At 45.0% G+C, this 62,518-nt stretch overlaps 2 protein-coding genes across 2 annotated transcripts in view; one reads left to right on the forward strand and one right to left on the reverse strand.

Annotated features, from left to right (window-relative positions):
• The window catches only part of HSP90B1 (heat shock protein 90kDa beta (Grp94), member 1), a 14,494-nt gene extending 2,007 nt beyond the window's left edge, over nt 1-12,487 (reverse strand). Inside the window, exons 1-14 of the mRNA XM_012720504.1 lie at nt 12,319-12,487; nt 11,270-11,369; nt 10,478-10,619; nt 9,837-9,953; nt 8,547-8,878; nt 5,562-5,673; nt 5,230-5,351; nt 4,668-4,782; nt 3,235-3,372; nt 3,080-3,157; nt 2,897-2,962; nt 2,160-2,429; nt 1,650-1,895; nt 1,006-1,142 (exon numbers count right to left, since the gene is read on the reverse strand). Coding sequence (XP_012575958.1) covers nt 1,006-1,142; nt 1,650-1,895; nt 2,160-2,429; nt 2,897-2,962; nt 3,080-3,157; nt 3,235-3,372; nt 4,668-4,782; nt 5,230-5,351; nt 5,562-5,673; nt 8,547-8,878; nt 9,837-9,953; nt 10,478-10,619; nt 11,270-11,369; nt 12,319-12,367 — 2,024 coding nt within the window. The 5' untranslated portion in view covers nt 12,368-12,487. The remainder of the gene's footprint in view (nt 1-1,005; nt 1,143-1,649; nt 1,896-2,159; nt 2,430-2,896; nt 2,963-3,079; nt 3,158-3,234; nt 3,373-4,667; nt 4,783-5,229; nt 5,352-5,561; nt 5,674-8,546; nt 8,879-9,836; nt 9,954-10,477; nt 10,620-11,269; nt 11,370-12,318) is intronic.
• A 5,923-nt stretch (nt 12,488-18,410) lies between these two features.
• LOC101622934 (tetratricopeptide repeat protein GNN-like) lies at nt 18,411-60,627 on the forward strand. Its single transcript, XM_004675742.2, has 15 exons — nt 18,411-19,398; nt 21,505-21,679; nt 25,492-25,721; nt 30,677-30,837; nt 32,635-33,079; nt 34,383-34,622; nt 36,202-36,400; nt 37,140-37,318; nt 42,575-42,714; nt 46,337-46,508; nt 47,749-47,893; nt 48,337-48,489; nt 51,167-51,300; nt 59,717-59,846; nt 59,937-60,627. Exons 1-15 carry the CDS (start codon nt 18,618-18,620, stop codon nt 60,625-60,627), a joined length of 3,975 nt encoding a protein of 1,324 aa, XP_004675799.1. The 5' UTR covers nt 18,411-18,617.
• Nucleotides 60,628-62,518: the final 1,891 nt, after the last annotated feature.

Raw genomic sequence — 62,518 nt, forward strand, 5'->3', positions numbered from 1 at the left:
TTTATTTACTAATGAATCCCAAGTGCCCAATCACCTTATTGAGTGGCTAAGCCATTTTAACATCTTGTTCATTCCCTCTTAATTTATTCTCACTACCATAAATGACTCAGCTATCAAAAATATCTGGGCTGGGTCCTGCTTGTAACACCTCTCATTATTTCTTTTACCTGAGCTCAGTTCCCAATGCATTCTGAACACAGCTTCCCAACCCTGACTATTCTGTTGTTTGTAACTCCTCTCCTCCTTAGAGCTGTAAACAGGACAAGGAGCCACACCTACCCGTATGTAGGTGTACCCATTATCTGTGTAGGGTGTTAGAAGATGGTGCTTTGATTTCTCATCTTGACAGTCTGACTGTCACAAAACAGCACCAATATCTACTTCAGTTCTCCAATGTCTGCTGAATGGATGGTAACTTGATAAATAGTAACTTGAAATGGAGAACATTTGAAGCACTTTCTTCTTCAATCAAGGGATGAAGCATATAAAGCCAGCATCACTGTACAATATTTTTCTTTAATGGATCTTTGAAAGTATGACAATGGAGACTACAACTTGTGAGAAGAGTTCTAAGGGAGGTGTTGGTGGGAATAAGGCAGCAAATAAAGACATTTCAGATAGAAGAATTAAAAGTATAGGGTAAACAATTTCAAGGTCATTGCTGTGACATTAAAACATGATCTTGAAATACAGTTTTCTCAAAAGGAGAATGTCCCAAAGATCCACTCTTTCGTACACGCCTCTTGAATTTTGTATTCTGTGATTAATATATCTTGAGTAACTTAATATGTGTGGTGACTAAAAGGGACTGAACTCATATTTATTTCCATTTGTAAGAAAAATACATCATGGATCTAAGACCTTCATCCGTCCACTGTAAGCCTGTCTCTCTCGTCTGCAGTAGACAGCCATGGACACATCAGTAATTGGAAGAGACTGGCAGTATTCTGTAGAGGAAGGCGGACAAGAGCCAACACCTTGGCAGGACTCTCAGGAGGCCCTTACTTGGTAGAGATGTCCTTGCCCGTCTGGTACGCCTGAGCTTTCATGATCCTCTCCATGTTGCCAGACCACCCATACTGGCTGGCCACGAGCGCGCAGGGAGACTCAGTCAGGCGCTGAGAGACCACCGCCTTTTCAATCTTTAGGACGAGAAACCAAAGTTAGGCACAAACACACACCATTGTCAGTAGCTAAGGTCACTCAATAATTTCATTTCTTCTTCCTAACGATTCACTACTTAGGGTCATAAACATGTACCATAAAGGTACCTTTTGTTTGGATTCTTAGGAGATTTTGTCATTTATTATAATTTTTTTTTTTCAGTCAGAAACACGTAACAACTTGTAAAAACATATAAATTATATATTTAATCTATGCAAATCTGTAGTGAGAAAAGCAATATTCAACTATATAAAGCTTTCATTTACAAAGAAAAAATACTGATAACCTCATATAGAATAAACAGTGATACTATTTTAATTTTTTGAAATTCATAATTTTAAGCTTTTTCTTCCAGTCATTTAATCACATCAAATGACCTGTACAACCTTTACCAGTTAAAAAGTAACTAGTTTGCCAATTTTCATTTGACAAAAACTTAAGAATGCAGATGCTGAAATTTTCACAAGTTGTAATTTGTACAATACCTTATCCTTGAGGGCTTTATCCTTCATCCAGTTGAGCAGAGGCTCAAATTCTTTCTCAATTGCTTCACGACTTTCCTTGGTTTTCTCACTTTCATCAAACTTCACTCCTTCCTTGGCAACATTCTGGAATCTCTTCCCATCAAACTCAGGAAGAGCCTGAATGCAGTATTCATCCACAGGTTCTGTGAGATAAATCACTTCATATCCCTTTTTCAGAAGTCGCTCAACAAATGGAGAGGATTCAGCCTACAAAATTAAGGGAAATAAAGTTTTCCAAGATCAGCCCTACTTTCTTTGCTCACCCTCACAGCTATGTTTAGATAGCAGTGACAACCCCATTTTACAAGTGGAGAACTCAGTGGGGGAGCAAACAGGACTTTCCCGCCAGTGACTCAGACACGTCTTGGGCCCACTCCACTCACAATTACAATCACATTTCCCTTTTCCCTCCCAAGTTGACTATGAATCCTCGAGTAGACCCGGATCCCTGACAGCTGGAATTCTTCTCACCTCTTTTCGGCTGGACCCAGCCATGAAGTAGATCTTGTCTTGTTTCTCCTTCATTCTTTCCACATATTGGTCTAGACTGGTAATGTCAGTTGGATGATGAGAAGACTGGAATCTGAGAAGTTTAGCAAGCCGAGTTCGGTTGGAGTGGTCCTCAATCACACCAAGCTTGATGTTGGTACCAAATTCTTTCCAAAAAGTATCATTGTATTTCTCATCAGCAATCTTCTTGATCATGTCCAGAGTTTTACGGACAAGTTTCTTTCTAATCACCTAAGGAAAACCAAAGGATACTGATCAAACACTGTCTGATCTCGAACTTTTGAGAACCTGCACTGAGTGAGGCGGGAGGGGTGTGGTGGCAGCTGTCTGAAGGAGCAAACACACTGGAACCCTTCAACCGGCAAAACAAACAAGCTTGTGGTGGAAATTGTTACAAGACTGCTTTACTGTTTCTATGATTGTTTAGACCAGGAAGTGAGAACAGTGGAACTGGTCACTGTTTAATTCTCAACTTTTCTCTTACATATAAACATTTTTACTATATAAAATGTTAGGGGAAAGCAATCAGATCTTCAGTATTTGGTTAATTCCAGAATGAAATTAAGTTCTTCATCTGATAAGGCAAGGCACTGTCTCAAAAGCTGGGGAATACACTTGCTAACGGAGCTTGTCCTTCAAGATCAATCAAAGAGCACACAGGCCTGCCTCTTTGACACTCACCTACCAAAGATACTCACCTTAAGCAGCTTGTGTTGCTGCAGAGTCTCACGGGAAACATTCAAGGGAAGATCATCAGAGTCCACCTTAGGATGGCAAAAGAAAAGTTCAGAGAGCAATAAAAACACTGGAAAAAACTCAAAACCAAAAATGCCTTCTAGATCACTACTTTCATCCTCCCACCCCAACCTTCAGATACTCACAACGCCCTTGACAAAATTGAGGTACTTGGGCATCATATCATGGAAGTCATCAGTGATGAATACTCGGCGCACATACAGCTAAGCAGAGAACAGGAAATCACTTTCTGAGGTCTCACTTTCCAAATTCAAATCAGCTTAAAGGACTAAAAACCCACCTTAATGTAATCGCTCTTCTTAGATCCATATTCATCAAACAGACCACGTGGAGCAGAGGTGGGAACAAATAAAATCGATTTGAAGGTAACCTCCCCTTCGGCAGTGAAGTGGATATAAGCCATAGGGTCATCACTTTCCTAGGGGAAGTCAGGATCCGTCATTCAGAAGGCGCATTCAGGAGAAGCAAGGCAGCGCAAAGGCTCAGTAACTTATGTGCTACATTAAGTTTAACATTTCACTAACAAAAGTTCCCTTACCAAAAAGGGGAGGTGGGGTGGGGCATAAAGGAAGGAAAAAGATGACGAAGGCTCTAGTTCCAGTTACCAGACCCAGCTGTGCATGCAACATCATTCCTGCGCGCACACTTGGAAAGGCTGCATGCGCCTAGGTTCCAGGTGTCTGAGAACAGGACAGGAAACCACCACCCTGAGAAAATGACAACATATGACACCTCACGGGCGTGCTATCAACTGCAGAGGTCCACGGGAGCACCATTCTGCAGCACTGGCACAGTAGCAGTGGGTAGAAAGGGACCTGTATATAGCCTCGAACAGAAGCCCTGAGATGGGCATTATCCACTGCTCTGCCGCAGGCGGCTACTTAGCATTGGAAGTGCAGCAATCTAAACCGAGATGTGCTAGCAAGCGCGAAATACACTAACACTGAAGACTTGTACAAAATAATGAAAAATAACACAAGGTGCCCATTTGTCATTTTTTTAAAAATAGAGCTTCTAGTAAATTAATAATCAGTTATGTGGTTCACTTTATATTTCTAATACAGCTGCCTTAGGTGAAAGGATGCTGATAGACCATTTTAGAACTTAAGAAAAGTACAGCAGAACCATGGGAGTTTCTAGAGAAATGACTTAAAGGATGGTTGGATGTAAGCAGAAGGAAAGTAAAGGTCAAATAACAAACCAATAGGTGGAATAATGGAAAAATACAATTAAGTGAATAGTTTTATCTACCCCTGCTAAATCCAATAAACTATTCCATCTTGTATAAAGTATTGTTTTGGAGGGAACATTAACCTGAAACAGCCTTAATACTAGCTTTAGGTTCTTCCGAGTTAAAAAAAGGCAAAAGAAAAAAAACTGGCAAGGCAACACAATTATTCTTAGGCATATGACCTCACAATGTTTGATGTTGTAAACAAGCTCTTTAAACATAACCTTAAAAGACATTTAACAGCACGATTTTAGTTTTTATGGGTTCTGCAGTGGAAACCAAACACCTACTTATGTAGATAGCTCTTACTGTTTAACAGACACTTGGCAATCCAGAGTCCCTGTCAGAGCAAATGGCTTTTAGCACTTAATATAAAATGCAAAGATGTAAAAAACCAATTCTTGAAATAGTTATAGCACCTTTTTAAAGTAGTTTTGATTTAGTAGTGTTTCATTATCCAATTATTCTAAAGTAATACTTACCTTTGAAAATGATTTATAGAAAGCTTTGTATTCATCTTCTTCTACTTCTTTTGATGGTCTCTGCCATATTGGTTTGATATCATTCATAAGTTCCCAATCCCAGACAGTTTTTTCAACCTGAAGTTACAGTATTTGATTAATCTCTAGTACACACCCACAATCTAGTTAGTAACCACAACTTTAGGCCATTTTAAAGGGATATAGAAGGCACCAAAGGATACCACTGATCTAGCATGCTTCTTGCCAATGGGGTCTAATATCTATAGATACAGGAGTTTTAAAAAATGTAAAACACAATTATCAGTCTCCAGTTGTATAGAAGACGGAAAATCACTTATTGTTCACTACTAAAAACTGTCTAGAGGGAGAAACCACAGATGGACACACACAATGTGCCCTTGTTTAAAATTCGAGGTATGGATCTACCAACTGAGGAAAGAAGACTAAGAACTGAAGCTTCACTCCAATCTGGGTTTTCCCATTTTCTCCAATATATACTAAGCAGTAATTCTACTCTGATATATCTCCAACAATTCTTAAAGTTGAGAAATTAACCAGACTTACTTTTTTAGTTTTTGGTTTCTTTTCTTCTTCTTCTTCTTCTACTGCAGCTTCATCATCAGACTCTTCCTTTTCTTCTTTCGCTGCTTCTTCTTCATCCAAGGGTTCCTCAACAGTTTCAGTCTGTAAATACAAAGTAGAATTATGGTTAAACGCCATTTGTTTCTCAATTCTGATTTCATTTATAAACAAGATACAGAATCACAGCACAAAAAGTCCCTTCAGTAAGAAAACCTAAGAGTATCATGTATTGAAAGATTCATGTTTAATCTTCATTCTTTAAGCGTTAAATATGTTCCGAAGCGATACATAAAATTTTGCTAATAGATTTACCTTGCTGCTCCATACGTAAATGGGGAAGTTTATGAACTGAGAATATTTTTTGACAAGGTTTTTAATTGTATCCAGTTCAAGGTAATCAGATGCTTCTTCTTTTAAAACAAGGCTGCAAGGAAAGGCATTTGAGAAATAAACATCCATGGTTTAGAAGGTTTATATTAAGATTTATAAGGTCATAAATTTCATCTTAAAAACCTTTGTGCAATGCTAGTTAAGTCAGCAGTTTTACATAACCCATGATGTCATCACCAATAAGGGTTTGTGAATTTCATATATTCAACACATGTATAATGAAGGGGAAAAAAAGCTTCCTCATATTCCCGTCAGTGGAGAATACTTCATTTTAAGTAGAAAACGAACACCTTCCCAACCTTCTGCATATGCTTTTCAATTCAAGAATTGAAAAAAATTGATCTTAAGTAGCTGAAGATAAGCACCAAAATATTCTAGAGAAAAGTGGAATTACATATACTGGTAGTTACTGTAGAAATCAAATGACTGCTGTAGATTTAGAAGGTTCATATTAAGCTGTGGCAGGAAGCTAGAAAAATCAATCTGAGTTAGTATGCCTCACCTAAAACTGTTGCCATCAGTCATGAGTTCTACTGGACAGCAGTTTTGATAATAGTTCTGCTGCTGCTTTATTGGGCACTTCCGTAACTCCCACCTCCAACATACTCTCAAATACAGAGAGTAGCCTGTGTCTTGATGTTTGTGTTCCCGTTAAATACGAAGAATGTTGTTCTAGGGCCATTCCCTGCCTTAAAAAGTGTGTAGTTTAGCAGCATCTGCCATCACATCAATAACGTATGATGACACAGTCTGGAGAGTTGAGTCTTGGTGCTCAGAGCAAACATCTTAGCCATGTGGGGCTGAAGGCGAGTTCAGTTTTGGGTGCAAATTAAAGCTGATGGTGAGATGGCTCAGAGGTACTTAAAACAGCGACTAGATAAATAAGCACAGAGCACACCAGTGAGTTTAGACCAGGGTTGGCAAACTGGCTGGCACCAAGAAATTGTAGCAAGACATGGCCTCATCTTGCTACATACAGGACAGCAGCATTGACATGGGACAGACCCTACAGTCAAAAACTTAGCATTTAGTAGTTGGTCCTTTATTGCTAGCTGATCTAGACTAAGAATATAGTTTTGCGAACCTTAAGAGGTAAAACTGCATCCATGACAGTGGTTAAGATTATATGATGAACGTAACGGTGAGAATGAGCTGGAACTTAAATAACTTTTAAATAAAGATATTAACATTTAAGATAGAGGCGTATAAAATTAGATGTGTGGTCATGGAAGTTAGGTACTATGTGGATTGTTTCAAGGAGGGAGCAAGACAAAGCAAATTCTGTAGAAAACAAGTTTAACCAGTGCCTGGCCTCAACTCTCCCTTTTCTTTTGTCTATTCACATAGGCCTTTGCAGCTAGAACTTCAAACGTGTTAGTTTCAGAGTATCTAAACCCTCTGATAAAGACATCCCATAGCTTCTTTTCTAGCATTTTGCCCCTCTGCAATGCTTCACGCTTTTTTCCTTACTAGAGTGAGTGATGTCGAAGCCTCTTATTTTCCACTGTAGTCCTAGACCCTCCATGACAGGCACACAAGACTATCTGTTGAGTGAAATGGTGGGCTATCAAGCTTGAAGAAAAAGGTTAATTGCTCAGGTGAAACAGAACCTGTTGGAGTTTCCTTTACTGATCGACCATCCATGCTACCTGCATGAAACTGTCCTGAACACCCTCACTGCTTCCTGGAAATAGCTGCAGTTAAGTGTCAGGTGCTAGGAGGGCAGCAGACGACAATGTTTGCTTTTATGGTCCTTAGGTCTAGCTGTTGTCACCTGCAACACCAGCACCTCTTGGGACATTTTCTTTCTAGTTAAGGGGATATTTACCTACACTCCTCTAACACCTAACAGAGCGGGCACTAAGTGGGGCATAATTACTAGTGATGCTTCCCAATGAGACCAGATGTGCATATTAGTAACAAATGCAGGGGAAGGTAAATTGGGAACAATAAATTAGTGCAAGTAACTGAAATGCAATTATCTCATGAGCCTTCATTAAAAAAACATCTGTGAAAATGAAGACAGGAAATGTTACTTTCTGTGATGAAGAAAATGATTTGTACTTGAATATTTAAAAATCCTCACTGTTGATTAAATTGAAAACAATTAAAAAACTGAGGCTATATACATTTATCACTTGGCAGAAGTTGCTAAGTCAGTGGATCTCTGAGTGTAATTTTCTTATCTCTAAGTAGGTTAAAAAAAGAATTTTCTATCTCTGATGTAGCTGGGGGGAGGGGAAATAAAAATGGGGACTGGGGGAGCAAACAGCTGCCTGTTATCCTGTCTACTTGGGAATAAGACCTGCTTCATCTGGACAGAGGATAGTTACTAGCTTAAAACTAATTTGAAGTAATTTGTAATACTCTCAAGTGAAACATTTTCTTCTCAAGAACTTTTATTAGTGTTGCTCAAGGCCCGTATCTGTGCCCTTTTTTCAAGTCAACCCCTCGGAGTCTCCACTCCACCTTCAGAAAACCCCATTAAAAAAAAGAAAAAAAAAAAAAAAATCAAAAATTGCACCTGTAATTGCCACACTGAGGAGCCCTGTACCCCGGATAGGGTGTGTGCCCACACCTTGCCTGTGATGCTCCCAGACTGAATCCCCTTTCCTAAAGTCTCGCCGACCTGGGAAACTGGGACCAAGCCTCCAGGCGCAGCTTCTCACTTGCTTCTTCCCCAGGGGAGAGAGCCCTTCCTACTTGGTGCGCTCCAGGGATAGCAGCCCCTGTAACTGTAATATCCCCCAAACTAGGTTTCAAAAATTTTCAAGTAATGAGAATAATTCATTCTCATTTTATAGGCAAGGGAATTAAAGCAGAATAAAAACATTGGCTCCAGCCAGAACTGGACCATCAAGATCCTTGCTAGACTCTTCATTCTTATTAGGACTCAGTCATACTCACGTAATTGTTGTTCCCCGTCCTAGCGTGTTTCCTCTTGGGTCAGCAATTACAGAAAATTCATTGGAGTCAGACTCCCAGATGTGCTGGGTATCATTGTTGTGTTTTGATGTGACAATAACTTTATCTGCAACCAGGAAGGCAGAATAGAAACCAACACCAAACTGGCCAATGAGCTCAGAAGTAGACTGGCTATCTTCCTGGGCTTCAGTCATTTTATTTAAAAACTCGCTTGTCCCGGACTTGGCGATAGTGCCAAGGTTCTTAACCAACTCTTCCCGGGTCATTCCTACACCGGTGTCTGTGACATGCAGCAGGTTCTTCTCCTTGTCACACTAAAAGCAAGATGAGAACAAGACAGTCATACCTGCTTCATATCCATGCTAGGCGAGAACAAACCCACTGACTTCAATACCCAGTGGAGACCCAGGTAAATACTAACAACACATTGAGAAACCGTCAGCCCTGGGCCATATTGATTCTAATATGGAAAACAACAGTTATTTTCCTCCACAGTTTTTCATGGTTTTTGTGGAAAGTATACATCTTTATAGAGTATCTTAAATTCAGTGCATCTGAGAAAATTCTCAATATAAAGAGGACAAAGAATGGTCTAAATGTCCAAGGGCAGAGATAAACCTAGACAAATTAAAAATATTTTTGAAGAAAAAAATTCAAGATAAGAACAGTTTGCCTATTCCCTTGATAGAAAATATGAGGACTCAAAACTGGAATGGCTTCTGTGCTTGGAATCTGTGGAATCTGTGACGTTTTTCACTACATATATCCCTGACCCTCTGCCTCTGGGAAACAAAGTAGGAATAAACTTCCTCCATTTGCAATCCATGTAAAGCCACATGACTATCTCTGGCCAATGGGCTGCAAGTGGGAGCCAGGAGGGTGGCTTTCAGGCTGAAGTCTTCAATTGATAGGAGACCCTCCAAGCACTTTCTGCACCATGGCAACCAGCTACACTCCAGATGGAGGCAGCTCAATCAGTCCCCGTCCTGCAGGGAGGACAATGCAAAGCAAAGGCCACAGGCGCCTGTGACTGATGATTAAAACCAGGGCCAGAGAATTGGTATTTCAGGTTTTGTGGCCCATAGGGTCTCTGTCACAACCACTCAACTCTACTGTGTGGCATAAAAGCAGTCACAGGTTAAGACACAAGCCAGCACTGCCTGAGACTTCAGGTTTATTTGTTACTCCAGCTTTATCCTGTTTTAACTTATTGGATTCCCTATCTTTAAGAATTTTTTTTAAACATTAAAAAGAAAATTGTTTTAAGCTTACCTTAATTTTGACTGTTAGCTCCTCATTTCCAGAAAGAGCATTTTCATCAGTCAATGATATTAGCCGTATCTTATCTAAAGCATCAGAAGCATTTGAAATCAGTTCTCTCAGGAAAATCTATATGGAAGTGAGATTAAATAACCAGATTAGCCTCAAGATAGATGGGACATTCAAGTCAAACTCATGTTATATCTTCTCTGTACACTGAAAGCATACTCTCCAAGAAATAAGACTTCTTATGGTATAGAGGTAACTTTACTCTCTTGGTAAAAGAATGGACAATTGTTTATACAAAGGGTTCTATCAACTATAAAGGAAACCTGAACTGCTAAAACTGGTAACACTTTCATTCTCCTACTATTGATTTTTATGGATGTAATCTATAAAGTCTGTGGAATAATTAGCTAGTTATTCACAACTAATTAGTAGCCAAGCACATTTTGGGGGGAAGGGGAAGAGAAAATAAGGGGGGAAAAGTCTAACAACATCCCTTTTCCCAACACACACAGTAGGTATCTAGCAACACTTACTTGGCTACCTAATTACTTGGTGGGACATGAATTAAGTACACTCACAAGTTAAAATAAACAAGCATGCTGACGCACAGAGACAAAATATTATCCTAACCACATGTTGCTTACCTCTTTATTTTTATACAATGAATTGATGATAAGTTTCATCATTCTGTTAACCTCAGCCTGGAAGGCAAACTTCTCTGATTTTTCTCTAAGTTCTCTTAATTGGGATGCATTTAATCCATCCAACTGAATAGCTTCTTCCTCTCTAAGGAAATAAGTTAAATAAACAAACACTGCATAGCTTAGTTCCCTTACAAATATAGGATCTGTGATGAGCACACAAGTGGGCTCTCAAGGTTATCTTAAAGGGTTAAAATGGTAAAATGGAAACTTTTATAAAAGATTACTGGTCTATCATCACATTACTTTATCACAAGTTACCTTTGACATGGGTTGGAAATACATGATTCTTAAAATTGCCAGAAAAACAAATCCAACTTTCCTTTACTAAAAAGCAAAGACGAGAAGCTTTGGCCTCTAAAGGTCTATGAAACTGACAGTTAAGTCCTAAGAGGCCAAATTTTAAAACACTGTTCAAGAAACTGAAATCCTCTTTTTAAAACTTAGTAAATACAAACATTTATTGTGTGCAAAGCCAATTGGAAATATTTGCTTTAGTCTTAGCAAGGTTATAGTGCTATAGTGCTGCAATACAGTTTTCAAAAGGAATTCAACTTTGACCAGACACTCCTAGAGGCAAGCTCTAAGCGCACTCCTGAGACTAGTCCCCCCACCTTTGGTATTTAAATTCAAGGTGTTACACATCCTCTAGACTTCTGGAGAAAGATACAAAAGGTTACTGTATTCTACAGAGTGCACAGGGGCTTAAGTGTACAGTTTCAAATGAACACAAACCTCTGGACTACTTCATCATCTGTCCTTGAGCCTTCTCTACTTTTACCCAGATCCTCTTCTACTGTACCATCCACATCGACTTCGTTAGCTCTGACCGACCCTGGAGATTTAACACCAGAACACTCTTAAACACTGTTTCTTCCTTCCCCTATCAGAATAGTTTCAAAAAGGGCAAGGGGTAGGGGTTGCAAAATTCAGTTGGTAAATATGGAGGTGGGGATGGAAGGTCCAATCCACTGACTTCCATGCCCAACGTGAGCCCCAGTCAGCGGGTTTCGTAAGTTGGGATACTGAGGTCCTGCAGCAGATTCTGAAATGCGGAGGCTGCCATCACTTCCCTGGAGCGGTGCTCAGATGCTCGGTAAATAACGTTTAGTGGATTTGATCCCAGGCCGCTCCAGCGCTCACACGTGTTGCGCGCAGGCCAAGGCCTCTTAACTGACCAAGCCAAACTTAGACCTTCATTACACAGGTCAGAATACAAGTGGGGCTTGTGCAAACTCTGGCGACGGGAAGTGAAATCGGGCTCAGGGGCCTGAGAAGGGGAAGAATTGGAACTAGATTTTAAGATGTTACGGAGCTGGTGCAAAAGTGAATCAAACACGCCGATACCGTCTTTCCTCCGACCCAGGGCCCCGGGCTCCAGGCTAAGAAAGGAAACGCGGCTCGGCGAGGAGTCATTAGGCGGAGGGCTGGGGTCCCCAAGCTCGGATGGCCAAAGGTTGCGGCGAGTGACAAGTCCTCCGGGAGGGGCACCCGCAGTCCTCCCCGGGGAGCAAGAGGCCCCACCCCGAAGTAGCCGAGACCGCCAGGAAATGTAGGGGGGCATTTAAATGACTGTTCGCTTTTGGTCTCTCCAGAAGAGGTGACGAGTGACGAAATCCCTCGAGCCTCTTTCGAGGAAAGGCGCTGGACATCCCACCTCAGCCCAGCGCAGAGCCTGTTACCCCCCCCTCCCTGGCTCAACGCCCCCCCAGAACCTTCGAGAAGAGGCCGCGCTTGAGGAGGGGGGGCGCCCAGGGGGTGCCGGCTCCTCCAGGATCACTCACCGAAGGTCAGCAGGACGCAGCAGAGGCCCAGCACCCAGAGGGCCCTCATGGCGGGCGGCCGGGGAGTCTCAAGTGCCTTTGAACGCAGGAGCCGCCTCCGCCCCCCCACCCCTGAGCTCAGATCCTCACACCTCAAGCCGCGCGGTCCGCCCACTACCCCCCTGGCAGGTCGGGCCGCTTTTCACCCCCACTTCTCGCGGGCGGGGGACGGGAAACACGAACCCACCAATCGGGCCGCACCACGCACACTCTGTATCCAATGGGGACTCGTGGGGGGGACCGCGGTCCACCAATCGGAGCAGTCCAGGTGCGGCACCCGGTGCCCGAAGCGTGGCTCCTGCCGATTGGTCATGCTTAGCCTCTTTTCTCGAATCAAATGGCTCCGCGGGCCCCTCTCACGCGGGGCCGCCTCTTTGCCAGGGAAGCTTTGGCCTCTTCGGGAAACCGTCCAATGAACGTCAGCACAGAACACATCCCCTTCTTTTGGCGAGGTCGCTGCCGAACTACTTCCGGGTCCTGGAGCACGTTTATTCCGTGACCAGGGGAAACGGTAGCCATGGCAACGCATTCACCACTTTTCTGTGCGCGTGGGATCACGCTGAGAATGCTCTAGCGCGATATTTTATTCGCAGCCAGCTTTCAATTTGATACTGCTTGGAGAAGAGAAACACGTGGAGGCTGACGATGCCCCCGCGGCGCTTCCGTAGCGGTGGTGAGGAACTACAGTTCCCGGCATGCAACGGACTAGCTGGTAGGCGACATTGAATGCTGGGAATCGTGGTCTTTGGCCTCTGCAGCCGCTACGTACTTAGCCCTTTCTTTCGCATTTTCCGGTATATCTTAGTTGGAACTCGGCGTGAGTTTTAAAGTTTATGTCTCACGAGGGTAGCAGAAAAGCTAGGTAGCTATTCCAGGACTCGCCGGTGTGCACGGGCTCCAACGGCCGCCACGCCTGTGCCGAGGGCGTCTGGTGTTCCAGGGGCCGGCCTCTCGGAACCCGTGCGCCGGCTCCAGTCAGCGTTTCGGAATCGTCAGTGCCTCGGCGTGTTCTAGGGCGAGAATTCCAGGCCTCCCTGATTCGGTTCCCTGGAGAGGGGAGTGGGGCCGTGTACCTCCCACCTCTCCCATCCCCCACCCTCCAGGGACGTTTCTAACGAAGCGGGTGCCATCGACTCTCATAAAGTTGCGTCCCTGGTGTAAGTCTGGTGGCGAGCACTGGTAGTTAAGCCTGGCTTAGTTTAGAAAAGGGAGAAAAACCCCCAACCGATTGTAGGTTAGAGTGCAGGAGGACACACCTGCAGGTATTTGAAAGCAAAACCCGTGGGGCTGCAAATGGGGAGTGCAGCTTGGTGACTTCGTAGAAACACCAGTCAGCCTTTAGAAAGCCCTAGAGCGCCAGGTGTCTTTCCTGTGAGGGACGTCTCGCACTACATTTGCGCTTTGGGAAAGACTTTTTAAGTCTCTTTAACCTAGTGTTCACGTACCCGCCTTGCCCCCCACCCGCCCGCCGCTTCCAGGAAACACTTCCCGTAGTGCTTCCTCCCGGAAACCTGAATTCCGAATTTGTTTTCAGGTGGCCGTACGAATTCCTGAAGACAAGCTTTTCAGTGACAGTCTGTCATAATTTTTTACAACTTCCCCAATTTCGGTTTGCCTATCTCGATTCTGTGGTTGGTGTTCACAGTGTGTGGTAGTGCCTTATTTACATCTGCTCAAATTACCTACATCTGTTATTAGTAAGCAAATCGTAGTTTACAAAAGCCTTTTTAACACTTCTGTGCTTACACTTATTTTTTTTAAAGAGTAGGGTGTGAGTTACAGAAGTCTCACATAATTGCGTTTTTATGTTTTAATTCTTGTCTTTTTGTTGTAGTTTTTAGAGAAAGGTAACTTGGCTTTTCTGCATTGCATAACTCAACTGCTTCACCTTTTTCTCTAGCTCTGAATAAGTAAGCCACCGGCTCTGAAACTGCAAATTCCATCTTAATTGGTGGTGGTGGGTAGTTGGTGCTGCACCTGGAGGAAACTGAGAATGAGACATGCCCTCTAAAATAGAACCGCTGATTGTGAGTAGGTGTTTCTACAGATCATAGTGGCAGTGTGTGGAGCAGGCAGATCACCGGAAGAGGGGAGAAGATGGCTGGGAGCTGTCTGGTTCAGCGCTGCCCCTTTAAGACAGGATCTTTGAGTGTCACCCTGTAAAAGGATAAGCAACTCATTCAATTCCTTGCCTTGAGGTTTCTCTTTTGTGGTGTCCCTCTCTTCTGCTTTTTGATCCATTCTTGATCCACAGTTCCTACCTTGGTCTAACAACTCTTCAGAATGTACTGTCCAGATTATTAACAGATTGTTGACTCATTGGATCTGATTCCCTGCTTCCTTGTTTCATTTTTACCCCCTTTTCTCACTTTATGTCCATGGTCATAACTAGAAACATCTGCCTTTGTTGTTTTTAAGCTTCTAAAGCATACCTAACCCTGCCAGACAGCAGCACCCTAACTTGTAAATTGAACTCAGAAGAAAAAGTCTACTAGGCTAAGAAATGCCAGTAGGGGCAATAGATAGCTCTTTGCATCTTAGCCCAGAAGCCAGGCTACCAGGAAAATGTAGATTGGGAAGAACAAAGCAGAAAAGCAGTTGGCATTTGGGAACATTAGAAATGGGGCTTACACTAAGGTGAATTGTGGGTAGGTGGGTTGGTTAGTTCACTCATCTGTTCATTCACTCATGCAGTAAGCGTTGAGGAACTGGTAAATGCTAGGTAGTATGTGAGGCTCTTGGAGTACAGAGTGAGCAATATAGTACCATTTGTTCATAGAGCCTTAACAAATACTGATAGTGGAGTTGGGGCCACCCTGGTGGCCCAGAGGGCCCCTCAGCCATGTGGTTTCCATAGATCCACCTGTTCTGCTCCCCATTCTGTGGTGAGTCCACTCACCCCCAACCTGCACACCTCTGGCCTATATCCTAGCTCTTGTATGCATAAATGAATATCACAGATCTTTAAAGAAAAAAAGCAGCAGAATTGTAAGAGCTGATATGTAAAAAGCAAAGAATGACTGCAGTGTGGAGAGCTTTTTGGGGTGATGGAAATGAACTTGATCTTGATGGTGGTTAAAAATCAACCTATACTATAAAAATAATTTGTTATATGTCAACTACACTTTCATATAAAAGTAACTAAAAACAGGGCCTGCCCTGGTGGCAACAGGTTAGAGCGCAGCACTGTGAAGCTGGCCTGGCTGCTTCCCTGAGAGTTCATTCCCCACCCCGGAGGTGATCCACATGGCATTTCAGACCTTTCCTTGCTCACCTGTTTCTCCCCTCAGCAGTGGAGTTTGTCAGTCTACTTGTTCTACTTCCCACTTTGATTCTGGTGAGTCCTCTCACCATCCCGCAACTCAGTTCTGTATTCATAAATAAATAAATCTTAAAAAAAAAGTAAAAACAACTTATCTAAACACAAAAACCTATTCCAGTAGGAATTGGGAACCAGATAGAAATGCCTACCTGCTAATGTCAATATTTTTGGTTAAGATTTATTTTTTCTTAGTTATGCATATAAGAACTGGGGTGTAAGCCCAAAGGTAGGGGGATGAGAGGATTCACAGTGACGGAGTAGGGAGCAGAACATGTGAATCTACCGAAATACACTGTTGAGGGGAGCAGTGGACAAAACGAGAGGTCTTCTGTGCCATGTGGGTCAGCCTCTGGTTGGGGATTGAATTCGTGTTGCAGTGGCTTTGGACAGCTTCATAGGGCTGAGACTTAATCACTTGCGCCACAAGGGAGGCCCCACTTGGTATATTTTGTCCAGTTTTCAAATTTTTTGAACAGGTTAGGCAAGTCTCATTCTTTATGGCTGTAAGCAGAAGTCCATAATTATCTTTTTAATAGAGGTACAACCTACCATCAGTGGTTGGATTTTTTCTTAATTATTCCCGTACTGAAGTCTATTTACTTTGCTTTCTTTATTTTTTTCTATCATAAACAATGCAGTGAACATTTCATCTCTCACCATTTTGATTCCTTGGACTGATTTCCAGAAAGGAGAAACATTGACTCAAAAATTATAAACAATTTAATGTATTTTAAAGTGTCTTGTTATCTACTTTCTAAATGCACCTTCCAATAGCTTTCCCAAATCACTGATTTATAACTCCACAGCTATGTGTGACAAACTTTCATCAGTATTTAGACAGTTATAGTTTAAAAAAAAACTGTGTTTTTGCTTATTTTCAAATATCTTTGAATTCTAGAAAGGTTGAATATGTTTTTATGTTTTGTTACATTATTTTTCTTCTTGCCTATTTGTATCTTTTGCTTATATGTCAACTAAGATGTCCCTATTTTTCATGAAAGAAAGATAAATTGATTTGTGGGAATTTTTTTTTTTAAGATTTATTTATTTGTGCATACTGGGGTATAGGCAGAGGCTCAGGGGCGGTAAGAGGCTTCACCAGAGACAGAGTGGGAAGCAGAACAGGCAGATCGATGAAGTACACTGCTGAGGGGAGCAGCGCGCGGGTCAGGAGAGGTCTGCCACACCATGTGGTCACCTCCGGGGCAGGCGGGAATCGAACTCATGCTGAAGTGGCTTTAGCTTCTTAGTGCTGTGCTTTAACCCTCTGCGCCACCTGGGAGGGTCTGTAGGAAATATTTTTTACAGTTTATTGCTTGCCCAGGTCTTCTAAAAATATAATTATATCTGTCCATTTTTTCTTTTGTGATTCCTTGTACAGCTTACAAATTTTGGAGGTTCTGTAGGTTTGATAAATATTTGCTTTTTCTTTTCATTTAAAAAATTATGTTGAATTCTTTCATTCAACAAATATTTACCTACCACCTGCTCTGAGCCAGGCTAGGCGTTGAGGACATGATAGAGACCAAGGTAGAAATGCCCTCTGATAACATGGGAATAGAAGGTGGATATTTCCAAGAGCTGATAATCTAACTCTACCCTTCTACTTGACAAGTAAGGCCTCTATTAATAAAGCATTCATGATGGCTTCTAGCCTTCAGAATTTAAATTTTTGGTACAATAGTGTGGGGTTACAGTTTAAAATATGTTTTGTCTTTTTAGATTGCCACCTATTTATGACAATATCATTTATTGGATAGGTGTTTCCCACATGTAAATAAAGGGTGTCTTTATGACCCAAAGCTTCATCTCTATACCATGGAGGTGTTCTGGTCAGGATGATATGCTTGATAGCTCCTGGGGCTCCATTTACTAGCCAGATGACTTTGTATACACTATCTTATCTCAACTTTCATCTCTTCATTGATAAAGTAGGATGGTCATATTATCTACAGATTATAATGACGATTACAGGCAAAAAGATTTACACTTTTTAAAAAGGTCCTGCATTGTTCTTGTCAGATGATCTTGATGAAAAACTGTCACATACATTATAATACAATGTACTTTCTCCATAGATGAAAGTGACAAACATACCAGACACATTTGGAATGGGAATGATTTGCATCAAGAGAAAGCTCATAGAAGTAGCTAGTTTCCATTTCCTTCTTTGCCTCTGAGCAAGAGGAAGCAAGTCGACAATCATGATGGAGAGTGTGTATTTTTTTATCAACATGGTGGAGTTGAATTCCCACCACTTCTAGGTGTATGGAATGTTGTATGAATCTGCTCAATGCAAGAGTAAAAAACAAGATTACAAAGCTTCTTAGCTGCAGACTTCCTTGTCTTTCATGTGCCGGGAACGTCCCTCGTCTTGGGCCTTACCATGTTTTAACATGTCCCCTTGTCCTGACCTCAGCTTCCCACCTATTTTCATTCTTGCTCTGGTCACAGTTGGAGGCCGTGGCTGTTCTGCTCCTAGAATCTTTTTCTGGGTCTCTCTCCTTTTTGCACTGTTAGCAAGTGCCCTTGTCTACTTTTCTGCTTCACAGGGGGCAGAAGTAGCTGTTGGCCCAAGGACGCTGGGAAAGGTGGAGGGGAGGCTGGCGGACAGGAGGGCCTGACGTCCAGTACCCCCACACCCTGTGGTTCTCAGCTTTTCAGCAAGATCAGGGGAGGTGCGGACTTTTTGTAATCCTGAACGAGCATGTTTTTTCTTTTCCAGTCCTAACGTAACCTCATCATTTTTCAACTCTGACCTGTTGGTTGGCATCTTTCAATTTCAAACACTGATAAGAAAGAAGCCATTTTGGAGAAGATTTCATTCTGTTTATAACAAACATTTCTAAGAGAAAGTCTAGAAGCTGCAGAGGTGAGTGGCTGCTCCAGGACAAAACTGTTATATTTTAACCAGGAAGCCACCACTGAGCAAAGCGAAATGATTCGGGAGGCAGATGGGAATGTTAAGTGTGCCCAATTTGTTCTGAAGCCCCAGAAGCCCATTCAGCCTTACATCTGCTGGACTCTGAATGATTGTCAGAAGGAGAGAGACTTTTTGGACAGCAACATCTTCCCTCAGCTGAACACAGTCTGCAGTTCCCGGGGCACCTACTTCAGAGCTGTGGACCTGCGGTGGCCGGGCTTGAAGACCCACGTGCCCTTCCTCTCCAGCCGCTTTCGACAACATGCTTGTCTCCACTCCCAGCACCTGAAACTCTGTCTTGACTATGTGAACAGCTGCTTTCCTTTTTTCATCTGTGTGCTGGGCCACACGTACGGGGACTTTTGTGCCGACTACTCGCCCATCACCTTCTCCAAAGCAACTGACTTGTCAAGTTTATCCATCATAGAACAGAATCTCTATGTGGCTGCTACCAATGGCTATCCTTGGGTGCTGGAGAATCCAAGCTGCAGCCTGGTGGAGTTTGAGATTATCCAGGCAGCCTTTCTGAACGAGTCTCAGTTTCAGTACTTTTACTTCAGAGCCGGAGCCACACTGCCGAAGACTTTGGACAACAAGGAGGCGCGTCTTCCCTCAGGCTCCCTGACAAGTGATGAGGAGAAAGTAAAGATTGAAAAGCTGAAGACCAGGATTATGAGCAAAGGGCTCCCAGTCAGGTTTTATAAAGATCTCAGTGAGTTGGGTGAGCTGGTTTTCAAGGACTGGATGGGTGTGATAGAAAAACTTTACCCAACCTCTCTGATGACTGAACATATAGGTCAGTAAATATGGAGACAGCCGAATTATTGTCAACATAGGGATAATGCATCTGGTGTGTGTCTTCCTTTGTGAAAGGAATTTTAAAATGATTGAAAAATACTCTTTAAGCATTTAAAATTGGAGTCCTCTATCTCTGAAATGTGCATTTCTCCATTTGAAAAAAGTTTGAAACTGAAAATAAAAGCACATCAGGGCTCATGGGAGATTATCTACGAATAAAGGATTTTGGAGAAGACCTGCATTTATCTGGCAGTTAACATAGGATACTAGAGCAGAGGTTCTCAGCCAGGCTGAATTTTCCCCCTAAGGGACATTTTGCCATGTCTGAAGACATTTTTAGTGTCACAGTAGGGGGGAGTGCTACTGGCATTGACCAGATTGAGGCCAGGGACTCTGCTAAACTTCCCACAGAGCACAGCACAGCCCCATGACTAAGGAGAATCCCATTGAAAATGTCACTGCCCCAAAGTTAAAAATGCCACATTTCAAGGGATGAGGGCTAACTCTTATTAATTAGCCTTTATGTGTGTGATCACATTTGGATTAAAGATGTAACCCGGCAAGGTAGGTACTACACTTCCAGTTTTACCAACGAGCAAATGAAAGTTGCTTAATAGCTTTTAGATTTTTCAATTCCTACCTGTATGAACTTCACCAGATAAGTTAATATTGCTAAGTCTTAGTTTCTTCTATATAATTGGTTTACAGTGGGATGGAAAGCACCTAAAACACAAGTATGTAAACTACATGTCAAACATGAAGCAAATAGCTAATGAGAATGAATAACAGATGAATGCTGGGAGAATATACATTTGGCTGAAATGTGGTTAATTTGGTTAATAGTGATGTTCTCCAGCTAATCTCAATCTGAAATGCTTCTGTCAACTTTAGCTAAAAAATAAAAAAATCAAGCCTTTCTGTGTATTTGGATTAAGGATAAATTATTTCTCCATAATATTCTCTTTAGTCTTTAATTCTGGTTATTGGAAGATTAGCATGCCTTAGGCTTTTGGGGGGATATATAAGATGTGGATTTAGTGTCTGAATTAGAAGGTATAGTGTGGTTGGACTACAGAAAACCCTTTAGAAAGAAATGTTAACTTAACCTTTCTTTTTGGATCTTTGCTATCTTTTAATTACCCAGAAAGTTCCAAAAGCTCACAGCTGGGGTAGCAATGGAACTTTTGGGCAACAGGAAGTTATTGTGAGGGAATATAGAGCTATTGGCTCATACACTTGATGCACTTCAGCGGATTTTGGAAGTAACTGAGTTTAGTGAATAAGGGCCAGGAGACCTGCTGGACTGTGGGGCTATCCCAGATTCTGTCTACAACCTTGGAATTAGAAGCTCTCTTTGGCCCAGACTGAAGGTGATCCAGGTCTCTTTGGCTCCTTACCCGAACCACAGGGCAGGCCAGTTAACTATTGCGTTAAAAGGTAAATGCCATGGGCACCTACCCCGTAACACACTTGATCCCCTCATAAGAAAAGAAAAAAATCCTGGGGAATTAATTGTCTCCAGAGACATGAAGGCAATTTGACAGTCTAGAACACTCTGACTTAATTAGGCAATGAGTTTAGAACTACAGTAATTGAAACTAGAAGGAATCTCAGAGATGATCCAGTGTCTCACACAGCTCCTTATTTTACCAGAGAGCTTAAGGGATATGCCCAGTGCCCATACTGTTATCACATATAGGAGTCTAAAATGTGTCCTATACCCCAGCCCTTGAAATAGACACACACACACACATGTATCACAAGATTGAATTACATTCCTCATACTTAACTAACAGTCTGAAAAGATGAGGGACTATACAGATAAATCCATTTTTTTTTCCTCTTGTCATTCTGAGGTCATGCAATAACTTGTAACCCTAAGTAGGATATTGTGTACAAATGGCATTAGGAAGAGTAAGCGGTTTGCCTGTAGTTTGCTTTCATTAGAATATAGAATGGCTGGTGAAATATGGCACCTCTATAGAAAGCAGGTGATGAGGATACAGATGGTAGCTCCTCCCTGGGCACTCATAACAACCAGAGGTAATTGAAAGTGTCAAACTGCAAATCTAAAATATTAAAACTTATCTCTTTGACTGTCAAGACTACAAGCACAACTTTGATCGTTTCTACCATGAAGAGTTTATTGAGAATTGCAAGCAAGTGTTTGTTGTTTCTAAGGAGTCGAACAGGATCTTTGACATTTTGGAAAGATTTGCCTTAAAGGATGTGGACTTCGATTTTAACAGAGCAGCTTCAGGTTCCAGTTTAGAGTCTGTTCTCAGGTGAGATGTCAAGAAATGCCCAGCCATTTCACCAGGCTCCAGCAAAACAGCCTGACATTAGTAAATGTGATCCCCCCCAATTGGGGATGTCTTTCTGCCCATCCCTTCTGGCAAGAGAGCCCCCTGGAATGCCACATTTGGGTTCTGAACTTTTTTTTTTTAATCAGATGCCACTCTCTGCACTGGCAGTCTTCCTAGCCACTCCATTTGCTTCCTTCCAGTCTCAAGATGCGGGCAGAGGCTTCCCTTCTCTGTGTTCCCCATAGATCAGAGTTGGTGTAAAGTAATTCCTGTTTATGTAATTACTTCAAGGAGGAAAAAATCAGACTTGGAAATATCAATAATGTATCAGTACAGCATTATATATTTTACAAAGTGCTGCCACACATGCCATGAGCTCATTATTGACTACATTAAGATATTCAGCCAATACATTAACTGTCTGCAAGGGCCATATCGTTATTTGTGCTTGTGCATAAGGAGTCACGTTTCTTTTTTCTTTTTTAAAGATTTATTTATTTGTGCATACAGAACTGGGGTACAGGCCAGAGGCTTAGGGCCAGAGACAGAGTGGGGAGCAGATGGACGAAGTACACTGCTGAGGGGAGCAGCGGGCGGGTCAGGAGAGGTCTGCCATGCCATGTGGTCACCTCTGGGGCAGGCGGGGATCGAACTCATGCTTTAGCTTCTCGGTGCTGTGCTTTAACCTGCTGCGCCACCAGGGAGGGCCAGGAGTCTTGTTTCTTACCCAGTGTCTACACTCCATTGTTTTCCTTTGTCCTCTACAATGAACCTCCCACATCTTTTCCCACCCAGGTTGGTGATATACTGTGTTCACCGTCTTTAGGCAAGAAAAGACAGGGGTGTGAAGAACCAGGTCTCTAAGGAGATCCCTCCTTAGAACAGTTTTAGCTTCTCTATTCTCACCCTCCAGTTCTTACCACAGATTCACTTACTTTGTGAGACTTGTGACTTGAGGTAAACCCATAGTGGCAGGAATGGCTCAGGGCTGCCTTGCACCCCTTGTTCTAGTCTCCCCAAGTTAGCCTTCCTGCCACAGAGCAACCAGCAGTCTTGTGATTCTGGAAAACCATGCTAAGAGGAAGAGAAGTTATTTGGTTAAACGACCTAGTACTCAGTCAGGATTTTTTTTAAAGATGTATTTTTATTTGTGCATACAGAACTGGGATACAGGCCAGCAGTACAGGGGTGGTGAGAGGGTTCACCAGAGACAGAATGGGGAGCACAACAGGCAGATTGACGAAGTGCACTGGCATGCTAGACCTCTCCTGTTTTAGTCAGGATTTTTAAGACTGCTGGAGTTTAAACATATAGGCCATATGCTGAGACCCTTATGTTTGAATAGATGAATCCGAAGAGAAGGTTAATTGGCCGCCAGGGAAGAAGTAAGGGAAAATGGGGGTGATGCCGAAAGGGGTTTGTGGCTTCTTTGGGGGATGCTAATGATGTTCTGGAACTAGGTAGTGGTGATGTTTCTACCACCTAGTGAATATACTGAAAACCAGTGAGTTGTAATTCAAAATGGGGAATTTATTGGTATGTGAATTGTATCTCAGGTTATCATCTTAAGTATTTCAGAGTGACTGGGAAACTTAATAAACTTTACTGTGATTAAACAACTCCAAATGTGCCCAGTAAAATACTTTTAAATGAAGCCTTTGCGATGAGTTATATGGATGCTTAGAGTTGTGTTTGCTTTGCCATTTGGAAACAATGCTTTGTTCTCTAAGTTCCTGAGTAGTATGGACAGGGCAACAGAATAGGGTGTTCTGGAAGTTAAAGCATTATCTTAATGTCCAACCTCTTAGAATAATAGTATTTTCTTTTCTTTCTTTTTTTTTTTTTCATTTTGAAAGCAGCAGATTGCAGAGTTCATTTTCTGTTTGTTTTTGAGAAGAAATCATTAAGACCCTGTTCTAATTCTAGGCACATAATACATTTTTGCTCACTCTATTGATTTTACCAGCTAGGTATCTAGAAGTGTTCTAGACACAGGGCATACAGCGTGAACAAAAAGAGACAAAAGTCCCTGCCTCCATGGAGCTTCCATTGTGGAGACAGAAACAAAATAATCAATATGTAAAGTGTGCAGTAGATGTTGTGGTCCAAAGGAAACCTTGGCAGGGAAGAGGATGACTGGCAGGTGAGGGAAACTGTGAGAAGCTTGCATTTGGGCAATGGCTGGAAGTGAGGGAGCAAACTATGCAATTGTGGGTTGGAAGAGCATTCCAAAGGGAGGGAACAGCAAGTACGGGGATCCTGGGGCTGGAGGAATGCCAGAAAGGCCCAAAGGAGGTCAGAATTGTAGGGCAGGTGGTAGAGGATGAGGTTGGAGAGGAAAAGGGTAAGGTGGGGGGTGGGGACTGTCTGGTCTCTCAGGTGGTTGTAAGGACTTGGGCTTTGCTTTTGAGCAGAGCTGTCATCTGTGACTTTTTTTTTAAAGATTATTTGTGCATACAGTCCTGGGGTACAGGCCAGAGGTGCAAGGGCAGTGAAAGGATTCACCAGAGACAGAGTGGGGAGCAGAACAGGCAGATCGAGGAAGGACACTGCTGAGGGGAGCAGTGGGCGGGTCAGGAGAGGTCTGCCACGCCATGTGGGTCACCCCCAGGGCGGGGATCGAACTCATGCTGAAGTGGCTTTAGCTTCTCAGTGCTGTGCTTTAACCCGCTGTGCCACCAGGGAGGGCCAATCTGTGACATACTTTGATAGGTTCACTCTCGCTACTGAGCAGAGACTGAAAGACAGCACAGGTGAATGTGGGACACAAATGAAACCCTACCATTGAATTTGATGGCGAAATAATCAAGGCAATAAGGCATCAGTTCCTATTATCTGACATGGAATTCTCATGGAATAACTACTATTCCAGAATCCTGCTTTTGGTTTTCTGTTTTAGTGGATTTTCAGATTGATTCTCTTGTTTTGCTGAACTTAAATGCCAGGTTTGTCTATTTTATTTTATTCACTGACTTGACAATTTGTGATCTGGTGCCATACCAATGCCAGGCACCGACTATCCATTGGTGAGTGAATGAGCCTGGTAATTGCCTGCATGGAACTTACATCAAAGAATAATCACTAGACACAGAGTTACTAAATCACAGCTGTGTAAGGAATAGAATTGGAGTCTATAAGCATGATCCTTGGACCTGGGAATTCTCTGCTTATCCAGAAGCTCTTTGCTTAAAAAGAATGCAGAGGAACAAGTTATATTAAGTTCATACCACTTCAAAAAAATAGTATTTCTGCAGCATTGTATAAGCCAGCACAGTCTGGGAGGAAAGAAGGCTAATTTGGTGTGGGTCACTGACATTATGGCCACTTCACTGAATGTCTTGACCATGGTCTTCAGTACTGATGGGAACCTTAGGCACAGGGGTGCCTAAGGACTTCTAAATTATCTCCTAATATGATGTGACATGGAGGACCAGTCTGGGTGGCAGTTGTGACCCTCGGAGGGGTGAGAGAACAGGCACTAAGACAATGGACTCTGCAAGGGTTGAGTCTCCCTCCCTGGACCTCTGGGGAGGTTAAACCCTTGACATAACTGGAGGTTCATACTGGCCAAGCACCCTGAGATTACATAGTTCGACATCCTCCTTAGTTAGAACTTTCCTAACATGACATGGGGCAGAGCTAAACCCCAGAAGGTAAATGACTTACTTGGAGCTAACTGGCTCCAAAATTTGGGTACTTCAGATCTCTTGGAGACAAATATGTACAGGAAAAATTTCCATGCTTTTATAGATCATTACCATCCTTTATTAATCACTACATTTCCCTCCTTTATTTTTCAGAGTAAATTCCCTTCCGGCCTTCAAGTCCATTTTGCTCTTGTCTGGAGACCGTGGTTGTGGGAAGTCCACTCTGCTTGCCAGCTGGGTGAATGACTTCAAGAAGAAACACCCGGGTATGCTGCTGATCCCTCACTTTGTGGGAAGCACCTGCGAGAGCTGTGACATCATGTCCGTGATACATTACTTCATCACAGAATTACAGCATGCGCACTATGGTAATAGCATCAGGCCTTTAAATGCATTCAGAAAGGCTTCTGTTAGAAATCAGTTGTTTTTTGTTCTGTTCATGTGGGCTTTTTTTTTTTACTCCAATCTAAGCTCCATATTTTCTCACATACATATTTGCAAAAAATTTAATTTTCTTTTCTTCCTTTCCTTCTCTCTCCCTTCCTTTCCTCTACCCGCTCCATCCAGTCCGAGGAAAGCTCAGAGCCACCGCCTCCTCAGTTTTTGTTCCTTCTACTCAATCTGATAATATTTATTAAGCATGTTCATTTACTAACTCATGAATTCACTCATTCCAGAGTGAGTACTGGCGGCCTGCCCTATGTCATCTGTGGAAGTCAGCCAGACCGATGAGGTCATGATTTCCACTGATAAGATGTCCCTGAGGGTCTGTCTGCCTGAGAAAGATCGAAAGCGACCAGGAACACATCGGGTTACAATGCGTGCCACCCGGTGGAGTGAGATAAGGGCATGGAAGCCTTTTGGGTTGAGTGATAGGGGCTGTGTCTTAGAGCCGCCGAGACGCCATTCCCCCTACCCTTCGCCCCAGTGGCTTCTCATGTGGAAGCTAACGTTTCACTTGTGGAACAGTGCAGTGTGGGCCTCCTGGCTAGGAAGTGGACAAGAAGTTGACCTCCATATGGTGAACTGGGAATGGACACAGGTTCTTTCTGCCTTGAGACTTTTCATGCTCCAGGGCCTCAGAGACCTGTCCTGTTGACGAGAGGAAGGGGGAAAGAGTAGAAAAGCACCCTTGTTCCTGCTGAGTCCTGACTAGGCAGTACATGTCATGTCAGATGCCATTTTTCTGGCGAGAACTGGGCTGACCTGAGCCCACAGAGCCACACTGGGGTCCGGGGGGGGGGATGGGAAGCTGAGGTCGGGCTGGGGGTGTATGTGTGAGTTTTTTGCAGGATGAGCAGCCACTTTCCTACACTCTTCATTCAGAGATCTCGTGAAGAAGAAATGCTGGCTTTGTGGGGGTCAAAGAAAGACTATTCCAGGCAAAAGGAACAGCTAGGGTGATTATAGGTCCTAAACTGGAAACAGTTGAGTGAGTGAAGGGAAAGGGGGCCAGATTGTAAGGGGGCTGCAAGGCAGTTATACCAGCTAAAGCAGGAGGTGAAGCCTGGGCACCCCACACTGGGGCTTTGTAGGGCACAATAGTAGGTTTGGACTCATGAGTGCAGTGGGGGTCCTTCACCAGGGGAGGGTATGAGATCATTGGTATTTTTTTCAAAGATCACCATCATTTGTGGAAATGAACATTGGGGAGCAAACCTGGAGTCAGGGACACTTGTTAGAGGCTATTGCAATGGTTTGTGCAAGAGACAGTGACCTGGAGAAGGGTGATGGCTCCCGCTGCAGAGGGGGGTGGATGGAGAACTTGCAGAGACATTGAGTGTGGGAGGTGAGGAAAGTGAGGAATTGAGGCGTGCACCTAGCTTGGGGCTCTGGCAAGCTAGATGTTCCTTGACCCTGGGCAGCACTGGGGGACAGGGCAGTGGGAAGCAAGCTCTGCCTGGATGTGTATTATTTAAGATGCAAGGTGTGTCCAAGGAGTGGTAACAACCCTGTGGTTCTAGAAGCAGCCGGGAGCCTGACTGCCTACATTCAGGGCCCAGGCCACTGCTTCTTAGCTGTAGGATCTTGAACCAGTTCTTTTAACAATTTGTAGCTCATTTTTCCATTTGCAAAGTGTGGCTAACAAAAAGAAAGTGTTTTACAGGGAGTGTAGAAGATGAATTAAGCTAGAAAAACAGGTGCTTAGCACATACTTGGCACAGAATGAGCTGTAATCTTTATTAGGCACCTACTGTGTACTGACACTTTTGTTTGAGTTTGACTCTGGGGAACCCAGCTCTTCTTGTATGGAACAGTTACCCATGGGGGTTGTGGGTACTGAGTGTGGGCCCAGGATGAGTTGTGGTGGAGGTATATATTACCTGTGCATGAGAGGGCAGATATTTGAGCTACTTTCTATGTATGTGTGGTGCCTGTGTACAAAGAGGGTGAACATGTGGGCATGAAGTCTTTGCGGCTGTGTTTCTCATTACGGTGAAGCAGGAAAGCTCAAAACCAGTAGCAGCAGGTGTGATTGGCTTTATAAAAAGGTGATTAATCGGACTCAGGTGGGTCCCAAAGGTGTTTAGTCTGGCCCAGCCAATGATACAAACTCAATCATCATACGAACCCGATGCTGATTATGTTCCCAGAGCGAATTGTTATCTTAATGAGTGTATTTTTAGGCACAGAAAGTGCCTAATAAACACAGCTACTATCTTTTAAACAGATATTTTGTCTGACAGCAGTGACTAGACTCAGGAATGGCCTGTGAATACGTCGCCCTGGCTCTGAAAGAACACTCCACCTGTGAGGGGAGCCCAGGGGCAGGGCTGGGGTTCTCCATGCGTGGTTCTGGCTCTGCTTCTTCAAGGCTGTGTGATCTCGGGCAGCTTAACTAAGCCAATCTCTGCCTCAGCTCTCGTGCAAACGTCACGTGGGACTCATCATGATTACCCCAGACAGTTGGGTGAGGGTTAAGGGCAACAGATGTAATGTACATAAAATGGAACCTGACACAGTGGTCATGAGCACTGTTGTTGTTTTTGCTGTTATTCCTCACTGAGCTGGAGAAAGAAACCAGGACTGAAGCCCCCTGAGGAAGTGGAGAGGGGAGAAGGGAGTGCTGGCAGACAGGCCAGCCCAGGGTAGTTTAGCGGGCAGGCTTTTTGGAGAGCTGGTTTGACTTGGGTGAGGTGGATGTGGCAGAGGAAGAGGAGTGTAGGCTGAGGACAAAGCCATGGTCGGTGGTCAGGTCACAGAGGTCAATCTGCTTGGAGCAGATTCGGCTTGTTTGCAGAGAGCGCTTTCCTGTGGCCTCCCCTTCTTTCTGTAGGCGCAGCTCCTGTTTGGGTTGTGAGCTGGGGACCTCCCTATCCAGGAATCTAAAGTCCCCACCAGCACAAAGCCCACTTTTCTGCCCCTCACTCACCCCTGCTTGCTAGACAAAGGGGACCTTGCAGATGAAGACTGCTTATAGCTAATCGTGGAAGCAGACCTGTCTCCCACAGAAGACAGAGGAACAGGCAGTCCGGTGCCGTCGCCACAATGGACACAACCACAAAAGCAGTAGCTCCAACTGTAAACTGAGGTGGAGTGGTGTATTCAAGGTGCAGACATCTTAAACAATATTACGAGGAGGTTGTGATTTTCTGAAATGGCAAACAAGTCTTGGTGTCGTTTCAGACAAAACAATGTGTATGTGAATATGTCCGTTTATGTCCATTTGTACACTTCTAGAAAATTAAATGTGTTTTAAACTTGTGCAAAAATGCTTTGCATTTACATATAAAATCAAATTGATTTTTAAAAAAGGTTTATTTATTTATGCATACAGAACTGGGGTACAGACCAGAGGCACAGGGGTGTTGAGAGGCTTCACCAGAAACAGAGTGGGAGCAGAACAGACCAACTGATGAAGTACACTGCTGAGGGGAGGAGTGGGCGGGTTAGGAAAGGTCTGCTGTGCCATGTGGGTCAGCTCTGGGGTGGGGATCGAACTCATGCTGAAGTGGCTTTAGCTTCTTAGTGCTGTGCTTTAACCCGCTGTGCCACCAGGGAGGGCCCTCAAATTGATTTTTACAGGAAATTATAAAATTTTTGTTCCCTATGTGGCTCTCTGACAAGTGTTTGAAAGTCAGGGACAGTGACTCCCCTGTTTTGTAGGGCGTCTGGAATCCTTGGAAGGTTCCTGTTGAGTCTCCCCATTCTAACACTCCCCCCATAACTTCCCGCTTTTCAAATGTTCAGGCATTTTCCTACCCCCAGACCCTTGGTCAGGCCCAAGCCTTTCTCCCTGGACAAGGTTGCCTTTGCTCTTGCTTCTGCCCATGCATTCTCCAAAGCTCCTTCCAAATGTCTTCTGCACAGTCTTTCTTGAGTGTGACAGTTCTCCATCAAATTCCATTAGTTTTCTGACTCATTTCTGCCCAGAGAGGTGGGTTTTTTTTTTAATGTACAGAACCTATTTCCACTTCCTTTGGCCCTGTGACTTTATATTCTGGATGGTTGATCATCTGCCTTCAGCCATCTAGCATGGAACACGGCAACCAAGAAATATTTGTTAAGCATAGCTACTCTCAGTAACCCTAACAGATCTTAATCCATAAAGTTTCTTTGCAAACTTATTTTCTAAATCCTAGAATATGAATCCTAGAGTAGAATATGGCTAATTGCTAAGGAAAATATTGCTTTAGGAAAAATAAAAGCAGGACAGAAATTATGGATAGGAAAATGCTCTCAGAATATTAGGTAGTTAGCTACAATTTTGGGGTGCTGCAACTGTCCCTTAATCAGTCTGAAAGGTGACCCTCTCACGTGACTTCCTTTGCCCTTTGCAGGTTCACACTTAGCTTTCCCCAGGTAGTTCCAGAGAGTAGGGGGTTCAGTGCTGTGGGTGGAGGAATTTAGGTTTAGCTATGTTAGGGTTAAGATGGGCTGAGATCAAATTGAGTAGGCAGCAGATGGGAGGTGCAGAGTGTGAGCACTGTCAGGCCACCCTGGGGTGTGGCTGTGATCCCTAAACAGACACTTAAGTTTAGGGTCTGTGAAACTTCACAGACCCAGGGCCTGGCTTCTCTTTCTTCCCAGTCAACTCTTTGTAACATGATCTATTTTTGTATTTTGGAAAATGAGAATTATGCTCTGGACTGTACAAAATGTTTTTTAATCTAAAATTCTGAAATGTATAGCAGACATCTCACTAGCCCGCTTGGGCGGGCTAATTTGAGACTGGGGATCAGACACATACATACAGGTGTCAGCTGATCAGGCATGAGCCGCGCTCATTGGCCCCAAGCCCCAATGCCTCCCCATGCCACTAACATATTTTAGCAATCATGGAGACATTTTCATCTAATTTGAGCAAATTTCTATGCGGTAGGTACTCAGCTTGAACCAGATATTCTTAATGAAGACCCAAACGTCTTGGTCTTTTCACTGCTTGTAGAAGTGTTCATTGCTTCCATCAGCTTAAAGCCATGTATTCTCGTGCTAGATGGAATCGAAGAATTGGTTGGCATTTACGGGGTTTCAGGACAGAAGGTAATGTATTTTAAACATAAGACCTATTGTAATCCTTGTCAAAAGAAAAGATGTGCATTGTACTTTTCCTTTGCCTATCTGGTATTACTTATATACAGTTGCAACTTTCTATTTGATTGAACAAATCCTTATATAATATGAAAGTTTTGATTCACTCCAGCACTCTCCCAGGGAGAGGCTGTGAATGGGCGGCGAAGGTGTTGGGTGGGGGCGGGTCGGGGTGGGGGTGCATAGAATTTACACAAGGGGCACTTTGGTTCCAGAAACTGTGGTCTTTATGCCCATGCAGCTCTGCGCCCTTATTTTATACTTGGATCAGGCACTTATTGGGCCCTTGCTGCATTCTTCATGTTTCATGTTTTGGTCCGCCTCCTCTGCATGGAATTTACCAAGTCCTGTGGATTAGTGACTGTTTTTGTTTTTCTTCTTGTTGAAGTGCTGTTGAACCAGTGGAACCTCTAATACATTGTCAGTGTTTCTGTTGAAAGCATTTTCTCTAAAGCTTCAAAATATTCATGCTTACAAATTATATAGATAATATGTTTCTTAGAGAAAGTATGATAAAGAGGAAGAAAACAGGAAATTAAATATATCCACTGCTGCTGAACATTTGGGGTATAACCTTTTTTTATGGATGTCTATATTTGCATCTGTGTTTATTGTAATGAAGTTGCACACCGGCAACACTCGACAAACGCTAGGATGAATTAGATAGGACACTGAGCCTCACTGTGCTTCAGCGCCCTCCTCTGCCTTTGTTGAGCCTTGTCGGGAGGACTGAGTGAGGTAGTGAGTAGCACTATACCCAGGACCACATTCCTAGGCCATGGCTGGGTGAGGGCATGATGACAGTGCCCTTGAAAGTAGACTGCGCTACTTCTATTTCCTGAGGGGTGAATGCCACAACACCTGGCCCCCAGGGGAAGTCTCAGGGTGGTCGGGAGTGAGGACAGGAGCTAGGGAAAGCAAGGCCAAAGCCATCATGTGGTCTCCAAGGGGAAAGCAGGGCAGGAGGATTAAGTGGTTTAGGACTGACTCATTTGAATAATGGCTGTGGACCTGGGCTGTGGGTCCTGCCTCTGGCCCCTGGCCCTGGGATGATTTAGACTAGGGGTGTGATAGCTTAGAAGGAAGGTGGGAGCATCTTGCTGTCTTGGACTGGTCTGCAGGTGAAGACGTGGACCCGGGAATACTGTCCAGCACCCCCAGGATTAGCTAGCCTGAGAGGGGTGGCCTCTCTCTGGATCATTAAGGTCCTTGAGAGAGTAAAAACATCATAAGATTAAAACATGGAACTGATACAGTTAGTAAGTGAAGATGTACTCAGCATACTACCTGGGCCTGGGCGTCAGTGCGTGGTGGTGGGTGTTCTCAGGCATGGCGAGAAAGGTGAAGGCATCAGGGAAAGGCCTTACTACCCCACAGTAAACCCACTTACTGGAGGCTGCCGAAAGCGACAGTTCTCCAGATCTACACAGTCCCTACTTTGTCAATGGAATGCGTCATTGTAGGTTACCTTCAGAAGTCTCTGATTTTGCTCAACTACCTGCTCATAGGAACCTCATTTTAGAGCTCACGTTGGCACAGATTCGAAACAGGCAGGTGAGTGAGTCAGTGTGGATGTAGGGACTGAGCTGGTATTTCCTTGTCACCATACTGCTTAGTCGCCAAGTCACTAGTAATAGCTTAATCCCAGCCCTCATTCTCCATGGTCTGCATTCTCTAAGTTTGCAGACCACCAGGAAAGCAGTTGTAAAATCTTTACAGTTTCCAAATGTCTTGGACTCTTTTCATCAGGCAAAAGACTTTTCGTGGCTGCCCCCCTCAATCACGCCTCACTGCAGACTTATCATGAGCACCGTCTCCTGCAGCCTGTCCCACAAGGCACTGTGCTCCCGATCAGATGTGAAGACACTGGAGCTCGTTAACGCGGGAGACAGCGAAGCAAGACTCACCATCTTTCGACAGCACTTCTCCCTCCCCCAAGACAGAAACCTCTTTGAACAGATCAGACAAATTCTGAAGAAGAAACCCAACATGAGTCCTTTAAAACTTACAATCCTAGCAAACGAATTGAAAGAATGTAGAATCTACCGAGATGAGTGTCAGTGTCTGAAAGAGTACCTGGAGGTGATCTCGCTTCAGGAGCTGTGGAAATTGATTCTGAAACGCTGGACTGAAGATTATAGTTGGACTTTTAAAGAAATGAGGGCAGATTCAGACACTGTGGCTTCAGGAGAAGGTAGGCCTTGGCCAGGATGGATAACTTGGTATGAGCCACAGGAAGAAAATCCTGTGGTGGACAAATCCCTGCCCAGGGGTGGGAGGCCCAGGGCAGGGTTGTCTGGGAAAACAGAGGATGCACAGTTGCAGTTAGTCTCAGGTAAGCAACAAATCAACTTTGCATGTAGCTGTGTGGCAGATACTGCAGGGCTGGGCGCATACATTACAAATACTTGGATGACAGATAACTAACATACTTTTCAGCATATCCCAATGGTTTGCTGGCATATACTTACATCCCAAATTCACCTATTGTTTCGCTGAGATTCAGCTGTAACGGGGTGACGGGTGTTTATATTGTCTCCCTCTACAGCCCCGTCTGTAGGTGCCGACTGTGAGGGGAACTGTACTTGGCGCAAGTTTCAGTCACATTTCAGGAATTCAAGAAGCTGGCCTTTTTTTTTTCCTAAGATTTATTTATTTTTGCATACAAGGGCTGGGGTGTAGGCCAGAGGTGCGGGAGGATGAGAGTTTAGCAGAGACAGGGGAGATGCAGAACAGGCAGAGGGGAGAGCAGTGGGCAGGTCAGGAGAGGTCTTCTGCTCCACGTGGGTCACTCCCTGGCCGGGGATTAAACTCATGTGTAGTGACTGCCGGTAGCTTCACAATGCTGAGACTTAACCCCCTGTGTCACCAGCAAGGCCCTATTATTTCTGTAGCTCAATTCATTCTCTCATTCTCTACAGTTCAACAGATGGCAGAAATTTAGTCCATTTAACTCAGGTTCATTTCACCCCTCTGTTTTCAGTCAATTCAGGATTTTTTGTTTATCCAAGTAAAGATGAGTGTCCTTCCTGCGTGTCTGTGGGCATCACGTTCTATCCAGGGCTTCTGAAGCTGGGTGTCCTTGATTGTCACCTGCTGCCTTCCGCTGAAGTGATCATGGCCCCAGACAGTCCCCAGCCACTGCTGTCCCTCCTCGGGGCCTTATAGGACCCCATGTTCCCACCTGTTCTTAGGCTGATGGATGAAAGCCACCATCTGTGGCCACTGCTGCTGTACCCTCTTACCCAAATCAAGGAGGCTGTGCTCCTCCGTTAACACCACCCTCCACTTGCACCTATAACCTTGTAGCTACTCAGTGTTCTGGCAGAGAATGTCTGTGCTCCGCACCTCTTGGAGGCCTGCTGCTCCCCAACTTCCCCTGCCTCCTCTGCAGCCATTTCTCTGGTCATTGCCTGTGGTATTGGGACATCTGTGAAGCTATGGCCTTTCAGGCTTTCAAGGGGAAGCAGAGCCTGAGCTTCACGTTGTCTCCTCAGGGCTGACCGGCTGGGTGGCCGACGCACTCTGCTTATTGAGCATCTCGCATGGTGGGTTGACCGAGGCCGAGGTACTCCAGCTTCTGGACATGCTGGGCTACAGGAATCAGCACAAGGTGACGAGGCTGCACTGGGCCGCCTTCCGCAACGCCACCAGGCAGTGGGTCCTGGAGAAGCCCAGCGGCCTCCTGTACTTCCGGCACCAGTCCCTGAGAAGCGCCGTGGAGCACATACTGCTGGGTGAGGCTGGCACCTGTGTAGAGACTGCTGGCTCAGGGGAGCGAGTCGCCTACGGGGGAGAGCCTGTGGCTGCCATTTCCCACATAGAATCGACTCTCTAAACATATAAAAATGGTGATATAAATTGAGACATGTCCTTGGCTGTGGGTAACAGAGGCCTGACTCCAAAGGCTAATTTCCCAGCATTTATTCTCTGAGATTCTTCTGGAGGCTTCCATCCAGGGCTGTTCTGTTGGCTCCACAAAGCCACCTGTGACCTACTGTGAGAAAACCCCACCCGAAGCCAGAGTCCCTGTCTCTTTGTCCAAAGTGTCCTGACCGCAAGGTGCCAGGGTGGTGCTGGCCCATTAGCGTGGGAGGTGACCTGGGCCACACATGCCCTCCTTCCAAACCCCTGCTTCTCAGACCCTGGGGAGCCTCATAGAAAGCCCACTATTTCTTTTGGAAACCCCTCATGCCATAAAACCTTCCAAAACCCCAGAAACCCTCTTGTCAACCTGCGTTGAGTAGAAGGAATCACTATAGCCTCAGGACTAAAGGCGGGGTGCTAATGTCAGGCGGGGTGGGGCTGGTGAGCCCTGGCTTGCTCACTTCCCAGCTGATGCCTAAGCCACCTTACCAGCCTGTGCCCAGATCCTGCATTCATACAGTCCAGTGTGCCAGTGTAGTGGGAGGAGCCTCCTTCCCCAAGGGCTGAGCACTGTACGCACTCCCGGGAAGCGAGCGCAGAAGCGAGCACATTTTATACCAGCTAGCACAGAAGGTAATACTCTGGAGCCATCCCAGCAGCAAAGCAGAACGGCTGTCGGAACAACGAGCCTTGCTTTATTATCTGGGCCTTCCTCATCTTGTCTTTGCTTTACTGTGCTCTGGAAACGTTGCGGCTTTTTTTTTTTTTTACATATATTACCACTTTTTACCAGGTTGGGGCAGTTCTTCAAGTTAGGCTCTCAGCTCCACTTTCCCTGTATCATGTGCTCATGTCCTGTCTTACCACATTTGGCCAGTTCTCCTAATATTTCAAGTTTGGTCCTTATTATATCTGCCGTGGGGAGCTGTGCTCAGAGATCTTTTTGCTATTGTAATTATTTGGGGGCATAAATTGTCGCCTTGGAAGGTGGTGAGTTTAGCGAATGTGTGTTTCACTGCGTTCTCCTCACTGCCGCCTCCCCAACGGGCTGTTCCCTGTCGCGGCTCCTCAGGCCAACACCCAACCTAGCATCCCTCTGCTCGGCTACCCGGTGACCTGTGTGAGCTCCAGGCGTCAGGGTAATGTCGCCACATGCATGCCCTCAAACATGTGGAAGGGCTTATTTAAGCCGTAACCATGGTGTGTATTTAAAATAGAAAAGTAGGCTGCAAATATTTCCTTGGGGGAGGGGGAAGATTCAAGGTGAAAAATAAACACACTTTCATGCTGCTGAAAATCTAGGACAGTAACCATGCTCTGGTAAATGCAGACTGACTTAGAAGATAGAGTTTTAATACTTCAGACTTTTTTCAAGTAACCTGACTTGTGTGGTTCTAGTGTTTTCACTGGGAAGTCAGATGCTGTCAACTGTAACTGGTTTTTCAATAGGTGTGATCATGCCTGTGAGAGAGAGCAGCCCGTACTCTTTTCAGAACCCCACAAATCACAAGAAGACACACCTGCACAGAGCCTTGGCCAGACACTTCCAGCAGCACCCTGCGTTCTGGAGGGTGTACCAGGAGCTGCCGTGGCACCTGAAGATGAGCAGCTGCTGGGAGGACCTGAGCAGCTTCCTGTCAAGTCCCAGGTGGGTCCTGGCCTCCTGCATGCATGCTGCTCAGGCCCCCACCCCTTGAACATGGGCCACCCACACTTTCTCATTTGGAGGGAACCGTCCCTGGGCATCAGCTCCTGCGGCCGGGTGGGCCCCTAGGGAGGCTCCTGGGATGCTCTGCAGGATGTTCTTTCCCTTCTGGAAGGTACGTGGACTCTTCTCAAAGCGACTAGGCTTTGTGGAGCAAGGATGGCAGCTGGAGAAGAGTAAAGTTAGCGGGTTCTCTGGCTCCCACCTTCCCTCCTCTCCTCTCCTCCCCCCACTCCTCCTCACTCCTTCCTCTCCTCACTCCCATCTCTGTCACTCCCTCTCCACTTTCCCTCTTGGTCTCCTCCCCCTTCCTCTCTCACTTTGCCCCTCCCTTCCTTTTCTCTCCCTTATGCATTCCTCCTCAAACATCTATCTTTGACCCACTCAGCCCCTTGCTGAGATGCAGCTCCAAGCCCCTTAGGTAGGGAAGATTGGCCCCAGAACAGCTAACAGGCATCGCCACAAGGGTGCAGAGCTGTGCCAGCTGCTACCCTGCTCAGTCAAGGTACTGCCCAGAGCCGGGTCTTGGGCCGAGGAGTAGCATTGGCTTCGACACCTGGGGACAGGCCCGCATTTATCTGGTGGTCCAGTGTATGATTGGCTAGTGGACTGTGGCGAGTGAAGTAGCTGCTTCCAGGCATGAACTACCGAAATGACTTCACTTTGTCCACTGTGTCACCAGCATCACAGACCTTCTGTCAAAGATCCGAAGCCCAAGCTTCTGGACAAGGTTGCACCTCGTCCACTACTGGAATGTGTTATCAGACGCTGGGTATGATGCCACTGGGGCCTATTTACTCACTGTGGTCAAGATCAAGGCAGACAGATGTCATCGGACGAAGAAGAAAGGCACCTTGTCAGGTACGGCAAGCGGTGGTATGCGCCCATCCGTTCTCTGGATTGTACAGAGTGGCCAAGGGTTACGTTCTCCATTTTGTTCAATAGCTGACCAATCTGACAGGCCTCCCTGGTGGCCCCTCCCCATAATTTGTTTAATTTTTGTGTGGAAGATCTGGGGTGTAAGTCAGAGATGGGGGGGCAGTGAGAGGATTAGCTAGAGACAGAGTGAGGAGCAGAACAGCTGAAATGAGTGAAACACACTGCTGAGGGGAGCACCAGGCGAGACAGGAGAGGTCTGCTGGGCTGTATGTGGATTAGCTCCCTGGCCAGGGAGCAAACTCAGGTGAACTCAGGACTTAGGGTTGGCGGCTGAGACTTGACTCCTTGACAACCAGAGAGGCTCCTTCTCTACAATTTAAGTGAGCAATTTCCAAAGGTAGGAAACTGGGGAAAGGGGTTAATTTTGAAGTGAGCGGAGGTGTCCCCGGGTCATGCCTCACTGGGCCCTGCTGCCACAGCAATGCATGTGAGACTACGTGGTTCCAGGTGAGCTCTAAGCAGGGCAAACACGGATCTCTGCTTTCCCGGGGCTTGCCGTATAGTGACCAGAGCAGAGACTGAGTATTTATTATGAGCTAGTCTCTGACGTAAGTCATCTTATATGTGCTGGCTTGTGTAGTTAACAGGAAATCTCTAGCTACCGCTAATTTCTTTATAGAATGCTGAACACGGAGTCTCAGACAGGCGAGGAAAATTATTGCGATAGTTGGCAAAGAATGGGCCATCCTGTCCCACCACACCTCGGGTCCTTACAGCCTTCGCTTGTTCTCTCATTACCATGTCACTCATTTTGGAATCGCCCTGATCCACTCATCCTCCATGGAGGATGCCTCAGAAGGGCACCAGTGTACTAAATGTGTTTAGGAGGGGGGTGAGTGCTGTCACTCTCCCAGGTTGATGCAGCAGTGTCTACCGGGTGCCTGTGTTGTGTCAAACATGGGGCCAGACGAGGCACACAGCGTGGCTGAAACAGCCACTCCCCCGTCCCTGCCGGATGTGCGGCCTAGTGTAAAAGTCTGCAGGCTACATACAGCACTTCGGAGCAGGGGCGGGGGCAGGAGCCTGGAGGAGGGGTGAGGCCTTATCGCGGGAAAAGCGGGCATCACCGAAGAAGTGACAGCCTACCTGAAGCGCCGAGGAGCCAGGGTGGAGGGGGAGCTTGGGGAGTGGAAGGACTCAACAAGCCCGTTTTGTTAACATGATTAACATGTGAATGCCCCGTGAGCACTGGAGAGGAATCTGACCCAACTGCAGGTGCAGCCACGGACTCAGCCTGAGCCTGAGCCTAAGAACAGTGGGGATTTTGGTAGTGTGACAGGTTGGGCTTCAACAGGCCACTCTGGGTGTGGTGTGATGGAGGTCACGGGCAGCGACAAGCATGGCTTCCTGGAGATGTGTAATGAGCAGGTGCGAGCAGTGCTGGCCTGGACTGGGGGCGACCAGGGGACCCAGGGGAGAAGGTGTCCTGCACAGAGAATCCACAGTGGGTACAGGAGGTGGAGATGTGGACAACCCCACGTTTCTGGCTGAGTAGCTGCGTGGGTGACATTGCCATTAACCCAATGGGAGACGTGGCCAGAGGAGCAGGGCGAGGGGCTGCGCCGTGCAGAGTCTGGCAAGCCGTGCCTGCTGGTGGGGGACACCTGGTCCAGGCAGAGAGGATGCTGGGGGTGCCTGTACAGAGAGGGGTAGAGCCTCCAGGCACTGGGAGAGGGAAGCGCTGCAGGGCCAGCAGAAGACTAAGAGCCACAAGGGGCAGAGAGGAGGGAGGAGAGCCTGGAGACAAGCGTGAGAATTCCAGAGGGAAGAAGGGTGCCAATTAAGTGCATTTAATTAACATTTAATATTCCATTTTAAATGATTTTCTTCACTGTGCTGCTTGACGTCAAAACCCTCCTCTGATACTGCTACATTTTTAGGAAAAGTCTGTTAAGAATGAAAATTGTTGGGGGCATGAGTAGAATCCACAGTGCTCCATGATTGAAGCGGGAGTGGTGGGGGGGTGGGAAACGGGGCAGCAGCAGCCGTGGGAAGCTGCTCAGAAGTGCAGCCCTGCTGCAGCAAGGAGTGCAGGTGGGGACACAAGTTTAGGGTGCAGAGCACAGGTAGTGCCAGGTACCCTCTCAGCACAGGTCCGCACAGAGTACCCCGATTCATGGGGAGCATCCTCCCGGTCACAGTGCCTGGCCCCCCTCCCCAGGCAGAAGACTATAAAGAATATAAAGAAGTCATAAAACTCAAAGACGAACCAACAACCTGATTAAAAGATGAGCAGATCTTTCTGAAGAAGACATACAGGTGGTCAAGGGGCAGAAAAGGTGATAAAGATGCACATCACTTTATTAGGGAAATGCAAGTCAAAACCACAATGGAGCTTCCCTTTACATCCTCCCAAACTCTAACCCTAACCCTGAGCAACAGCTTTGCAGAGCACGTGGAGGAGGGAGTCTTGCGCCCTCTCGGTGGGGACATAGGTAAATTGGCGCAGTCATTACTAAAAGCAGAAGGGAGGTTCCTTAAAAAGTTAAAAACGCAAATCCCATTTATCAAGTTATCCCACTCATTATCTAGTTATCTCAGGGTATTAACCTGAAAAAATACACACTAATTCTAAGAGATAGATGCAGCCCCAAGTTTATTGCAACAGGACTTAAAACAGCCACGAACTGGAAACCCCCTCAGCGCCCAGCAACAGAGGACTGGATAAAGAATTCAGACTCCTCTCTGCTGCAGTGTGTGTACCCATAGACCGCATCTCAGATAGGAGAGATGAAACCACCATTCGCCACCACATGTATGGACCTAGAGTGTGTTAGTGGAACAGGTCAGCTGGAGGAAGGGAAACACGGAATGATTTCACACATACGTGGTAGACAGAACACAAACGAACAGATGAACTAAATAAAAAATAAGTTTCCACACTCGTGGTTACCAGAGAGGTAAAGGGTGTGGGTAAATCGGGTAAATGGGGTCAAACATAGGGTAGGGAGGATGGAACTGCCTAGAACGGGTGACTTTAGCGGGTGTCTCCACACGTTACGTTCATGCTGCACACCTGAAGCTTATATAATGTTGTAATGCAGCCACTTCAATAAAAAGTGTTGGGGGGGGCAAAGAATTCCACTTCACCCGTTTTGATGTTCATTCTTATTCTGTTGTTAAAGGTAAATAGGCTGCTTACATCTGTAAACGCTGCCTGCTTCTGGAAATTTCCTTTAAAAGACGATTTTTCCCTAACTTCGCACTAGTTTGATGGGATCAGTGGGAGGCGGGCTGCGGGCTGCGGGCTGGAGGGGCGTGTGTAAGCCCCCCCCCCCCCCCACGCTGTTTCAGTCCTCCCTCCGGACTATGGCGTTGGCTCCCCCTGGTGGCCGCTACGAGAACAAGCAGGCCAACTCCGCGGTTGGTTGCTGGTTCCCTCTTCCTGGGAGTTTTCACGGTTGCCAGCCCGCTGCCCGGGTTACCCCTCCTTTCTGGGTTCTTCTGGGGCTGCAGCATCTCCGATTGATGACCCTTAGAGAGGTCTTTGAGCCCAGAACATTTCTTCTGTGGTTGGGCCGGTTTAAATAGCTTCTCTGGAACATGAGAATGAATAGTACCAACTTTTCATGAACTCAAGTTTGAAGCTTTGCCCTCACTTTCTTCAGAAACTTTTAAATATATTGGATAAATGGAGTATAGTTGTTTAGTAAATATTAAAAGTGGCCCTATAGAACAATAAAGAGAGCACAAGACAGTTTTCAAGGGCCACAGAAAACAAAAAAATCTCTAAGAATAAGTTTAACAAAAAATGTGTCCAGTATTTTTATTTAGAAGCTTCCTTGAGTTTGCTTTGAAAGAGATGACAGCCTTTCCCACATTAGGAAAAAAATCAAGTGATTTATGAAATAAAGAATGCCTTGATAATAATGGCCCATTATTTGGTAAAAAATTATGTGACCTGAAACATTACCACAAAATAAATTCCAGGAGGATTAGAGTTACATATAAGGAAATGAAACATTATATTTAAAAAATTTTAAGAAACTGGAGAAGAATCTAAGCAAGAAAGCAAAAGGGTAAATCATGAAAATGATTGATAAATTTGTCTGAGTAAAACATGAACTTTCTAGGGCCTCTCTGGTGGTACGAGGGGTTAAGTCTCAGCACTGTGAAGCTGGCCACAGCCACTGCAGCAGGAGTTCGAGCCCTGTTCAGGGAGCTGACCCACAAGTCACAGCAGACCTCTCCTGTCCCACCTGCCGCTCCCCTCAGCAGTGTATCTCAGTTCACCTGTTCTGCTCCCCACTCTGTCACTGGTGTGTCTTTTCACTAGAGAATTCACACACCTCTGGCCTACACCCTAGGCCTGTGTGCATAAATAAATAAATCTTTAAAAAAAAAACTCTGAATTCTGTGGCTTAGTCAATTTCTAACAGTTGCTCCAAGGGAATAATGGGGGGCTGCAGCCTCCGCAGCTCTGCTTGGTGTTCAGAGCTGAGGAGTGGCTTACTTCTCAGTAGACACTTGTTAAATATTTGTTCTGGGTGTGAATGGACATCCACAGACAAACTGGCAGAAAGAAAGCAGGATGGCATTCAAGATCTAGGTGGTCTCCGGCATGAGCAAAGGCACAGATGGAAACAAGGATTATGTTTGTATCAAATACGTCCAGTGCAATAGATGAAGTGACTTGAGATGTAGCAAATGGACAAATGTACAAATTCAAATATTGGGATGTTTGTAAAAGAAATTCTGAAAAATTCTGTTTATTTACAATATGTTGGTGTTTAATAGCATTCACACACACACACGCACACACACAGAGTATGCTCCGTATTCTTTCCATTAAATCTAGTAATTCAAAATAGTCACAACAGAGGGCAGAATTGTGTAAGATATTTAGGTGCTTTTTTCCTTGCCTGAATATTTCCCCTAAAAGTTAATTATAATAATATCCAGATTGAATTAGAGAGAAACACTTTTCCTTCTGTCTAGTTTCAGAAATTTACATGCCAACAACATTATTTGAAGTAATTATCGTTTTTCATGTGGATGAAAGAGTTTAAAATACTTGGTAATGTACATAAACCTTAATAAGAGCAAAGTGCTCATAATTTGAGAGAGGAACACAGAAAGATGGACGATGTATTTGACCCCTGATTCAAGATTAAGCAGTAGGTCTCCTTGTTCTTTTCAAATATGCTTTAGGACTATTTATTTTTCTTTCCATTTTAGTGCTGGAATGTAGGCCCTTTGAGGTTACTCCCATTGATAAATGCCGATTAATGTTCTTTATTGGAAGATTTTTGAAGCTCATGGGCAAGATCAAAGAAGCAGAAGAATTATTCTTGAATGTTGAGGACATGTTAGTGAAGGTAAAGTGAGAAATAATTGTAAACCCTTCAAATGTTTTGTGTTAGCTATTTTCAGATATAATTTACCTTTGTTCCTTTATAATTTAGTCCAAAATAGAGGAGTCAGTTATGCTCATCAATGGCAAAGCTGTGATTTTAAGCCATCCCCCAAACCATGTGTGCATGCACATATATGTGCTACAATGTATATATAATATGTATATATAAAAGTAATTTTATTGGCCCTCCCTGGTGGCGCAGCAGGTTAAAGCACAACACTGAGAAGCTAAAGCCACTTCCCCAAGAGTTTGATCCTTGCCTGCCCTGGAGGCGAGGTGACCACATGGCATGGCAGACCTCTCCTGACCCGCCCACTGCTCCCCTCAGCAGTATACTTCGTCATTCTGCCTGTTCTGCTCCCCACTCTGTGTCTGGTGAATCCTCTCACCGCCCCTGAGCGTCTGGCCTGTTCCCCAGCTCTGTATGCATAAATAAATAAATCTTTAAAAAAAGTAATTTTATTGATTTTTCCATTGATTTACTGAACTACATTTTTAAAAAAGATTCATTTTATTGATTTATGCATCAAAGAGCTGGGATGTAGGCCAGTAGTGTGGGAGGTGAAGGGATTTACCAGAGTCAGAGGGCAGGAGCAGAACAGGAAGATCTACTGGAATGCACTGCTGAGGGGAGCAGCAGGGGAGACAGGAGGGGTCTGCTGTGCCATGTGGGTCAGCTCCCTGGGTGGGGATCGAACTCATGCTGCAGTGACTGGAGAGAGCTGAGACTTTAGCCCCTTCCCCACCAGGGAGGCTCCTGAACTACATAAATTTCAGGGACACAGCTTCTCCTTTGGGCGTCTCTAGGCCGCAGCCCACCACTGCATTCCAGTGACCTCCCCACTATCGGACAAGACCCTCCCCCTTCCTTCCTGCTCCTCCTACCCTTTCTACTGACCACAGGATTTTACAGATTTTACATTGTTTTAGTTGTGATTTGTTATTTTCTGAACTGTATATTGATGCTAGCAAGCGGTAATAAGTAGGAGCCACTGCAGAATAAATGAATGCCAATGGGTGTCATTTTTTAGGGGAAGAAGACAACATTCATGAAGCAAAAAAGGAAATGTAAGGGTGGGTTGAAAGGAATTCATAAACCATCCATTAAAGACTTGCTTGCAATTTCATGATAATACTGGGAAAAGTTAATTGATTACCTTGTCCTTGTACTGATTTACTTTTCCTGAAATGTAAACTTTGGTCTTTGTTAAATACAATGGAAGTTTCACTTCACAGCTATGCTTACATTGACATTTAACTGCCTTTACAAAATTATAAATTTTTACTGATTTCATTAGAATTTGTGTACCTTGAGCAGTATAACCTGAGACAAAACTGGTTTTCTTTTGAAACAAAGACCTTTTCAGATTTTCATACTGCTCTGCCGTGTGTGTTGACACACATCTTTACAGAAGGAATTCTGTTGGAGATTTATGAGACTCAACTTGCCAGTCCTCCTATGGCCGAGACCATGCTCATTTACCAATTTATGTATCCTCTATGGCATATCCGAACCTGTGGAGGCTTTGCAAACAGAATGAAAATGGATCAATAAGTCAACTTAAATTTGCATGTACTTCTTGACCTTAGAAGGTAGCAAGTAGAGTGTGGGCTGTTATGAACTGAGCCAAATCTAAAGTGCCTTTGGCACCAACTGCTCTGAGAGCTTGGCAAGACTTCTAACTCAGTGAGTTCTCCTCGTTGAAGATTCTTATGTCTGTTGCTTGGGGCTGTTAACAGAGTCAAGTGAAAATACAAAATGCTTAGTTGGCAGGTAGTAAGTTCTTAAGTCTGGTATCTACTTTGTTATTATAACCAATAAGTTAACAAAGAAACTGAGCCTAGGTTAGAAGCCATAGAAGAATTTGATTTAAGCTATTTTGACCATAGTTTTCACCTTTCTGGGAATAGAATGTAATGATTCTCTGGTATTTGAAAATTGTGGAATTTCTCTTATGCTATTTTTTCCCCATGACATCTACATTTTCATCACGGACATATATGTGTCTGGATAGCACCAATTATTTTATTAAGTAAACATTGAGTGCCTGATTGCATTCATTCATTCACTCACTCATCTGCCCACTGACTCGTTCATTTGCTCAGTCATCCATTCTCTCAGCTTAACACATTTTTGAGGATTTTGTTTAGCCCAAGTGCTGTGCTGGGAGTTGGTGTGACAGCAGGGAGCAAGGCAGACATGGTTTCTGCCCTCAAGGAACTCTCAGGCTACCTGCAAGTTCCTGCCAACATCTGTCAGTGATGAAGCCGACCTCCACACACGCGTTTCTGAGGGGATGAGGCTGGCTTTGAGGGAGTGGTGCTAAAGCTCATTCTAAGAGCTTTTCTCACTTCAGAGGCATTAACCTGATGATTTTATTTTCAAAATATTATTGGAATAATTCTTTGAAATAAGCCACTAGAAAGACAACGAGGAAGTAATTTTCTTAAGGGATTTCCAAAAGAGATTTTTTTTTAAAAAAAGATTTATTTATGCATACAGAATTGGGGTACAGGTTAGAGGTGCAGAGCGGGGGGGAGGGGAGTGAGAGGATTCGCCATAGCAGAGTGGGGAGCAGAACAGGCAGATCGACAAAGTACACTGCTGAGGGGAACAGCCGGTGGGTCAGAAGAGGTCTGCTGCGCCATGTGTGTAGCTTTCTGGCCAGGGGAGCTATTGCAGTGGTTGCAATAGCTTCATTGTGCTGTGCTTTAACCTACTGTGCCACCAGGGAGGGCCCCAAAGGAGAGATTCTAAAACTATCTTAGGTACTGATGGCTTCTTTGAACCATGCACTAGCTTTCTTCAGGGGATACTGCTGAGAATTAACCCCTAGCCACCAGGGAAGCCCTTATTTCAAAATTTTAATGGAGTGGATTGTAATTGGGAGCCCCCCCACCGTCCACTCCCTCCCATGCCTGGGAATATTGGGACTTGCTAGAGATGTTTTTGCTTGTCCCCGTAGGGTGGGGAGGGGGCATCGCTGCTGGCAGCCAGTGGGCACAGAGGCCAGGCTGGCTGCTGAACAGCAAGCAGTACAGGCTCCCGGGCACAGGGGCTTCCTGCCCCAGAGTCAGTGCTGCTCGGGCGAGAAGCTCTGATTTAAATGGTATTTGTTGAAAGAAAAGCAGGTCCCATCACCCTCCCTCTAGTTTCCCCAGTAGGCGCGGCTGGCAGCAGGGAAGCAAAGGAAGCACTTGTGACTTGTCCTCTGTGTACGCAGCAGAGGTGCCAAGCTGTACTGGCCACCCTTGAGTTCCAGCCACTTGGGCAGTATTTTGACCTGTGCACCCAAATTCTGGATCATCCCTCCTCTGGCACTTTAGCATGTGTAAGACACCCTCATGGTGTTCTTCAAGCATTTTCATGGCCACTAACAGCTTATGAAAACATTTCTCAAAATTAATTTTCTGTGTGCAGCGTCTCTCAGTAAATGTTTTACGGTCATCGTTGTCTTGTAAACATATGGGATTGCTGTAGCTGGTGCCGTCTTCAGCAAGGCCATTCCTCAGGCAGGTGTTGTTGCCGTGCTGGTGGAGCAAGGCTGTGGCTTGTCAGCGGGGGTCTCTTTCCTGTTGTGTAGAGTCAGTCCACGGCGGAAATGCTCGTCAAGGTGCAGAATGCTGTCGGGGAACTCTACCTGGAGTTAGGGTTGGCCCAGGAAGGGTTCCAGTATTTCCAGAAAGCGTGGTTGAAGCTGATGGAATTTTCGTCAAACTGCTTGATGGACAACCAGGACTTGGTGAAGCAAAAAGGTATGATAGCCACAGTGGAGGGGACAGCCTCCTGCGTCTCCCAGTCAGTCTCCCCACAAAAAGAGAAGATGTGTATGCCTTGTTGGCTTGATTTGGGGGGTGGTGGTGGGCACATGAGAGGTGACAGAAAAGTACTCTCCTCTGACAGGCCCCCCCCCCTTTCAGATGGTCCCAGGTGCTTGTGATATACCTCAGAAGAAGAGGCTTCTATCAGGAGGGGGGCCATTCAGACAGAGCTCAGCTTTCTGGGTTCAAATCCCCCCATCCACATATTAGTTGTTTGTCGACACAGGCCGGCCTGTCTGGGTTGCAGTTTTCATACCTGTAAGGGGGAATCAAAATGGTATTGCAGGTTGCTCTGAGGCTAAAAGCATTTGTAAGTGACTGAAAAGCCCCCCATGAGTGCCTGGCACGTGGGTAAGATCAAACGTCGGGATACAAGGATGTGGTTGCGGCTGCCCTGACACCTCGAGCTCACAGGGGTGTGGGAAGGGTGGGCCCTGGGTCATGAGTAGAAGGGGTAGATGCTTCTTGATCATTTGATGGTAATCCTTGAGCACAGGGCATTAAATCTGCCTTTTTTTTTTTTTTTTTTTTGTTGTCCTGTTAGTAATGATCTAACACCTTCTGGGAACATTACTGTATTTCTTCTCTTCCCATAACAAAGTATACTTAAAAAGCGCTTTTATACCCTGTGCAAATTGTTTCAAAGTTGATTTTTCATTGGTTTATAAGAGGACACTTTCTATATTAGGAGCTTGTGTCATTATCAGACTAGACAACTCTCCATAAAGGGCAAACGTTTGGGGAGAGTCATCCGCGGGGCAGTGAGCATCTCGGTCCAGTCTGTTACTTAATTCTCTGGTTTGGGGGCTGACCCATGGGCTTCCTCCTGTCAGGCAGTTTAGGTTAATGTTCTTGTTGCCAGGTTGGCTACCAGAGACAACTGCTTTCTCCCCATCACACTCTGTTTCTGACCCATTCATTTGTAAAACAGACTCGAATTTGGTTTCAGTCTATCCTCTCAGCTCCTTGGCTCTGGCATTGCTTTGCACACACAGGTTTGTTACATGAAAACTTCCCTGCAACACTGGTCAGGAACTCATGTAGTAAGAAAAAACCCTTTCCCTGGGCAGTGATGAAGTTATGATGGTAAGTTCGCTGCTATTGGCATTTTAACTCTTTCATGAGAAAAAAAGCTTAAGCAGCACCCTCACGGTTCAAAATATGTTCCCTGCAGGCAAAGTGCTGCATAACCTGGCCAGGTCAGCCTCTGAAGAGTACTTGAAAGAAAACATTCTGGAGTATGTTGCCGATATTGCCAGCTTGTTGGACAACAGCCCCGGCAGCCAGGCTGACATGAAATACACCGAAGGTGTCCTGATGTAAACATATATTTTTTTCTTGACAGTTGTCTTCTTCTCTGTACTAGCTTTCATTGTTGGCTTTTAGGTGTTTGATATACTAAATTCACACTAGTCAATCCACCTCCCATTCAGCGGACTGTCTCAAGTGCTGAATTTCAGCGTTTTCATCCCCCAGTTCAGTGGCTCTCCACCACCGTCTGGAGAAGCTTCCGGTTGTCAGGGCTGGGGGCTGCTGTTGATGACCATGGGTAGACACCAGAACACTGCCGAGGGCACGGGGCCACCCTCAGCCCACGTGCCGACAGTGCACACATCTTCTAAATCGCTACAATGGTCAACAGCTGTGCTGCACAGCTTTTTAGATAAAATAAAGGATGGTTAAGAGGTTATTTTTGATAGCATGGTGGAGCTAGGCCATGTGCATCATGCTCTTAAATAATGCGCATATGTTTTATTTTCAGGTTAGCGACTGGAAACAATTGTCTTGCAATGACAAAATTTCAAGAGTGCTTAAATATCAGGAAAAGTTTGTTTGGTGAGAAAAACATGCTAGTTGGAGAAGTTATGGAAGTTTTAGCGGACTTACTATTTTTTCCACTAAGAGATTATCAAAAGTAAGTTTCTATGAACTGTTTTAAGTAGTGTGTCTCCTTCTTCCCCCCCCAAAGCTACCAGTGGCTGGGAGGTTTGGGGCTGTCCACTGGGGAAGTGCCACTTCTTTAGCACCAGCTGAAGCCCTCAGCACTCTGGTAGATTCAGACCCAATCTGTTTTACAAGTTGCCAACCTTAAGAAAACCAAAAGGAGCTCTTAACCCATGGACAGAGTGGTAGGAAAGGTACCAAGGAGTTTGAGACCACTGTGTTTGCAGCACCACACACAGGCCTGTGAGCAAGAGGTGATCAGGCCTAGATTCATCTGGCTTTTACTTGCTCTTTACCTGGCATGGAAACAGCAAAGTTTTGTCCTTGAGTCCTGTACTGTCTGTTCTGGAATCCCTCCTGTCTCATGACTACTTCTCTTTGCAGTTTGTATGGGAGAAGGTTCTCACTGAGTGCACAGAGAGTCCTATACACCTCTCCTCTCCTTTGGCTGGGCTTGTACACTTTCATAGTTGACTCAGCTGACGGGCTGGCCATGTGCCCTCTTGCTTAAACTGAGGTTGTGGGCTTGTAGTTTCTTTCCCTCCCTTCCTTGTTCCCTGTCTCCCCTTCCACTTCCCTCAAGAAAATTTCCCTCATCCTTCTGCCCAGGAAGGTGATCTCTTCCAGCTTTTGTTCCTGGGAGAATGTGATGTTGGTAATCTCCAACATTTAAGGCAAATCAAGAGAATTTACCTTTCAAAGAGTAGCTCACGCAAAGTAGTATCTCAGAGTAAAATTACTGGCGTGGACAGTAGTGGGAAGATGCTGGACTCTGGTGTCCAGTTACCTGGGTTCAAATTTTGTTTTTGCTGTTTAGTGACAGTGAGAACTTAGGCCCTGACTCACCATCTCATCCATTTCCTCATTGGTAAAATGAGAATGGTAATTGCATCTTCTTATATGTGACATGCTTAACAGAAAGGCTGACACATACAGAAGTATTTCAAATTGAGTGCTTAGTTATTGTTATTTTGCTCTCCAGTGGGTAATTTTTGAGGCACTTGAAACCATATAAACTTCCCTTTGATCCTTTTAAGACCAACTCAATGAGCAGAGTACAGGAATTTCTTTAGAGAAGCAAAAGACTTGACAGAACTATTGTCTTGTAAAAAAAAAAATCTAAGCCTCTAGCATAGTGACTAGGTAATCTCTACTTCCTGGTCTGTGCCACCTCAAATCCAGAGCTGCTAGGGTGTCGAGTCATGAGATACCTCATCTTGCTGAGCTGTTTCTCCAGCATGGGCTCTTTATCAGAGAGCCTGACCAGACTTGCATGCTGTCTTCCCAGACCTCACTCTCAGCATCAACCTTCCAAAACAATCAGGAAGCCCTTTTCCTTGTTGTAAGCTGTTCTTAGGTGACTGCATCTTTAACCTTGGTTAAAACCAGAAGATATTCCCTGTGCAGCTGGAAATCCTCCAAAATGTATATAGATCCTTGGTCTGGTGGTCAGGAACCCTCAAGACAGCTCTCATGCTCTACAGAAGCGATCCCAGGGCCCCTGTGGAGACCTTGTGGAATAGGAGGCCTAAGGATTGGATAAATGAAGTCAAGTTAAAAAAGTAAAAACAGGGCCCTCCCTGGTGGCACAGCGGGTTAAAGCACTGCACTGAGAAACTAAAGCCACTTCCACATGAGTTCGATCCCTGCCTGCCCCAGAGGTGACCACATGGCGTGGCAGACCTCTCCTGGCCCGCCCGCTGCTCCCCTCAGCAGTGTACTTCATTGATCAGCCTGTTCTGCTTCCCACTCTGTCTCTGGTGAATCCTCTCACCCTCCGCATCTCTGACCTGTACCCCAGTTCTGTATGAATAAATAAATAAATCTTTAAAAAAAAAAAAAAAGTAAAAACACAGGGCAGAGAAGAATTGACAGATTGACATGAGATGACCTCAGGGAGATAAATGTCATCTGTTTCTCAGCTTTGTAGCCATCCAGCTGTCTTTCCATCACTATCCTCTCATGGTCAAGTTTATTTACTTCCCCACTTCCCATTCACTGTTGTTATTTACCTCCACCTGATTCCATCTGGCCTGGTAGGGTGGCCATCGGGATGTCCATGTGCCCTTCTCCACTTTGAGCTGGTTGGCCCTCTCCTGCTTCTTTCTCCACTTTGAGCTGACCACCCCATTCCTGGAATCACACCCTCCTGGTTTCTGAGGGAGACCTTCCCTCATGGACATCTCAGACTGCGCTTTCTCTGTTTCTCTTGCGGTTTTCTCTTTCTGTCCTGGACTCCTGTCCAAATGGTGGCTTTCTCTTACATTCAGTTCTTGGGCTCCGGGCTTGCTCTGAGCTCCTCAGCCTCATCTATGTCTAGGTTTTCAGCCATTAATCACATCCTAAGATGACGGGGTGTTGTCTGCATCTCCTTCTCAGACCTCCACCCTGGTGCCTATAGTGTCGCAACCAATTACATTCCCACCAAGTGTGTACAAGGTTTCCTTTATCTGCACATCCTCACCCATATGAATTATTGCTTGGCTTTTGGATAATAGCCATTCTAACCAGTGTGAGGTGACATCTCGCTGTGGACTGGATTTGCACTTCCTAATAATCAGCAGTGCCAACGCCTTTTCTGTGACTACTCGAGTGAACAACTGCCGTGCGTCAAAGTGCACAACTTTAACGAAGTTTCTCTTTTTTAGATTCCTAAGGAAGAAAGCAATCGAATACTATAAGCAAGTGATAGATATAAAGGAAAATGCACGCACGCTCGCCAGCTCTTTGCTCGTCAAGAAGCAGCTGGGCATCAGCCTAAGCGACACCTTGTGTAAATTAGGTAACTGCCCTGACCTAGGCTGTTAGACATCGGGGGCTTGCCCTCTTGCATAAAAAATAGCATCTTTATAAAAAATAACATCAATGTTGAAGCAAACAGCTCTTGACCCACATACTTTTAACTTAGCTTGCTACCTTGATTGGTTCCTTTACCTCACTAAGATGTGGTTAGTCTGTTAGGGCTGCTATTAACAGAATGCCAGTTACTGGGCATTTAAACAATAGAAATTTATTTCTCACAGTTCCAGAGGCTGGGAATTCCAAGTTCGGGGTGCCAGCTGATGCCGGGTCTGGTGAGGTGCTACTTGCTGGTTCATTAGTGACATCTTCTCATAGAGTCTTCACAAGGCAGCAGAAAGGGGTTGGGAGCTCCCTGGGGTCCCATTGATGAGGGTACTCATCCCATTCACAAGGACCCCACCCTCACCACCTAATCACCCCCACAAGCCCTACCTCCTAATGTGGTCACTGTAGAGTTTCAACATATGAATTTTAGGGGGACACTTCAGCTCATAGTAGAAATACATCTTTTAAAAATCTTTTCCATTCCGTGTCTCATTCTTTTGTGGGCTGAGCACTACGCCCAAGCACACCCTGTCCGTCAGTGGAGGCTCCTTCCTCTCCTCAAATTCTGTTTCAAGACATTATGCAGGAAGCCCCCTTTTTAGACTTGCACTGCTAGCGGCACACTGTGATGCTAACGCCACGTGTGGTCAGAAATAATGGGGTGATTTTCACACGGGCCACCCTGGTTTTACAGGAGAACCTAGGACTTGGTCCAGCTGCAGAAAGAGTGTTTGTTCCCCACTTCACATCCTACTCATTTGCTGAAGAGGAGAAAGGTTCACAGTCCCTGAACTAGAGCCTTGCTGTCTTTTCTTTGTGTCCTCACAGCACTACAGAGTATTGGCTATATGTGGGTGCTCTGTCCGTGGAGGAGGGGCGAGTGTGAGGAGTGGGTGAACTGGTTCTTGGTGGGTGCTTATGTAGTTCCTAGTTAGCCTGAGCACCCATCAGAGACAGTGGCTCTGCTCCAGGCTAACCACATTTGAACAAACAATCCACATTATAGTTTTAACTATTGAAAATAATCATCTTTAGTTGATTTTTCAGATTTCAGCTTGGATTATAGCATTAAGTATGGTAACTGCTGGCTTGAAAGGTTTGGCACATTTCTTAGTTTTATTTTTAAAGATTTATTTATTTATGCATACAGAACTGGGGTGTAGGCCAGAGGTGCAGTGGTGGTGACAGGATTTAGCAGAGAAGAGTGGGGAGCAGAACAGGCAGATCAACTGAGGGGAGCAATGGGTGAGACAGGAGAGGTCTGCCGCACCACGTGGGTCACCTCCTTGGCTGGAATCAAACTCAGTGCCTGCGGTTAGGCTAGCTTCTGTAGTGCTACGCTTTAACCCATTGCGCCACCAGGGAGGGCCCACATTCCTTAGTCTTGAAGGAGAGTTTGCTCCTGTCAGAACAGGTCTTCCCAATGCTTCTCTGTGGCTGTGGATTGATTTGAGCTGAGGTCAAGTGAGGCCCTGCAGACTCATGAGAAACTTTTCCCACTTCCTTAACTACTGAGAAGAATAAAAGTTGGGGGTATCACCCAGAATCAGGGTTTCTACCCAAATAGTTTTAAATAGTTTTCTGTCAGAGAAACCTGTCTGTGTGGTATCTACCTGAGGAGCATGTGGTCTCCATGGTGTGGGGCCTCCTCCTTTCCCCTGAGAGCCCAGCCCCCGTCTGTCAGCGCAGGTGCGTCTGTGTGAATATTTTCATACACAGGTCCTCATTTTGCTCCATTGGCTTTTGAATCCACACCCATGTAGACACTCCATGTATGTAACTAAATTTGGATTTTCTTCTACTAACCTATCTCATGACAATTTGATTGCTTGACCAGCCTAAGAAGATCCTAGAGGGTTAAGGGGAAGTTTCCACTCCTCCCTGTCTTTTATTATTACATTTGATCAACACGTAAATACAGCATCATTTTCCAAGGTGTATGACCATCATGGAGTTCAGCAATAATAATTCAGATTTTAATTATACCCACCATGATTTTTATGCATATTTTTATGTTAGAGTGAGATACATTAAAAGGATGGATTTGCCAGAGAGCAATAAATCCTAAATTTTCTTTCTTTTCCTGATCACAATTTCTTGAGGCACTTACTAAAAAGTGAAATCTCTTTTTGATATAGCCTTTAAAGCTCATCTCCTCTCAGCTTTACTGGTTTCAAGAAAAAACCTTGCTCTAATAAAACTGTTAATTCTAGATATTTGAATATTGATTCTATCAAAAGGTTTTTTTTTTTTTTGTGATCAATATTCCAAGTTACTTTGGACACAGGGATCTTATTCTTTTTTGAGTGTTTTAAATCTGCCCATTAAGAAGCCATTTCAGGGCCCTCCCTGGTGGCGCAGCAGGTTAAAGCACAGCACTAAGAAGCTTAAGCCACTTTCGCATGAGTTCAATCCCGCCTGCCCTGAAGGAGATCCACATGTCCAGGCAGACCTCTCCTGACCCGCCCCCTGCTCCCCTCAGCAGTGTACTTGGTCGATCTGCCTGTTCTGCTCCCCACTCTGTCCCTGGTGAATCCTCTCACTCTCTGTATCTCTGGCCTGTACCCCAGTTCTGTATGCATAAATAAATAAATCTTTTTTTAAAAAAAGAAGAAGCCATTTCATAGGAGAAAAAGCCCAGAAGTGTGATTTTTCATATTCTGTTCTATCAAGCTGAGTATTCTGCACGGAACTGTTTATTTTGGAGGAAGTGTGCTAGATGAACATTATGTTTCTTCCCTCTCCCTGGGATTCTTTTAAATAAGAAATGCCAACCATCTCGTTCACATTTGGAAGGAAGAAATTAAATAAGGGCCCTAGTGGGTGACTTTCAGCAGGGTGAGTCAGACCTCGCCTCCGCTGTGGAGTGAAGGTGCCGGCGCAGCCAGCGCCCTCCACTCTGTGGCCGCGGGCGCCTTGATCCCCAAAGTCAGTTAAGTGACACACACACACATTGCATTTTAATTTTAACTGAAATGTAAGATGTCATCCTTTCCCACCCCCAATTTAAAGTTTATCACCTTGGTTCCTTTTTTTATATAACTGCTTCTCTGATCGGGATTAGATGTCCCTTTCTCAAAATGCCTCACCCACAATTTCTAGTTTTGTTTTCTTAGGGTGAGAACTTAGACAATTCTGATGTAACCTGTGTATTGGGAACTTCAGATTGTTGTCTTTCCCTGCCTTCATTTAAAAAAATTTTTTTTAACCTACTCATAATTTGTAAGAATTCTAAGCATTCAGCTTATTTTTTGGTAGAAAACAACTTCTTTTCATTTCATGCTCGGATTTTATTAGCTTATCTGTACTTTGTAGATCACCCAGATTAGACTGACAAACCCAGGGACCCTTAATCATGCCAGAACCCCGCTTCCAGGAGCAGAAGCCTGCCAGCACAATAGAGAGGAAGCTATTAGTTGCAAGGGGATTTTTCTTACCTGTTCTCGGTTCTTCTTGGAATAGTCAAATGATCAAATTAACACCAAGCAGACACATTAAAAAAAAAAACCTTTAATTTCTTGTGTACAAGGAGCCCACATAGACACAAGAAATCCAAGCACAGAAAAGGAAAGGGACTATTTGGCTACATGCCATCCTTGGCTAAGGACAGGGGCTGGGGGCTCGGGGCTTCACCCGGGGAGGAAGGGAATTCCAAAGCAGCGAAGAAGAGAAGAGCAGACGTCTGGTGTCTCCCTGCCGTAGGCTGGCTATTCAGCTGGAAAGCTTACCCCAGTAGTGACTGGTGGTCTGAGTGACCCCCCAAATTTCACCTTTGTAGTTAAGGGAGTGGTGAAAGTTTCCTTTGAGCCTGCAGGGCCTCAATTGGTTGCAGCCTAAAATAATCCGTATGCCAAGTGGCATATCTTGGGGAGGCCTATTTTGAACTCCTTCATGGGCACTTAGTGTCCCCAGAGGTCAGCTAGTCACTCTCTTCTGGTAAATGGAGGAGGAGGCTGGGCAAGGGGGCGCAGGGCACCTCCTGTGTAAGCTGAGGCAGGACAGTGGCGATGAGAAGGGTCGGGTTTGAGATTTGGTAGTTGAACCTGACGGGGCTCGGACCTGAGTGGGCTTGGGGAGGGTGAAGAGGGGAGCAGCCATGGCACTCTCAGCTGGTGACTGGGCCGCAGCGGGTGATGCTGTTGCTCTTCCAAAGTAGGAAGCACAGGCTGAGAGCTGGGGTGGGAGCTGCAGGCAGCTCATTTGGAGCATGTCGAGTGTGAATCTCTCATCCCAGTGGAGATGCTCAGTAGACAGTCGAATATGTAGGTGGTACTTGGAAGCCGTAAGTCTGAGCTGCAGAAAAAGATTTGGGAATCCTTGGCATTCACTCTGCGGCCCAGCCTTGTCAAATGCTGGAAGAGCCAAGAAAACTGACAAGGAATGACAGGAGAGGGAACCTAGGGAGGGTCAGAGGAAACAGTCGCCTCAACGATGAGGAACAGCACTGAGATAGGCTGAGGTGCGGTGAAACCCCAGAGGCTGAGAAACGAGAGGGCAGAGAACCAGCCACCAGCCTGGGCACAGACCTGTGTGTACGAGCAACCTTCACTTTGGGGTGAAGTGGTAGGGCAAAGCCTGGCTAAGCCAGAACAATGAATTTGCTTCCTTTACCCAACAGTGGGTGCTACACAGGCCCTGTCCCTTGAGTGGACGCTGACTGTGCAGGGTAGGGGTGGAAGACAGAGGCTGCTACTTGCCTTCTGCAGCCTGGTCCCACAGCTGACGAGCCAGTCTTAGCCAGTCTTGATGAAAGGCTGGGGTGGTGGAGGGAAGGGGCCCTGATGTTCTCCAAACACACACAGTCTCATTTGTTGTTAAGGGTAGAAGTTGAAAGAAACCTCCAATTACAACCTTTTACTTTATTTGGGACAATGATTGCTTACTCCCCTGCCCCCCAACCTGTTTATAGACAAGACACAGTTGTTTGAAAGACTGAGCAAACAATTGTTTAAAGCCAAGGACTTCTGACAACTTTAGACATAGCAGTCTTAGCAAACAAGAAGAAACTTTCAACAAAGAACCTTCAGCTATTGCACAATCCTCCTTCCTCACTGTGCATTTGTAACCTGTCTTCTGGAGTAGAGGCTGCTCCCAGGACGGGAAGTTGGGCAGTGTCCACGGCGTCTGGGCTCAGTAGAAGGAGCTGCCTGACCACCTCTCCCAATACCTGAGACTTTCCTCCTTGCCTAGTGACAGTCATTTGAATTGCAGCTGTGGGCTGGGGAGGAAATAAACACTGGGCTGGCAGTGCAGCAAGCCACTAGCTAGCTGGTAGCAAGTATTATATGAAATAAGAGGAACAGTTTAAATTTCAGTAGAATGGAGATTTTGGAAAGTTGTACAGAGACCGTATTGAATAAAATAACTTGCTTTCTCCCTGTAGAGGTAATTATAAATATACCACTTTGTTTTTAATGTTAATCACTAAAAGGGGCTCTCCCTGGTGGTGCAACAGGTTAAAGCACAGCACTATGAAGCTGTCCACAGCCACTGCAGCACGAGATTGATCCCCGGCCAGGGAGCTGTCCCACATGGTGTAACAGACCTCTCCTGCCTTGCCTGCTGCTCCCTCAGCAGTATCTCAGTATATTTGCCTGTTCTGCTCCCCACTCTGCTCTGGTGAATCCTCTCACCCCCCGCACCTCTGGCCAGTACCCCAGTTCTGTAGGCATAAATCAATAAATCTTTAAAAATTTTAATCATTAAAAAAAGGAAGAAAACTAATCATTATAAAATCTGATAATGGCCTTGCAAGGGACTGGTGGGGCTTTTCCCCTTTCCCCAGAAATAAGGAGCATGTGGTTCTGTCCAGGAGAACAAAACGGAATGGGTGATGCTTTCTTCCTAGCTGTTCTTTTATGGAAAATCTCCTAAAGAACAAATGCTATGGAGAGAGCAGTGTTCTTTTGTCCCATTTCTAGAATTCTGTCCTTTGGATTCTAGAGAACTGAATTTGAATCGCACTGCTACTATTTTCTGGCCTTGTGGACATCACTCTCTAAGTCTCAGTATTCTTAACTGGCCAAAAAGGGACACTAACGTCTGTAGGACGTTGTGAAAATTGAATGGAACGGAATGTGCACAACAGCCAGTGGGAGTTAGGTGCCCTCCCCATCCAGGATGAAGATATGATACTGGATAGCTGTCCATCTGGTACCCTGAGGGAAGACGGGGTGGATTGGGTTGGACCTGAGGTAAGGATGGAAAGCGAGCTACTGTGCTTGCTGTGAGAAAGAGTAATCAGCGAGGCCAAGAAAATTCTGAGGCCAAAGCTAATGTCCTAGGTCTAGAACAGGTCAGGTGTATAAAGGGGCTGTGGAGTTAAGCTGGTGTTCAAAAGGGAGACCGGTGGGTCAAGGGCACCCGAAGCTGGTCCCTTGGACAATCTCAACCCTGTAGCGAGTCCTGAGACTCTCAAAGGGCTGAAGACAAAATGAAGAATCTATGGGATCTGCTTATTGGGGTTCTCTGGACCCATGGGATTCATACAAATGAATCTTTACTCAGTCACCATGTGTGAATCCTGGCTCTCTCTCCCTTACTTTACCATTGAAGGCCAGCTAAGGCCAGTGCAGCATGGCCATGCTGAGCATGGTAATTCACAAGGTGTATTCTGAGCTGGACTGGTATCACAGGGATCATAAAAATAATTCAGAAAGAAGGAAAGTAGCCAGATTGCTAAGCAGTGCTAACAGCTGAAATTCTCAGATTTCCAGAAGCAGCTGCAGGCAGCATGAGACCCAGCTATGAACATGAAACAGAGCTGCAGAGAGCTCATCTCTGCAGACAGGAGCCCCGCGGGCAGGCCAAGCCAGGCAGCCTGGGTTAGGGGTTTAGCCATGGACCTGAGGCGAGGCCAGCCCAGGATAATCCCACCACCAACTGGAACAAGTTACTGAACCTCTTTCAGTTTGTCATCTTTAAATGACAATGAACACATACTAAAAACTGTCTGAGAGGACACGTTTTAGGAGAACATTGCACAGAATGGGTTGGAGATGCGAGAGACACTTGGCACTTTATATCTCTTTTCACTTTTGAATCATGTGGATGTATGTCTCGTTAAAAGAATAAATGAAAAAAAGATAAAGTGATGATAGTTTTTATCTTCCAGGATTACATAGGTCTTCCTCACAGATGGGAATTACTTACTTGAATTTACTGTTGTCATTATTACTAATGCAGGCGCTGGTGGTGTCATAGGTCGGCGTTTTGGCCTGTACAGACCCAGCAGTCCATCCCAGACCAGGGCCCCGCCATCCTTGGACCTTACATGTTGTGAATAACAAGTGATATTGACAACAATTCAGCCCCTTGGAAATGCATAAAATGAATGAGTACTTGCAAATTATTTTTCAGTACATTGTTAAGTGTACTTTTTCTTTACTCTAACACATTTTAAAGCACTATGTTAAGTTATTGCGTGACGCCTTTGTGAGCACCTGTTTTATCGTCACCTATTTTATCAATTGCTAACATTTTTGCCTCCTCTTTTTAATACCATGCAAAGACATAGATACACAGTGTTTTTCCGAACTGTTGGAAGATTACAGATGCGATACTTTTGTTTTTAAATACTTGAGTCATTTGTTTGCTGAATGCAAAGACGTTTTCCTACAGAGCCAGAATATCTCATGGTCAAACCTAGGAAATTTAACTGCTGCAGAAGACGATTATCTAGTGGACAGCTTAACATCAGGTGTCCCCAAGTGTCCTGGTAATATTCCTCACAGCTGTTTGCCTCTTGTTCCAGGACAATATTGAAGATCTTGCATTACTTCAGCCCACAGCATTGTTTTGTCTTTCATGACTGACATTTCGAAGAACATAGGTCAGGTTCTGCTTGACCTTTCCTGCCTCAATGTCCTTCAGTTTGTATTTGTCTGAGTGATTCTTTACAATTAAATTCAGGTTAAATCTTTGGGGCAAGAATACTGTGATAAGTGATTTTCTAATGCCACTTTTAAAAAAAGATTTATTTATTTTTGCATACAAGAACTGGGCGTAAGCCAGAGGTGTTGGGGGTGGGTGAGAAGATTCATCAGAGACAGGGACAGAGTGGGGAGCAGAAAGGTAGGTTGAGGAAGTACACTTCTGAGGGGAGCAAAAGGTGAGACAGGAGAGGTCTGCTGTGCTGTGTAGGTCACTCCCTGGCTGGGCATTGAACTTGTGCTGCAGTGGCTGTGGAGAGCTTCACAGTGCTGAGAGTTAACCCCTTGCATCATCAGGGAGGCCTTCTGATGCCACTTTTTATAAACACATTTTATACTCTGTCAACGGCATTAGCTTGGAGGTACTTATAGTTGTTCACGTTTTCAAAAATGGTGATATTCTTATTTTCAAATATTCAGCAGGTCAGTTATTGATCGTTGACTCGGGCCATCCTGCCATGACGGAGGCCGTACGCTACTTGTACAGATCACTTGATCTGAGGGCGACCCACCTGGGATCTGCTCATTCATCCATCCACGGAATCCTGCAGTGAGTTTCTGTCCTACATTTCAACATGAGATTGCTTCTGCTTATTCATGTTCTGCAGGTGACCTCTCAACAACTTTTGATCTTTTGCAGTCTTCTGAGGGAAATCGAGCGGATCCGAGACAGGAGATGTTGGCCTCAAGGCCTGAGCCAGCACAACTCTGAGAGGCCTGGGGGTGGCACTTCTCTGTGGGAGTACTTGCTGAAACTGAGCTATCATAGTGCCCGCGGTTCGCTTCCAGTCAGTTCTGTCCGGGTCCTGAATGCAAACGTTCGGGATAAAAGCACAGTCGTGACATCTCCCACAGTTTCAGATAAACCCTCCCATACTGTTTCAGAGAAATCAAAATGCACTTCTGGAAAAGGGAAAAAAGGCTTGAGGCCCTTGGTTTCCCTTCCTGATGAGGAAAAGACCCAACGGAAGATGCAAAATAATGTTGAACTATGGAAAGGCTCAGAAAAGGAAGCATCAAAGAAAAAGAAAAATTATCCCTCTAAGACTTTATCATTGGGTAAAATGAATGGCGTGAAGCTTTTACCACAAAAAATTTTGTCAGATAACAGTGAGAATGGAAAAGGCCAAATTTCTACAATTTACCAGCAACACTTGCTGGGTGCTGTTAGCACAGATAAGCCCTGGGAATCCCTATCTGATCTCATATCAGAAAAGTGGCTTTTTCATACTTCAGACTACAGTTTGGTTTTACAGAAGTGTTTTTTGCCAAGAAGATCTCTGTTGGAAGCAAAATTGTTGAAGATATCAAATGATTCTAATAAAGAATAAAAATGGTCATGGGCTCTTCAGTGTCTTTCTTTGCTTTTCCTTGTCTTTATTTAGAACTCTGATGAGTATTTTCTTTCAAAGCTCTTGGAAGTAATGATAATGAAGGTCTAGGGATTTGAATTTTTAGCCCCTCTCCCTACTGCTGATACTATAATGGATTTTACCTAAAAAAAAAAAAGCCACTTCTTAAGCGATTCATATTTCTAGGGTAGATAGAAGAATGTTGATCTCAGAGTTTCATCTCTAAAAATGAACTGAAGCTATATACATATTTAAAAAATATACTGAAGCAACGCTTTTAAAGTTGTTACTTTTATATTACTATAGTTTCTCTTTTTTATTATTTTTTAAAGATTTATTTATTTATGCATACAGAACTGGGGTACAGGCCAGAGGTGCAGGGATGGTGAGAGGGTTCACAAGAGACAGAGTGGGGAGCAGAACAGGCTAACTGACGAAGTACATTGCTGAGGGGAGTAGTGGGCAGGCCAGGAGAGGTCTGCTGCACCATGTGGGTCACCTCTGGGGCCGGGGATGGTACTCATGCTGAAGTGGCTTTAGCTTCTTAGTGCTGTGCTTTAACCCACTGCACCACCAGGGAGGACCCTCTCTTTTTATTCTATGAATTAATGTTCCATATAAATAAAATTCACAACTACTGTCACCAGAACTTTTTTTTTTGAAACATGAGTAAGAAAAGATTTAAAGTGGAATAAACTAAGCTGTATAGTAAATCTGGATTACCAAAACCTATGGACCTGATATCATATCTATTTCAAGCATTTTATTGCCTCTCACTTTATCAGTGATTTGTAAAACACTATCTGTTAACCCTTAAGGATTACTTATTGACTCCCTTCCTCCTGATCACCTAACTAATCTGCATATTACCTTAGGAAACCAAATGGAACACTGGGCTCTGTTATATGACATTAGGAAAGTTATTTCACTTCTCTGAGAAAAAATATGACAGCTACTTTTCAGAATTACAGAGAATGCATAGAGCACATAGCAAGCCTTCAATTAATCGTATTTTATTGTTGTTAGTATTATTTTTACTCTAACTCAGAGGCCACTCAGAGGTCAAATCTCTTGATCCTTTCAGACCACGATTTAAGCAAACACTAATGCTTTGGGCTATTTAAGTTGTGCCCCACACATTTCATATTTGGCAGTAGCTTTTCCCGGGCAGAGTGCCAGCCTTGAGGGCAATTCCTTGTACTCCACCCAGCAGTCTGCTTAGCGGTACCATGGAGCAGCTGGAGAACTAAGTCCTTGTAGTTTAGTTATTCTCAGCCCAGTTTTGGGTGGGCCGCATGAATCTCTCCTGCGGGAGCCCAGACTGACTCAGTGCACACAGAAATGTCACGTGTTAGGGGTGTACATGACTTTGGAGGAATTTCAAGGCACAGAACTGGTACAGCCCAGCACAGTGCTTGTGAGCGTGCGCAGGGGCAGAAGCTGATGTCGGTATCCCCACGGCCTCCCCTCTGAGGCAGAAATCTCGGGAAGCCACCGGGTTTCCAGGCTGTACAATGGGTATGCCCTTCGAATACAACAGTCCAAGCGTGGAATACAGGCCTAGCTATCCCCAGGACTGGAAAGATCCAAGTTGGGGGATCCGGGACATCTCAACCCGTCCCTGCCCTCTAGAGGAGATCCAGTCTGCAGAGGTCATTCACATTAAAGAGGTCACCTGCTGGATCCGGGGGTCAGAGGCACAGAGTCAGCACAGTCAGCGTGGGGGGACGGTCACAGCGCGTAAGGAAGATGCTGCGCAGTTTGGTGGGTGGCTCTGGGGTCATGTCTCATGGCCCAGAGCCGGCGATGAGATGTCACATTCCGTGTGGCCTGGGCCTCACTCTCTACCTCCGGGTGGGCGCGCCGCAGT

Source organism: Condylura cristata, unplaced genomic scaffold (genome assembly GCF_000260355.1).
Source record: "Condylura cristata isolate star-nosed mole 26May11 unplaced genomic scaffold, ConCri1.0 scaffold00004, whole genome shotgun sequence".
Lineage (NCBI taxonomy): Eukaryota > Metazoa > Chordata > Mammalia > Eulipotyphla > Talpidae > Condylura > Condylura cristata.

Excerpts from the sequence above, each read along its gene's own strand:
- LOC101622934 (XM_004675742.2), top strand. The coding sequence starts at position 18,618 with ATGATTCGGGAGGCAGATGGGAATGTTAAGTGTGCCCAATTTGTTCTG. Across the intron at positions 30,838-32,634 it reads ACGGGGTTTCAGGACAGAAG|GCAAAAGACTTTTCGTGGCT; the intron begins GTAATGTATTTT and ends TCTTTTCATCAG. Across the intron at positions 37,319-42,574 it reads GAAGAAAGGCACCTTGTCAG|TGCTGGAATGTAGGCCCTTT; the intron begins GTACGGCAAGCG and ends TTTCCATTTTAG.